Source organism: Equus quagga, chromosome 11, assembly GCF_021613505.1.
Source record: "Equus quagga isolate Etosha38 chromosome 11, UCLA_HA_Equagga_1.0, whole genome shotgun sequence".
Classification (NCBI taxonomy): domain Eukaryota; kingdom Metazoa; phylum Chordata; class Mammalia; order Perissodactyla; family Equidae; genus Equus; species Equus quagga.
Window position 1 is genome coordinate 97,222,600 of NC_060277.1, and position 67,675 is coordinate 97,290,274.

Genomic DNA, 67,675 nt, shown 5'->3' on the forward strand with positions numbered 1-67,675 from the left:
CCTGCAGCGGAGCGTGCGAACTTAACCACTCAGCCACGGGGCCAGCCCCTTCCTGAGTTCTTATGGGCACATGGTACACTTCCCAACAGACTTTATCCTTTTAAGTGAAATAAGAATGGTTCCACTTACTGGAACCCTACTGAGTGAGCTTTTCAGTGCTATTTAAATTTAGTATTTGGAAACAACAATTAGCCCATGATTAGAATTTACCCAGGAAATGAATTCAGTAGTTTATGAGTGACAGGCTGCTACCTGACTCTTGGCCACTGAGCAAAGGGCTCACTGGACACGTGTATTGAAGGAGAGCTGGAATTCCAGTCCTTCTGGGGAGGGACATTGGTCATCAGGGTTTCCTCGGGGTTGATGGATCTGCTCCTGAGTTTCCAGTGGCTGCCATTCTGGCTTCTTAACTATAAGTTACTGTTAGTTTAGTTTCACCATTAATTTAATTTGTCGCATGTGTGGTTTACCCCATGGTGGTTAACAATTTGTATTTGCCTCTACAGTGTTCTGGCCTATTAATTTCTCCAGGGACTATAAGACTGTGAAACACATGCTCCCCAAATCTGGTTTTTGTCCTTTGGTTTGTTTGTTTCCTTTAGGAGACAGTGGCGTAGGCGGGTCCCCAAGCACCTTCCTTTGTGGGACTGGGTATGGCTGGTCTGCAAAAGCAGTCTTCAAGTTAGGAGGCAGGAAGAAAATATTAGGATTTCTGTTTCTTTTTCTTTCTGGCTCACAGTCTTTAATTTTCTTTGTTTCATAGGGTACATAGTAGTGGGTTTTCGATTTTTTTGCATGCTATCAAAATGTTAGAAGACCACTAAAAGATGATTCAGAACCAGGCCTTGGGGTCCCAGTGGGACTGGGCAGTCAGGTCAGACTCTGGGAGGTACTGTCTGAGACAGTGAGTATGAATTCTGGTATGGCCACTAACTTGCTGGGTGTCCTTGGCTGCACTGCAACCTTTCTGGGCTGAAGTTTTTCATGTGAAAACTGAAGATGCTCCTCGTGACTTCGATGGGCCTTCCAGCTCTGCTGTCTGTCACGGGGCTTCTATGAGTCTGATGGTGGACACCAGGCTCGCCTTGAGGAGAGGCGGCTGGGAAGAAAGGGGCTGGGGATGGCAGCAGGCTGAGGGCTTCCCAGGCCAGGCCTTGCTCCCTCAGGATTTGCCTTGGGACCTTGTGCCCTGTCCCCAGGTGCGCCAAGCTGCTGCTGGAGGCAGGATCAACGGTGAACCTGGCAGCGCAGGACAGCGAGATGACGCCCCTGCACGTGGCAGCAGGGCGTGGCCTGGAGGAGCACGTGGCTCTCTACCTGGAGCACGGTGCCGACGTGCGCCTGCGCACCAGCCAAGGCGAGACGGCCCTGAACGCCGCGTGCGCTGGGGCCGAGGGCCCGGGCTGCGGCCGGCGGCACCAGGCGGCAGCGCGGCGGCTCCTGGAGGCCGGCGCTGATGCCCGGGTGGCCGGGCGCAAGCGGCACACGCCGCTGCACAACGCCTGTGCCAACGGCTGCGGAGGCCTGGCTGAGCTGCTCCTGCGCCACGGGGCCTGCGCTGGAGTACCCAACGGGGCGGGCCACACACCCATGGACTGCGCGCTGCAGGCCATCCAGGACGCCACCAACTGGGAGCCCGACGTCCTCTTCGCGGCGCTGCTGGACTACGGGGCCCAGCCTGTGCAGCCTGAGGTGCGCAGGGAGGGCCTGTGAAAGTGGCTCCAGCTGGGTGGGGGGAGCCTGCGGCTGAAATTGCCCTGCCGCCGGGGAAGAAAGGGGCCAAGAGACTGAGCCCAACCTCTGTGGCCAGAGGTCTGTCCCCATCTTGGGAAGGACAGTGAGGGCTATGGGGGAGGGAGTCCAAGGGAGAAAAGAACTCCCAGGGAAACGGTGGGGCCAGGAGGTTGGAGCACACTTGAGGATGGGGTAAACTGAGGCATGGAAAAGGATGAGGAGAGACTCAGATTTAGCCTTCCAGATTTGAGTGTCAGCCGGGCTTTGGCTTAGGCTGTCCTTGGATCTGCCTTGGTTGGGAGAGGCATGTGGCCCTGAGACCCTCTTTTGCTTCCCAGATGCTGAAACACTGTGCCAACTTCCCTCGGGCCCTGGAAGTCCTGCTCAATGCCTACCCTTGTGTCCCATCCTGTGATACCTGGGTCGAGGCAGTGTTCCCAGAGCTGTGGCAGGTATGTCCACCGCAGGGGCCCAGCTCCTTCCTGGGCCCTAGGGGGAGATGGAGAGGAGGGATGAGCCCAGGACTATCCCTGCAGGATGGGCTTCCTGGAGGGAGGAGCAGGAAGGCCCCCAGGCCAGAGGAGGATGGGCAGAGTGAAACCTCTGGGTTCCAGGGGCCCCCAGTCCCCCAGCAGCTTAGAACAACATCTAGTTCCACACACCTCTCCAGCCTCTCTCTCACCTCATCAGCACAGACATTTGTCAGGCATCTCTGACTCAGTGGGCACTGTGCCAGCATCTTTGGAGTTGGGGTGGGTGCAGACATGGCTGAGACCCTGCTCTGCAGTGTGGTCCCAGCTCCTATGACCTCTGCAGGGCTTCTCTGGCACTGAATCTGAGTCCCTCAAGATGCACCAAACACCCAGGTGGATGCATGTTGCAAAATCCCAGGGCCCCCACTACTAGGTGGCTCCTAGGTGGAAGGGTAGAGGTGAGAGCACTGGGCCATCTGACCCTGTTCTACTCCTGGCCTAGGAGCACGAAGCCTTCTACAGATCAGCCCTGTGCATGGTGAACCAGCCAAGGCGCCTGCAGCACCTGGCCCGGCTGGCTGTGCGTGCTCAGTTGGGTAGCCGCTGCCGACAGGCTGCTGCCCGCCTCCCACTGCCCCCGCTCCTCAGGGATTACCTGCTGCTGCGTGTGGAGGGGCGCATCCAGTGAGCCCCACACCTGGCTGCTCCCACAACTTGTGTCCTGCCCCTTCCACCTGTTGTCACTCCCCCTCCAACCCTAGAGGACCAGTCCCTGGCCCTCTTGTCCATACTCTGCATGCCTTCCTGGGAGAGCTCATCCCTCTACTGGCTTCTTGAGCCACCTGCTGACCTCCAGCTCGATTTGAGCTTCAGCTCCTCTCACCAATGGGAAGGTCTGAGGACTCAGCCTTCAGCCACCTCCTCCTCCTGTGCCTAAATGGATGATGGTCCCTCTATCCACCCAGGCCTTGAGCCAGGAGGCGGTGATTCTTCTTGCTCACTCCCCCATCCCCACCACTACCCATGTACCTGTTCAGCCTCCTAAAGAGTGACAGACTCGAGAACCAGCTCTGATGGCCTAGTGGTTAAAGTTCTGCATGCTCTGCTTCAGTGGCCCAGGTTTGGTTCCTGGACATGGAACCACACCACTCATCTGTCAGTAGCCATGCTGTGCCGGCAGCTTACACAGAAGAACCAGAAGAATTTACAACTATACACAACTGTGTGCTGGGGGGGGGGGGGGGGAAGATTGGCAACAGATGTTAGCTTAGGGAGGAATCTTCCCCTGAAAAAAAAAAAAAGAGTGGCAGACTCTGCCTCAAGCTGCCCTGCTCTGTCACTTGAAGGGAGGACCTCACTGACTGGTCTTGAAGCCCATGCTCTGCAAAGGATGCCAGAACGATCTTTGGGAATCACAACTCTGATTGTGCCCTTCAGTGGCTCCTCACTACCTTCAGACTAAAATCAAAACTCAACAAGTCAGACACAGCTTCTCTTCCCTGCCTCCACCAAGCCCTCTGGCCTCCTGACTCCCCTCCTCCCTTCTGTGATTCCTGTAATCCAGCCTTAATAAACTAGTTACCGGTTGTGAGATATGACCTGCTCCCCTTTGCTCCCGGGTATTTGCGTGTGCTGTTGTCTCTGCTTGGTATACTCTTCCCCCATTTTTTGCCCTAGTCAAGGCTGATTTGATCCTCAAGACTCAACCCAATAGCACTGTCTCTGCAGAGCCTTCCTTGGTATCGCACTTATTTAATTAAGAGCCTGTGTCTGCCTCCACGAGGCTGAGACTGGCTTATATTCCTTGAACAGGCATTTCAGTAAAGGGCTGTTGAGGGAGGAATAAATGCATGATGCCTGGGACCCGTTTGTGGTTGTGTGTCCCCCACCTTCACCCCCCAGTGATGCATGGTGTCTGAAACGGTGGTCACCACACTCGTGGTCTCTTAGGGCCTGTGACAGGAGGGCCAACCACCAGCTGTCCCCTCCCTCTCTCACTCCCTCCTCTGGTCCCAGAGTCAAATGTACCACCATTCGTCTTTAAGAGGAAGGTTTTCAAGCCAAGCCAGGTTTTATGAACGCAAATAAATGATTTGTGCACAGAACCAAAGCGTGGATGTCATTAGGTTGAAATATGGTGGAGACACCTGTCACTCCATGTTTATTTTTTGCTCCCTTGTACTCTTCTGTGGTTCCCATGTCTACACCCGGGATCCGAACCCACGAACCCCGGGCGGCCGAGAAGTGGAACGTGTGCACTCATCTGCTGTGCCACCGGGCTGGCCCCTGTGGAGATTCTCTTCCATCAACATGAAGACAGTCTTTTACCTCGTTATGCAGAGCAGCAACCTCTTCTTTCTGGATGACGTTTTTGCCTTAATTTCAGAGAGCCTCAGGCCTGAGAGAAGAGAGGGAAATCCTCTATAGTCCTAGGCGCAAGCCGGGAGCCTCCCTGTCAGGAGGATGCTGAGCTGTCCACACCCTTACAGCAGGCAGACCCCAAGCGTGGCCTTTTCTGTTATAGGTACAACTACAAAAAGATAGTTGTTTTAAAAAAAAAAAACCAGGGGCCGGTCCACTGGCGCAGCGGTGAAGTTCGCACGTTTTGCTTCGGCGGCCCGGGGTCCGGCGGTTCAGATTCTGGGGCGGATGTGGCACCGCTTGGCACGCCATGCTGTGGTAGGCGTCCCACATATAAAACAGAGGAAGATGGGCACGGATGTTAGCTCAGGGCCACTCTTCCTCAGCAAAAAGAGGAGGATTGGCAGATGTTAGCTCAGGGCTAATCTTCCTCCAAAAGACAAAAAAGAAACAACAAAGCAAAAGCCAAACCCCCCAAAGGTACACATGATTATGTATGTTATTGTGGGGTAGGAGAAGATATGTCAGGATAAAAGCATAAAAGATTAATAGATCTGGATAGAGAAAAAGTTTAAATTTGGTTTTATGAAAACATCAAATCATAGACATAATTAAAAAGCAAAATATTGGAAAAAATATCTGCAGCTAAAAACTTTCCTTTCCTTGATCTGTGAGGGCAGGAATGACATCAACATTGTTGACTTGAGCCTGTACAGTGCCTTGCAGAGAGGGGACACTCATATCTGTCTAGTAAATGAATGATGTTGCTCAGCCTCACCAGCAATCAGGGAAATGCAAATGAAAACAACAATACGATATTATTCACTAGATTGGGGGAAATTTTTGAATATTGATAATATGCAGTGTGGTGAAGATATGGAGAAATAAGTTCTTGCACATCCAATTGGTGGGAACGGAAATTGCCTCTTTGGTGGGCCATTTAGCAGTACCCTTAAACATTGCTCCCCGCTTACACAAAAGGCTGATGCATATGGGAGTATTCATCCCAGCATTGCTTGCAACAACTCAGCATAGGGGAGGTGGTAAGCAAACCCATACTGTGGAATACAGTTCAGCCCTTACAAAGGGTAGCACCCGCAGCAGGAAAGCATTGGGGAGGGATTCCAAGTGACTGGCGTATGTACTGCCTTGGAAAGATTTCCAAGACTGTCGGTAAGGAGAAAAAACAGGTTGGCATACAATATGTACAGCAAACAAACCAAACCCCATGATTGCAGATGAATAGAACGAGGCCTGGAAGGCAGGTACCCAAGAATTCCCCTGTGGGGAGGGGAGAGGGACTGTGCCCATGGGGCTGTTTATGGTCCATATTTGAATTTTTTACAAATGGGTATCCATGCATTCTTATGAAATTTAAAAAAATTCTTGGGGCCAGCCCTGTGGTGGAACGGTGTTGTTCTTGCACTCTGCTTGGGCAGCCCAGGGTTTTGCCGGTTCAGATCCTGAGTGTGGACTTAGTACTGCTCGTCAGGCCGTGCTGAGGGGCGTCCCACAGAGCACAGCCAGGGGACCTACTGCTAGAATATGTGGCTCTCTACTGGGGGCTTTGGGGAGGAGAACAAGAGAAAAAGAAGATTGGCAACAGATGTTAGCTTAGGTGCCAATTTTTTAAAAAAAAAAATCTGTTAAATAAATAATTAAAAAATTCTTTTGAGGGAAGAAAAGGCAAAAGGCCCAAACAGTTAATTTACAAAGTGGTTGATGAAATATGAAAAATGTGCAAACTAGTAATTCAATGAATGCAAATTAAAGGAACAGACGCCCCTTTGCCTTTCAGATTGGCAAACATGAAACAAATAACATCTAGTGGTTAGGGAAGGAGCGCTTTTTGGTTTTTAATAAAACGGACTTACTATAAGCATATTTAGTTAAGGCAGCATCCCAGGATTTACAGATACATTCACCATTCTATAACCATCTTTATTGCATATAAAAGTATAAAAATACTTAAGTTCAATAGTTTAGGAAAAATAAATATGTCATAAACTACATCATGAAAAATGTCCAAGAAGTTAAGATCCATTAAAATACTCTGTTAATCTTTAATTTTTATTGTATTTAAAAGAGACCAAGGGGCTGGCCCTGTGGCCAAGTGGTTAAGTTCACGCGTTCCGCTTTGGCGGCCCAGGGTTTTGCCGGTTCTGATCCTGGGCGCGGACATGGCACCGCTCATCAAGCCATGCTGAGGTGGTGTCCCACATGCCACAACTAGAAGGAGCCACAACTAAAAATATACAACTATGTACTAGGGGGCTTTGGGGAGAAAAAAGGAAAATAAAATCTTAAATTAATTAATTAATTAAAAAAAAGAGACCAGCTTTGGGCTGTGATATAGTCCCAGCTTCAGGCTGCTTTCTTTCCTCGCTTTTCCTCTCCTACATAATTCCTCCACCGTCAAAACTTAACCCTGCAAGCTCTTTCAAAACAACTTTAACTCAACTGCATCTTTTCCTTTGCTGAACACACTTACAAAACGCATCCCCTGTCAGACTCAGCCTCCACTTTTTGGAACCCTCCATCCCAGCTGCTGAGCATTCCGAGTCTATCTCCATCCCTAGCCAAGCCTTCCTGCTTCCCTTCCATCCATTCTCCTCACTGCCACAGCCGTAAGACTTCACCTCTGACCAGCAGATGAGAGAACTCAGTCAAATTCCCCGTCTCTTCCCTGCACCTTCTCTGAATCCATCTATCATTCATTAAAAAATCTTTATCAAGTATGCAGGTGCTGGGATAGATGTTGGGGATACTGGAATGATAAAAGAAAAAACCACAGTTCCTGTCTTCAAGGAATTTGGTAAGACAGAAAAATAAAAAATGACGATGTACTGTGAAAAATGCCATGGCACAAGTCAGTCCATGCAGCCTGGGGAACACAGAGTGTGTGTACCTAACCCCAAATGGATGGACGAGGCACATGGGGCAGTGGGAAAGCCGAGTTTCCCACCTCCTCTGCAGGGGAGGCCCGACCACTGGCTCGTTGCTTCAGGGCTCCAGAGGGAGCTCAGTCAATTATTCCCTTCTCAGATTGCCTTCATCTTCACTTTTCCTCTGCTCCTTCCTCTTGGTTCATAAACATCTTCAGGATTCTCACATCTCTCAAACCTCCTCCATCTATTCCCTGTTCCTCTCCAGCCTCTACATTGTTTTTGGGGAAGGGAATACTGGTGGGTGTTACTCACGCTGCTGGTGGGAATGGAAAGAGGTACAACCTTCTAGAGGACCATGTGACACCATGTATCAAAAACCCTAAAACTGTGAACACCCTTTGACCCACCAGTCCCAGTTTCAGGATTTTTTATCCTAGGGAAAAAAATCATGGATGTGTACAAAAATCTGTCATCAAAGACATACAGGGGCCAGCCCCATGGCGGAGTGGTTAAGTTCGCACACTCTACTTTGGCGGCCCAGGGTTTCACCAGTTCGGATCCTGGGAGCAGACGTGGCCCCACTCATTAGGCCACGTTGAGGTGGCGTCCCACATGCCACAACTAGAAGGACCCACAACTGAAATATACAACTATGTGCTGGGGGGATTTGGGGAGAAAAAGCCGGAAAAAAAAAAAAAGACAAAGATGTTTATCAAAGCACTGTTTAAAAATGAAGTACTGAAAACAATCTAAATGTCCATCCAAATGAGATGATTAGTTTATAGTTAAAAATTATAGTACAACACGGAAGGTAATACTGTTGAACAGCTATTTAAAACTATATTAATGATGCTATAAAAATATTCAATGACATGAGAAAAGCTTCATGGTATGGTGTTAAGTGAAAAAAGTAGGGGACCAAATATTGCCTATAAGGTATATACGTATATATATGAAGATATATATATAAAAGATATGTATATATTTATATATGAAAAGAGAGAGAGAGAGAGATCTGGAGGACTTTACCTATACCACTAATTGCATAATTTGGACAATTATTCATTCTCTCTGAGCCTCAGTTTCCAAACCTGTAAAATGGGTACAATAAGAGCTACTTGATAGAGCACTATGAAATAATGTATGTGAAGTGCTTAGGCTAGTACCTGGCATATCATAAACTCTGAAAAGCATTAACAATGGTTCAACTCAGTGGTTTTCATTCCCTCAAGTATTTATTGAGAGCCCTTGGACCTGCTGTTCTCTCTGTTTGGAACTTTGTTGGGTAAATCTCTACTCATTCTTCACAATTCTGTATAACTGTACCACGATGCCCTGCCCTCACCTGTGTTCTTCAAAATGAAAACACTAAGCTTTAAATTCAAAAGGTACATGTATGCAGAAATTAAGAGTACCTTTCATCTCACAAACTGTTGATCAAAAGAAGCCAGACAAAAGAATTGAAAGTGGGGACTCAGATACTTGTACGTCAATGTTCACAGCAACATTATTTACAATAGCCAAAAGGTGGAAACAACACAAATGTCCATTAATGATGACTGGATGAAGAAAATGTGGTGTATGCATACAACGGATTTTTTTTTTTTTTTGAGGAAGATTAGCCCTGAGCTAACTGTGGCCAATCCTCCTCTTTTTGCTGAGGAAGACCGGCCCTGAGCTAACATCCATGCCCATCTTCCTCCACTTTATCTGTGGGACACCTACCACAGCATGGTGTGCCAAGCAGTGCCATGTCCGCACCCGGGATCTGAACCAGCGACCCCCGGGCCGTGGAAGTGGAACATGCGCCGTTAACTGCTGCACCACCAGTCTGACCCCCATACAACGGAATATTATTCAGCCTTAAAAGGGAGTGAAATTTTGATATGGTCTATAACATGGATGATCCTTGGAAACAGTCTCAGTGAAATAAGCCAGACACAAAAGGACAAATATTGTTTGATTCCACTTACAGGAGAAACCTAGAATATGCAAATTCATAGAGACAGAAATAGAACAGAGGAGGGGGATGAACGGGTATAGGAAATGGATAGTGGTGATGAGTGCACAACATTATGACAGTGCTTAGTTCCACTGAATTAATCACTTAAAAATGGTTAACATGGGGTCGGCCAGGTGGCACAGGAGTTAAGTTCCCATGTTCTGCTTCGGGGGGCCCAGGGTTGCCCGGCCTGGATCCCAGGGGTGGACCTACATACCGCTTGTCAAGCCATGCTGTGGCAGGCATCCCACATATAAAGTAGAGGAAGATGGGCACGGATGTTAGCTCAGGGCTAGTCTTCCTCAGCAAAAAAAAAAGAGGAGGATTGATGGCAGATGTTAGCTCAGGGCTAATCTTCCTCAAAAAAAAAATAATAAAACATACTTAAAAAAATAAGAGTTTCTTCATCAACTAGAGATCATAAAAAAAGGTTAAAATGGTAAATTTTATGTATATTTTACCACAATAAAAAAAAAGACTTAAAAAGGAAAAGAAAAAGCCAGACAGGAGAGTACATACTGTTTGATTCCATTTATACAAAGTACAAAACCAGAGAAAATTAATCTGTGGTGACAAGTCAGAATAGTGACTACTCTTTGGAAGTTAGTGGCCGGAAGAAGACAAGAAAGGGGGTTCTTTGGTCATTTTCTATTAATTTGAGAGCCGGTTCCACCGGTGTGTTCAGTTGGTGAAAACCACCGAGCTCCTGCTTGAGTTTGCCCCATCTTCATTATTTATACTTCAATCAACACCACCAAAAAACAACAAAAACCCCAGCACGTCTTTAGGAAAAATTTTAATTGCAAAAATCTAGATAAGTTCTTGGAAGCTGAACCTCTTTTTCCTTTTTTGGGCTCCTGCTTTTCTTGTGTCCTAAGCCCGGGCTGAATCCGTGTCTTAGTTGAACTGGTTTCTCGTCTTATTTACCAAGGTCCCACACTACCTGGGGCCGCATTCTCGGAGCACCGGATGGTGATTAAATAGTTACCTTGTCTGTCACTCGACTAACCCTGAGTCGAACTCTTGGAGGACAGGGATACCGGTCCTCACCGATTCCGCTAACGGGAGCGCAGTGTGCGTTGCAGAGCAGTAATAGATCCAATCAGCTCGGGAGGCTGGGAGCAAGGCCGGGACAGGAAGGATAGGAGGAGGGAAGCGCCGCTAGCGTTCTGCCCGGCGGTGTCAGCCAGCTTGGTCTTCCAGCGCGGAGCCACGCCCCTCTCCCAAGCACCTCCCCCGACCCCTCCTGGCCCCGCACCGCCTCTCTCGGCTCCTTAGGCCACGCCCACCAGGCGTGGCCCTGCCCCCGAAGGGCCGCGATCCCGCCAACAATGACTCCGCCCCTCCTTTCGCTGAGAAACCCGTCCCTTTTATTTAAAGAATACGTTTACGTCAGCCCGCCTTACGTAGCTTTGCGTCATCAGTGCAAGGCGCGGAGGCGGGACTTCCTGTCTCCGGTTCTAACAGCTTCCGGGAGAAGCCGGAAGAGAGTGGAACCTGGACAGAATCAGGGATAGCCAGCCCCTCCCCCGGCCCCTACGGAAAGGTGAGTCCACGGGCGTCCTGGCGAAGTCAAAACACTTAGTCTGGCCGTTTCAGGTGAGGACCTCCTTCCCTATCCAGGCACAGTACCAGTCCAAGCCCCCTTTAATTTCCCATGACTCCCCGCGTACTCAAGCCCCGCCCCCAGCCCCCCGGCTCCGCCCCGAAGTTTGAGGGGTGTGGATGGTTTGTGACCCCCTCATCCGATTCTACCCCTCACCGGCTGGGCGAACTGGGCCTGGGAACGGCGGCCGGGACCAGGCAGCCTTTCGACTCGGGTGAGCCCACGGACCCCTCTCCAGCGCCGCGGGAATAGGACCGCCCAGACGCGGAGCCTTCGCCTCAGAAAAGGCAGGGTCGGGGACCCTCCGCACCGGGCGGGCAGGGTCGCTCGGAGGCAGAGGAGGGAGCAAAGGCCTCTGAGGCGGGAGCCCTGGCGTCCTGCCCGGCCCCTGCCCACGAAAGTTCCCTGTGTCTGTGCCAGTCGTCTTCGCCTCTGTTCGCCGCAGTTTTCTTTTCTGTAAACCAGGGAGAATGACAGTAAGCTTCTTACCATCAGGGGTTAGTCGTGCGGGTGATAAATAATTACTCCCCTTTATTTATTGAACAATTGCAATGTGCCAGGCACTGTGCTAAGTATCTTGCTTCGATGATTTTCCATCATCTTCAGAACAACCTTATGAGGTAGGTACTATTTTTAACCCCATTTTACTGATGAGAATGCTGAGGCTCTGAGAAAGTTATTCGAGGCTTCAGAGCTAGTAAAAGGCAAGACCGGGATTATACTTGTTTTTTTGTGACTCCAGGGCCCATCTACTAAATAAGGATGTGGGAACTATTCAGATGTTGGTATGTTCCACAAATATTCTTTGAGCAACTACTATGGCATTGTACTGGCTACTGTGGTACAGAGAGTAATCCATGTCATCCCTGCCTCCCCGGAGTCTGGTAGAGAGATGGACAGGTAGATAAGTATAATGAAGTTTTATAGGTGCTGTGAGAATAGTCTGCTAATGATAATCATCAGCCTGGATTTGCCCAGGGACAGCTGTGAAAGCAGCAGATTCTCCAAGGGAGAGAGTAGGTACTCCAAGGAGCAAGCCAAGATCCTTCCAGGCTTTCTAAGAAACTGCCAAGGGAGAACCTGCACAGCACGAGGAGAGAGATTGAGATATGGATTGTGAGCTGTTTTGGAATCTTTTCTAAATCAGTTCCACTCAGGTAGTGGTTTTGAAGTTGTGAGCCTGCGATGACCCAGGAGGGTGGTGTTCTGCTGTCTGTTGCTACTTTGCTCTCCAGGGCTTGCCGGAAGACTTTCAGAGGAGGCAGACACAATGTCTGCTGCGAAGTGTCTGCTGATGGCCCCTACAGAGTTGTCCGGTCAGGGTGGTCTCACTCTGCTTTTGAGGCTAAATTGATTTTCTTTGGTTCTTGACATCTGGACCTAGATCTGTGACCATGAATGAGACAGGGTTCAAATGAGACAATCTGGCAAGAGTGGCTGCACTGTGCCTCCCAAGGGGGCTCACATACAATATTCCAGGCTTTTTTGTCTCTCTGAGGCCACAGTAGAGGCTTCTCCAAGTGATAGGAATCCTAGAGAAACTCAGGCTCAAAGAAGCAAATGTTTTTCCCCACCTACCAAAAAGGCAACAAACAGTAGCAGCAGCAGCAACAAAGCTTTAAGGTTTTCCTGATGATCCGTGCTCATTGAGGGGTTGGAGTATGAGAGAGGAAGGGCGTGGAATCGGAAAGCCAGCATTTCACACTAGAGGCGAAGGGTAAATCCTTAGCTTTAGGTTGGGGGTCCAGAGTTAGGAAGGTTTTTTGCCCCCTTTACAGGACACTGAACTCCATTTTCTTTCATGGCTGGGTCAGTTAGAACCTAAACAAACTAGAAACCAGGTTGCAACCCCACATTCCCTGCTGATGCTATCCCCCTTTGTTCTTGCAGCGTGGACCCAGTCAGCGGCCAGGCCATGGAGCTCTCTGATGTCCCCTTCATTGAGAGTGTGGGTAACGAGGTGACTGTGGTGGCAGGTGTGGTGGTGCTGATTCTAGCCTTGGTCCTAGCTTGGCTCTCTACCTACGTAGCAGACAGCGGTAGCAACCAGCTCCTGGGCACTATTGTGTCAGCTGGCGACACATCCGTCCTCCACCTGGGGCATGTGGACCATCTGGTGGCGGGCCAAGGCACCCCAGAACCAGCGGAACTTGCCCATCCATCAGAGGGTAATGATGAGAAGGCTGAAGAGGCTGGCGAAGGTGGGGGAGATTCCACAGGGGAGCCTGGAGCTGGGGGTGGTGTTGAGCCCAGCCTTGAGCATCTGCTTGACATCCAAGGCCTGCCCAAAAGACAAGCGGGCCCAGAGAGCAGCAGTCCAGAGGCCCCCCTGAGATCTGAGGATAACACCTGCCTCCCGCCCAGCCCTGGCCTCATCAATGTGCGGCTCAAATTCCTCAATGACACCGAGGAGCTGGCTGTGGCTAGGCCAGAGGATACTGTGGGTGCCCTGAAGAGGTGAGTGCACAGGAAAATGGGAGGCTGCTCATACCCCATGCCCCTAGCTGTTGGTTGCCTCGGAGGAAGCTTGTATAGACATGGGAACAGTGGGGAAGTGTCAGATCCAGCCCCTACTAGGAGTGGGTGGGATACTTCCTTAGAAACCCACCCTTCAGTTTTCCCCCTTGCCCTGCTTTGTTGGTCCAGGCCTGTTTGGCTTCTCCCTTCTCATCCTCTGTCTCTTTCCTTCATCCAGTAAGTACTTCCCTGGACAGGAGAGCCAGATGAAACTGATCTACCAGGGCCGCCTGCTGCAGGACCCAGCGCGCACACTGCGTTCCCTGAACATCACTGACCACTGTGTGATTCACTGCCACCACTCACCCCCAGGGTCAGCTGTTCCAGGCCCCTCAGCCTCCCTGGCTCCCTCCTCGGCCACTGAGCCACCCAGCCTTGGCGTCAGTGTGGGCAGCCTCATGGTGCCTGTGTTTGTGGTGCTGTTGGGTGTGGTCTGGTACTTCCGTATCAACTACCGCCAGTTCTTCACAGCACCTGCCACTGTCTCCCTGGTGGGAGTCACCGTCTTCTTCAGCTTCCTAGTATTTGGGATGTATGGACGATAAGGACATAGGGAGAAAATGAAAGGCATGGTCTTCCTCCTTTATGGCCTCCCCCTTTCCTGGCCAGAGCTGGGCCCAAGGGCCTGGGAGGGAGGGGTGGAAAGGATAAGGTAGGTCCTCCTCCATAGGCTACTGGAGGCAGAACAGGGCCTTCCCTTCACGTTCACGAGGGTACAGACATCCCCTCTGTGCAAGCACAACTCAGGTAGAAATGAGGATGTCCTCTTCCTTCACTTTTAGGGTCCTGAAGTTCAGAGCCAAGCTGGTGGCCCAGCTCACTGGGGAGTCTGGGCTCTGAGGATTCCCTCCCAGCTGTGGCCTAGCTCTTCTCATTGTCCTGCATGTCTGTTCCTCAGTACCCAGGGCTGCCTGCCAGGGCAGCTCAGCATGGCCCCAGCATCCTTCTGTAGGGAGCCTGGAGGATCTTTAAATTCCCTAGAGAAATATCCACCTTATGAAACTAAAATCACACAGGCAGGCAGGAAGATCGCGTCAGCTTTCCCTACGGCACCCAGCTGCCTCTGCCTTCTCCCTCCACCCCTGTAGCAGGAATAGGGTGTTCTCCATGTTCTGGACAGTTTCCAGTGTTCTCCCTTTTTTCAAAGCACTTTGCTTGTATTTTTTTTTTTTTTTTTAAATGGTCCTTTATAGAGCTCAGTCAGGAAGGGGATTGGGGCACAAAGCCAAGACCCCAGCATTGGGAGAGGCCAGGCCACAGCTGCTGCTACCCTAGGCCTGAGGCTGTAAGCAAGAGACAGCTCTGGCCCTCAGCCAGTGTCCTACCCTACCCACTCCAAGGACAAGCTCTGGATATGGAGCACTGGGCCCCAGGCCCTTGCCTCTGGGGCTCTTGGATGGTCAGTGTCTGTGACTGAATAAAGTTCCATTTTGTGGCTGTGGAGCCTCTTGCTGTGACATTATAAGAATGGCTTTGCTCTGCCTCTAGTAACATGATAATGAGGGTGGGTAGGCTGGGCTACCAACGGGAGATGCAGTTTATTTACACCAGCAGCCATGGGGGCAGGGGAAATACACAGCGTTTACAAAGTTAGCTACCTGTACAGGATGGATTACATATGCAAAAATAAAAATCTCAAGACCACAGGACAGCGTGAGCCCCACCCCCCTCCCCCAATGACCCCAGCATGCGGTAATGCCAGGCAGGTGGCCCCTGGGCATGCGGGGGGGAGTGATGCATGGAAGGAAAAGCCACCGGCCATGGAAATTAGTACAGAACCCCCCCACACACTCAGACACATGATAGAATACAGGGTGGACGACACCTAGCCGGGGTGGGGAGGATGGGAATTGAAACCCACACAGCCTGCTGTTAGAGGGAAGGGAGTGGGTGGGGAGCTCCTAGCCCCTGTTCAACTACATGGTAGGGGGGCACACTCCCCAGAGGAAAGGGGTTTGCTCCCTCAGGGTCCCTGCTGGACCAAGCCCATCTCTTACCCAGCCTGGGCAGGGGGCTCTGCCCTGAGGGCGGGCCAAGGAACAATGGGGAAGTGGATGTGGACAAACCAGTTCCCAAACTACTTCCCACTTCTCCCTCCTGCGACCAGAAGGGGGAAAGGGAGAGGCCAGAGGGGAAAGGGTGTATTAGGGCCTGAGCTGCAGCTGCCTCTCAGAAGGGAGAGTGGCCCACGGCCTTCCTCCCTTCACCTTCAACCTACTCTCAAGACTTCATTTGGGAGCAGGCTGGAGGCTGGCTGAGATCCTCCTTTCCCTCTGGCTTCCCCTTAGAGGGAGAAGGCTGTGGAGGGTCAAGAACAGAGGAGCCCAGGCCCCAGGATTTATTCTAACTCCTGCCAAAATTTGTTTGGCTTTTTAAAAAATAATCACAATTCTTGGGTTAAAAACCAATTTGTAACCAGGCGTCAGCCACAATCAGAACCACCCCAGGGGGAGACTGGGGTCCCAGACAGGGTACTGAAGCCCTATCTCTGTTGTTCCCTTAACCCTCTAGGGTCCCTAACCCAAATCAGTCTGTCCAGTCCTGGGTACTAGCTACCCAAATGTGGGATGGCTCCTCCTGAGAGGAGGGCAGGGGACACGTCCAGCAAGTGCCAGAGAACATGGCTCAGGGTCAACTCCATCCCTGTGTCAGTCAGCTCTGCTCCCAGCCCAGACTGCAGTCCTCCAGCTCGGTTCCTGGGAGTGATGGTGCCCACGTGGGGGTGGGACCGTACATCTCTTCAGGATGTAGACCAGACAGGTGGGCACACTGGCATGACAGTCCCACAGAGAGGCAATGCCTAGGCATGACACCCTTTCCCCCTCCACTGACAACCCAGAGCACAGAGACTACCCTCTCTTCCCACCCCACTTCTAGCAAAAGGGGAGAGGTAAAAGATCAGGATTTTCCTCAGAGCCCCAAACCACAAGTACAGAATAAATAACTTAAAAGCGGCTAAGGAAGGGGAAACGGGAGGCTTCGGAGGCAGGAGCATTGAGAGAGGAACTGAAGCTGGTCAAGGTGAAAGAAGGGATGGCAAGCAGCAGCTGGGAACTTGGGCTGCCCCGGTAGGGCAGTGGGGCAGGGTAGGCAGGAGGAACATGGGGCCACCCCAGGAGGGTGAGGCTGGGCCCCTTCCTGGGGCAGGGAATGAGGTAAGAAAACATTTCAAATAAAGCAGCACCGTTCCCTCCCACCTTGGGCCCCACTCCTCACCAGCCCTGGGTCAGGGAGGAAAGGTAGGGGGGAGTCATTTTGATACACAGCTCCCTCTTCCTACCCTCCCCCTGCCCATTCCTTGAAGCTGTAGAGGCTGGAGGCCCTTTCCTGGCACCCAACAACAAAAGGACAGCTCCTGCTGCCAAGGAGGCCCATGGGGACTGAGGGAAAAGGGCTGCCCCTGTGAGGGGCAGGGAAGGCGGCGGCAGTTCTGGACGCCTACCTCAGCAGACAGCTCGCTGTGCCTGCCTACCCCTGGGATCGGGGGCATCTGATAGGATTCTGCACACAGACAGGACACGCCCAGCCCTGTCCCTCAGCTCCAAGCACCGGACCCGTTCACATTGCTGAGGGCAGCTGGGGGAGGCGCCCCCTCCAGGCTCAGCTTCCAACCCACAGCCTCCCGGGTAGCCACAATGCTCCTCGGCAGGGCTTAGTCCAGTTCCTGGGGTGGGGGGCAGGCAGTGCCCTGGCACAGTGCCCAGGTCAGGCCCCTGGCCTAGCTGGACATCCAGTAACTCACAGAATAAATAGGAAAACCGCCTCCCCACCAAATTTATGTCCAAGGCATAATATGTCCAGGTCTGAGTCCTGCATGCCGAGAGGTCGTGCTCCATCGCAGAGGACCCTGACACCCCCCAGGGGTGCATAATTGGATCCTCTGCCTGCTTGGCCCACCAAGCTTCCCAAGCCCAAACCCCCAGCAGCCGTCCATTTGCCAGGCTATGCCGCCTGGGTGGGGGTCGGGAGAGACGGCTCTGCTCAGCCAAAGGCTATCCCTTGCACCCAAGTCAATTGATGTCATCGTAGATGCTGGGCGTCGGGGGTGCCGGTGGCTTTGGCTTCTTCTTCTTGTTGGAGCCCAGGCCGGAGGCAGTCCCTACCAGGCTCAGATGGGATTTCTTTTTCTTGGTTTTCCGTGACTCAGAGCTGTTGGTACCTGAAGAGAAAGAGGCACAAGGGATGAGAGTAGGGTTGTGGCAGGAGAGCACAAAGTGCTTCCACTTCTTCACTTCAGGCGCAGAGCCCCTGGGGCCCAGCTGGATCACTTACCTAGACCCCATCCCTGATTCTCACTCGTCTTGGAGGAGCCTGAATCAGAGGGTGAGAGATCAGAGGAGCCGTCCCACTGAAGCCGGCTGATCAGGGCCTGGCTGTCAGTCATGTCAAAGCTGTCATTATCCAGGGAACTCTCGACCTCTGGAAGGACACTGCAAAGGGGAGGGGCCAAAGAAGGGCTGTAGGGATACCAATCATCATCCTAACCTTCCACGACCCACCACCTTCCTTGGAGGGTCACTTACGCGGAGGGTCCAAGGAAGTAAATCCGCACGGTTCGCCGCTGCTCATCTGTGTGCTGGGGGCAGCGCAGGGACCTGGTGGGGAAATAATTATCAGGCCCTGACAAGGCAGGAAGGGTCTGAGGAACTCAGGTGAACCTCTCCCCTCAGCAGAGGTAGGAGGGATGGACAAAGGGAAGGGATGAATGGAGAGCCCCCAGATTGTGGCCGAAGGCCTGACCATCAGAGGAGGGGAGGGGAAGGGTGGGAGTCCCACTGCTCAAGACTAGGGGTACTCCCGACCTATGCCCAGGGTGAGTGTGCAGGAGGGCCCCCTGGCCCCCTTTCTAGGTTCTGAGCTCACCTTGTGCACATCTTCTTGGTGTGTTCAGAAATCACCCCACATTGCTGGAAGAGGAATATAAGCTGAAAGGAGGGATGGAGGGGAACCTACTCTAGACGCTAGATAGTCTCTTCTGTACAAATGCTAGATTGCACCAACAGAAATGGTCCCAAGGCATCCAGAGCATAAGGTCCCGGACCACCACTGGCCAGGAAACCTAATTCCAAACAGAGAACTATATGGCCCTGACTGCTACGTCACCAGCCTCCTCCAGGGCCTTGACCACTGCCTGGGGCTCCAGCCCACTCCCAAGGGCCTCCCCTACCCTGTCCCTCACCGTGGTGAGCAGGCTACGCAGCTCCTCTGGCCCCAGGGTCTCATAGCTGATCCCAGTTGAATTGTTATACTGGGGGAGAAGCAGAGGAACAGGTTAGAGAAGGGGCAGCCAAAGAAGGGGTGGAGAGGTGGAGGTCGGGAGTGGAGAATCAGCCCCTCTCATCCCTTTCTAAGTGAGAAGACCTTAGGTCTGCCCAGCACTGTTCCAACGATTCCTTCCATCCCACCTTCTATCATGTGGGTGAGGGGTCGGAACCCAGAAAGAACATAAATATGCAAGCCCTAAATACCCCATCTAGTGCTTCTGCCTGTCAGCATTGTGTTCCCCAGTTGTCCAAATCCCACTCAACTCTCACAAGGAAAATGAGAGGCAACCTAAGAGGGGCAGCCCCTACTCACCTTAAAAGGATCCGAATTGCTAAGTTCCCCTGAAGAAGAAAAAAGAAGGGGAAGGGTGTTTGATGCAGAGGTACAGACAGAGAACCCTGAAAATAACCAGAGAGGAAGTGGGGGTGACAGAAGGATCACAGGCCCTCCCTCGATACCCCTGTCCCCAAGCCCCCACCTCCACCCTCCAGCAACATGTCCCAGAAGACACAGCTAGAATCACTCCCATTGTTCCAGCCCCACTTACCATTTTTGTGTTTTAAAGACTTGGATCTTCGAGGGGAATTGGGGTTCTGGAATGGGAGATACCATAGCTTTGGGGAAAGGGTAACGATAAGGGGGAGCCGAGAACCCAGGGAAGGAAAAAAGATTTGACAAAGAAACATCCTCAAATTCCTACCCTTCCTCCCCAGTAAGAGGCTCGTTTACCCATATTCCCACCTCCCCCATCCCCCAAGGCCTCTGCTGCCCTCCTGCCCACCACAGACACCCTCATCCCAGAACCCAGAGAGGCACCCAATGACCTCAGACTTGAGTCAAGACACCCGAGGACTCCCTGCCCAAAGGGGAGGGTATCTGTCCTTCGCCCAATTTCCCTCATGCTTGCCCCGGCTCTCACCTTATCTGATTTTCTCTTCTTGGCTGTGTAAGACAAAAGGATAAAGGGCAGGGTCACTTTAAGTTCCCAACCTAAGGGCACCTAAAGAAAAGTACAAAGCTCCATTCTCGCCCCACAGCCCATTCAAGATAACTTGTGACCATAACATACCAATTCCTGCTTGCCCACCTCACCCCAATGCCCCCCAAGTTTCCCCAGACCCGCAAACACCTTTCTTCTCTGAGCCATAGGACCAGTCATTGTCATTGATGTCATCGTTATCCTCTTGGTCACTCTCAGACTTGTTCATGTTGTTGCTATTGGCAATCCTGCCAAGAGTAGGGAAGAGAAAGGATCAAGGCTGCCACCTCTCTCTGCCCCCAACTTCAGAGGTATAATGGAGCATCTGGGGCCAGGCACAACCCACCCTCTGGTCCCTACAAATGTCCCTGGGGGCCTACACAGGTACAGCCTGCAAAAGCCGAGCAGCTGTGGTTGTAGCAGGGGGAGAAGCCCTCACCGGCGGTTGGCGATCCGGCTGCTGTTCCGACCCATTCCCAAGCACTTCTCCAGATGGGGAGCAAAGCGGGAGGCGGCAATGCTGCGGCTGCAATTGGGGCAAACACACTCCTTGCTCTTCCACTGGTTGAAAACCTGTCCAAAGATGTCCAACCCCGGCTGGTCCACGATCTCTGGGGACAGGAGAGGCGTGGCGATCAGGGCGGGCAGGGGACCCTCACCTCTTGTTCCCACCCATGGTCCCATGGCCTCTTCCCACCCCTTGCCTAAGCTCACAGGAGCTCCAGGCTCTACATCTGGGGCGGTTGCTAGAGAAGGAACCTCCCAGCACTCCCGGGACAGGGCTAGACGGCTCTCCTTCAACTCTGAAGCTCACCAAAATCCTTCATGCTATCAGGGTCCGTGTCGTCCAGGAAGAAGTAGCCACACTTGACAGCCCGGTGTACCTCAAAGCAGAATCCCAAACAAGAATCCTCGACCAGGTCCGCGTATATCTCCTGAGCGATGGCCTGGGCCCAGGGGAGAACATCCACCGTCATGACAGTCACAGACCCCTGAACTGAGAACAACTCTCACCAACCAGATCTCCTGCCAATTCACCCTGGCCAAAAATAATGCTTTCTTTGCCATTTTCCCCATGTTGACTTCGAGTTCTTTCTTCTTCCAGATCCTTGGGCCTTTTCAGCTGGCTATTCCCTTTAAGGAACAAGGCTGACTATCCCAATTCCTCTTTGGTGTGGATGCCAGATATAGCGACCGTAGAGACATCGAGAGAAAGAGCTAGAGGCACACGTGGGGGAGCCCTCACCTCTAGTTTGCTGGTATCCAGGCCAGACAAAGACATTTCCTCCATTTTCATTTGTAAACTCTTGTGGAGACGGCGCTCTGACTGCTCATAGCACAGCGGGCGGCAACACGGCTGCACACACGGGAGTGGGGGTGTTGGTGTGAGTCCAAGACACCTCTGAAGACTGCCACCTCCCCTCCGCACCTTGCTGCCCAGAGCTTAATCGTGGCATCAGCATGTACCCCTCCCTAAGGCCTAGGCTCACTAAGTCTACATGGTCCTTCAGGGCCTGAAACCCAAAGGCAGCCTTGTCCTTCCCAGGCCTGAACTCAGGCCCTGGACTCTCCTGCCAATCAGAGTCTGGGTCTATAGGAGGCAGCAGCTCACCCCAGGTCCCCAAAACTCAAACCCCTATTCGATACCCATGGTGCAATGCAGCAGGGGGAGGAGAAGGAACTCTAAGGCCTCAGAGCAAACCCACAGGGTGTGGCAAAGAACTGCACAGACTCCCAAATACAGGCCCCCCTTCCCCAGGCTCTCCTCGGAGTCACCTCTGCTTTCTGCCAGGATGTCCACTTGGGGGGGTACTGCTACCAGAAGTAGAAATGGCCCTAGGACCCGACAACCTTCACCCCACTCTGTCTTCCCTTGAAATAAGCCTGCCACTCCAGGAGGGGAGGAGAGCCCACAGAAACCTAGAGCTCAAGGAGCATTTCTAGCCACCACGAGCAAGACGGGGTAGAGCTCGGTGGGATGGCATGCCATGCCAGGAGCGGGCACTCCCCTTACCTGTTCTTCTCTTAGATAACCACCCTCCCTCCCTCAGGATCAGCCCGGAAGTCTCTCCAAGAGCCCCAAAGTCCAGGAATCCTCACCAAAGGATTCAGAAACTGCCCACAGTCCGGGGCCCCTCTGAACGGGGGGTACGAGTTTAAGGAGGTGCCGGCCTCGAGTGGGGTGGGGACTGACAAATGAGCCAGGGGCACTAGGGAGGGTAGGAGGCCGGGCCTCGGCTCTTCCCCCGTCCCTGCGGCACTGCTGCTGCATCATACCGACTGGGGGGAGGAGAGCCGAGCCGCCGGAGGCCGGCGCCGGCCCGGGACAGACCGACCCCTAGAGAGTGGGCAGAGTGGGACGCGTCCCGGCCCCTCTCCTTCCACGCCCGCCGACAGCCCCGGCCGGCCGGGGAGAGGAGTCCGGGAGGGTGTCTCTATTGTCCCGGGGGCTGGGGCCTGGCTCCCTAACAAAGGCCCCGCGCCCCCTCCCCGGCCGGCCCTGCCCCGCCCAGGGGGGACCCAGACAGGGGGAGAGCAGGGGGCCCCGGCCGGGCCGGGAAGCCGGGGGAAGCCGGGCGTTTCCGCGTCGGCCCTGGGGGAGGGGAAGGGGCGCTGACCCAGACCTGGGGGGAGGGGGCCCAAGCCCCGCCTCGGGCCCCGCCCCCCGCCCCCCGCAGGCCCCTCCCCCGTCCCCGTCTCCGTCCCGTACTCACCCCGCCCGGGGGGCCGCGCCGGGGCCCGGCGGCCTCTCAGGGCCGCGTCCTCCGGCGGCGGCGGCGGCGGCGGCTGCTCCGGAGCCCCATGTCCGTCGGTCCGTCCTCGCCTCTCCCCGGGGCCCAGGACCCGGGGCCGGGGGGTCGGGCCGCCCCCCCGCCTCGCCGCCTCACCGGGCGGCCATGGCCCCTTCCCCTCCCTTCTCGTCCCGTCGCCGCCTCCTCCTCCTCACCTCACCCCGCCCGCGCGCAGTCCGCGCGCCGTCCGCGCGCCCCTCCCCCCGCCCCCCACTCCAGCCCGCCTCTCCCGGGCGGGGGGTGCGGCGCGAGCCCGGAGCGCGCGCGCGTGCCGCGACCGGAGGATGGATGGATGGAGCGAGCGAGAACGCGAGCGTGCGCGCGCGCGCCCCTCTCCCCCTCCCTCCGCGCGGGCGCGAGGCCAAGCGCGAGCGCGCTCCAACCTCCTCCTCTTCCTCCTCCCGCCCCTCCTCAACACCCCGCCCCCGCCCTCCCTTCCTCTTCCTTCTTTCGCTTTCGCGCGCCCAGCGACTGCTCGCGCCTGCTAGAAGGGCCCGAGCGCGTGCATCTGCCCCGCGGCCGCAGCTCGGCAGCATTTGCTCCAGGGGGCGGGGACCGGGTGGGGAGGAGGGGCGCCACGCCGCCGTCCAAAGTACCGGCGGACGGGGACGGGGGCGGGGAGATGGGCGGGGCCTTCGGGAGGCACCTCGGCCAATCGCCGGCCCTCCTCCGTCCGTCCGGCCCAATAGGGTGGCGGTGGGTGGAGCGGCGTTCAAGGTGAGGTGCGCGGTGCGCTGGGGGCGGAGACGTTGTGCCGTCCCGGCCGGCTCCGGGGCGGGGGCTGCGGGTGGCGTCGAAAGAGAGCGCCGGCTCCCAGCGGAGCCTGGGACGCCTTCCGGCTCGGGCTCCCCCGCCCTTCCCTCGGGGCTCCCGGCTCTTTCCCCACCAGCGCCCCTACCCCGGCGTTCACCCCGAAGCGTGCAGGCACTTCTGTGAAGAGGCCAGAGTTGAAGTGCGGCGCGGTTAGCACCTAAGGGCAGAACACCCGGGGAGCCGAAGGGGCTTGTCCGAGCCTCCGTTCCCACTGTTTCTGGGCGGGTCTCAGCCCACTCCGGGCCTGCGAACCAACAAACTCCCGAGATGAGGGTCCTCCGCTAAGGGCGGAGGCCGAGCTGTGCCCTTCCGAGCGCAGCGCCCTCCCCGCCCTCATCCTAATTTAGATCCCACACCTGCTCGCCTTTCCTGCTTCCGGAACCCACGCTGGACCCCCCACCTCTCAGACAGCTTGCCTGGCATTGGCCAGACCCTTCCCCCGACCCAGTGCTACTCCCCTGGGTGTGCTCATATCGGTGCACTCTCAGAGTCCCCCTTTACCTCCTCAGGAAAGGGCCTTTCCCAGCTGCGGTGGATACCTAGACTGGCGCTCCCATCTCGGTTACTCTCTGTGTCTGGAGTTCTGGAACGGGTGTATAACAGCCCTTTCCCCTCAGAAGATAAGATTAAACGAGGGAAGTCTTAAATCATATACTTTGGGACCATCATTGGCTCTTTCGTCTTCGGCAAACATTTATTAAGGCGATAGTCCTAAGTGGTAAAGACCAGGAGTCAGATCTGAATTTAAATCTGTGGACTTGACAAATGAACTTGGGCGAATGAGCTCTCTGCTGCCTCAGTTTCCTCTGTTGTCACCGGGTATAATAGTGGCTGTCTCATTAGGTGGTTGTGAGGATTGGCAAGTCAGTGCATGAGAAACTCGCAGCTCAGTGTAAGTGCTGGGTAAATCTTAGCTGTTATTCCTACTGCTTTGTAAGAATTCTTACAGTGCGTCTCTGCTGGGATGCAGAAATGAAATAAGACAGTTGTGCTTTCTTGGGAAATTCACAATTTGCGGGGAGTGCGACCTGTAGGAAAATAACTGCCAAACAATATGATGAAAACTAGAGAGACATACATAGAGGACAGAGGTGGCTAAGAGGAGGGATAAAATGATCTAAGAGAGTTGGTCAGGAAAGGCTTCTTGTAGTGGGAGATGAAGCAGGTCAAGGTAGACCAAGAAGGCACTAGACATCCCAAACAGCAAGCTTCGGAAGTATGGCTCAGTCTGGGGACTGGCTGGAACATGGGAATGGGTGGGGAGGCAGCAGGAGGGGAGCAGGTCAGACCATACAGGACCAAGGATGTGCTGAGGAATGTGTGGGCTTTAACCTTATAGGCCATGAGGAGTCCTCATAGGGAATCCTCTGACCAGACTTACATTTTAAGTAGATCACTCTGGAGCATGGAGTCTGGATAATACCTTAGAAGCAGTGGATTGTTATTATCGATGCGGGTGTATGGGGTAAAGGAGAGAGAGGCTCTGAAAATACTTTTAACCAAGACAGGGAACTCTGAGGAGGAGATGTGAGGATACAGGAGAATGATGAGTTCGGTTCCGACCATGTTGGAGTTACCGTGGGATCAGCTGGTAGAGACTCTCAGAAGGCGACTGAACCTGCACAAGAGCAAGGCCAGGCCTTCAGGAACCGCCACAGTGTGAATCAGGAATTCTCCACTTTAATGATGCTGATTCATTTTTTAGTCTCTAAATATGCCCGGTACATTCTGCCCTAAGGAATTTACACACGCCCAGGAAGCCTTGCTGTCTCCTCCCTGTTTACCTAAACCCTTCCTCATTTTCCCCACCGTGGCCCTCCTCACACCAAACTCCTTTACAACTGGATCAAACTATTCATTCAGCACTTGGCCTGGGCTGCTCTGTGGTGGTGACCTCTTTGGGCACATGCCCATTCTCCACAGTTAGCACTAGTCAATAAACTCTAAGGACTGCATTGGTCCAGGCTCAGGGTGAGGCCCTGGGGTTGCAGCAACGAGCTAGAGACACACAGAGCTTGCCCTAGTGGAGCTCACAGCCCAGCAAAGCCTGATGTGGAAGAAATAAGCCTTGAGTCTGAAGGCATCCAGGCTGCCTAACAAATGGCATGGAGACCTTTTTGGCAAGGGTCAAGAAGTCTCCCCGCCCCCCACCCCGAGGATGTGGCCATTTAAGTGGAGCCCTGAATTAACTAGGCAGAGAGGTGAAGAGGAACGTTCTAGGCAGAGAAAATGGTTATGTACAGTGTACAGGCCTGGGAAGAGGGTGTAGTGTGCTTGAGACATGGATGGCTGGTGTAGCTAGAGTTGGGGCAGAGAGGCCAGCAGGGGCAACAGATCCCCCAGGGCCTTGTGGACCCTACTTATTCACTCATTCAACAAATGTTTGAGTGTCAAATATATACCAGGCAATTTTAGATGCTGGGATGACTAATGAACAAGCCGGTAAAGTGTCTTCTACTTGGGGAGATAGACAATATACAAATACATAAACAAGGAGATGTAGGAGGAGGCCTCTCTAGAGAGGGTGGTCCGGGAAAGCCTGTCTATGAGGTGACATTTGAGCTGAGGCCCAAAGGATGAGAACACCAGTTATGTGTAGAGTTGGGAAGAATAGCATTTTGGGCAGAGAGGACATGTGCAAAGGTTCTGTGGTAGGCATGTTTGAGGAACAAAAGAGCAATCACTTGGCTGGATTGCTGTGAGTGATTAGGAAGAGTGGGAGAAGGGAAGCACAGACCGGGCCTTGTAGGGTCATGGTAAGACATGGTACATCGCAAGTACAGAAGTAATCAGATTTGTTTTTAAGACAACTTTGGTTGCTGTGTGCAGAATGGACTGTAGGGGGCAAGAGAGCAAGCAGGAAGACCAGTTTTAGGAAGTCTTTGCAGGTAAGCAATGGTGGTGGCCTTGAAGAGGCCAGCAGCGGAGGACAGACAGATTTGAGATACAGGAAGTGGAATGGACAGGTGTAGGCAATCAAATAAATGTGGAGGTGAAGGAGGGAGAGAGGAGTCAAGGCTGACACCCTGGTGTCTAGATTAAATGAGCAGATAGTTGGTGATCGTTTTGGGTCTTGAGGTCTGAGGCACCTGCGGGATATCCCAGAGGATACACAGGCAGCTACACAAGCCTGCAGCTTTTGGAATGTTGCTTAGGGGTGATAATTGGAGGTTCACGGAGCAACAGGAACACCGAGGATAGAATGAGGAGGAGCAGCTGATGCCAGCAGAGTAGACCAAGAAGGCAGGAGAGAAGCAAGTGTCTGCTGGACATAATGAACATGTTGGTGGTCTTAGATCACCTCAGGGGAGTGGTGAGTGGGAGGTGAGGAAATGGGACACCGTGACCAGCCATGAGCTTTTCAGAAGTTTGGCCAAGAACAGGAGAGGGCGTGGGGTTGAGGGAGAGCTCTTGAACTGGGCCTGGGTCTTCAACCCTTTGTGGTTCTGGGAACCCAGCCAAGGCCTGTGCGGAGAGCGAGTCATCTCAGTCCAGCCCACCTCCCATCAGAAGTCTGGGTGGAGTCAGGAAGGTCATTCCTACCCCCAGGTGAGGCTGAGGGCTTAAGGTGGGAGGGTTACCCTAACTCCCAATGGTTAGCCCTCCGTGACCAGACTGAAACCCTGACCCCAGGAGTTCATTATCCCTAATTTCCCAAGGCAACGCATTCTGCAAGAAAACATATTTGTTCTCCACATCCTCAGAGTGCTTAGTCGTCTGACAACACCAGGTGAACAAACAGAATTGAGAAAGTTCAAGAACAGTAGCACAGAACAATGTGAAGGTAGGTTGCCTATGGAATCCTCAGGGAAGAGGAAGATGGTTCGAGAAAGAAGGGGCAAACAAGCTGCTTTCAAGGGTCTTTCCCCATTGAACCGGTTGGGTCACTCCCCCAACCCCCTTCATGGATTCCAGTGATAAGACAGCAGCCAAACTTTTGTTTTTCACTTTATTGTACAAAAAAAGAGAAAACAAAACTTCCACAATTGGCCTTAAGCTTAGGCAGACACCTCTAAGCCACTCCCTCCCACCTCCCATGATACAAATTCAAGTTGTGGTTGTTGTTGAAACCTACAAAAACACTCCTTAAATATTAGAAAAAAAAAGGGGGAGCGGGGGTCCTCCCACCCCAGCCATCCCATCCCAGTGCCAAAATGCACTCAGAGTGACCTCTTACAGCACCAACACCCCCACCCCCACAGCCCTGTTTGTACTGTAAGAATTTTTCAATTTTTAAAACAGGAAAAAAAAGCGCCCCAAAGTTGTTTTTAAATGAAAACACATTCCACTAAAACACAACAGCGCAGGGGCATTCAAACAGGGAAATGGGGTTCTTTGCAGGGGCTCTTGGGAAGAAATAGAACCTATGAACCCCTGGACCTAATTCCAGGATCAGGACAAAGGAGGGGGCGTGGAGTGGGGAGTGTCCCTCCCTAGTTCCCCGACCCCCAGCACCACGTCCAAGGCAAGGCAGATCGTCTGCCTGCCTTTGGGAGCAGGACCCATCTTTCCCACCCCACCTCCCAGGTGGAGTTTCCTCTCTTCCCCCATCCCTTGGCTTTCATTTAGAGGGGGAAGATGGAAAAGCACAAAGCCCCAGTTAAATAGGTCACTGACATGATTGTAAAAAAAAAAAAAAAAAAAAAGCCAAAATTTCGTCAAAAACAAAAAAATCAAATCCACAGAGACAAGGTGGCTTGGCTTATTGAATGTCTAGGAACCAGGGTACCAAAAAGGTTGGGATGGCTAGGAAGGGTTAGAGGGACAGCTGCAAAAGCAGCTTTTTACAGACCTCTTCCCCAGCTGTGGGTTTGGGGGGTGCGGGGGAGGGAGCAGACCTGAGAAATCAAAGGAAATGGGGGCAAGGGAGCTAGAGGGTATGGGAGGAAGGCAGGAGAGATGTGTAAGTTAAGAGCTTGGGACACATTTCTTGAAGCCCAGATTCTGAGCTAGAGTGGCCAGGTGACCCCTCAGATGAGCTGGGAAGGCCTCTCCCACCAAATAAAAGCTGTAAGGTTCACCTGGTCTGTCCCCTTCCCCACCGTCCTGCTGGATATTGGAGACCAGCAGCAGCTCAGTCACAAGGCCCCGGCAGAGGGAAGCTGGCATAGGAAGCATCAGAGTGGCTTCAGTACACCTCCCAAAATGGAATCAGAGATTAGGCAAAGCAGATACGGAGAAAGGGGCCGCCCCAGCCCACTCCCACCAGGACCAATGTCTCCCTGGCCCTCACCAACCCTTTCACCAGATTTACAGACTGAGGTGGGCTCCCCCTTCTCTTTTGCACACATACATCCACATGTGCCTTTGCACACATCCACAGGTGCACCCATGCTATGTACAGGCCACACACACACACACACACACACACACACACGCACACACACTTTTCCATACGCATCAAGACCATTTTAAAAAAGTCCCAAACCTACCCCCTAAACCCTCCCTCTCCCAGAAATGACAACAGAGACGGCAGCCGAGATCGGTAGGAAACGTCTCGTTGACAGCTCAGAGCTTAAAAAAAAAAATATATACACATATATAAAAAACACTTCTGCCCCCTCCCCCCATGAGCGGGTCCAGGCAGCTCCTTCCTGCAGGGGGCGGGGGAGAGGGCTGCGGGCAGTGCCTGTTTTCTCACTGTTTTCTCACAGGCACCCACCCTCCTCTCTCCATCCTTTCCCTGCCTCCAGTTCCAATGTAGGGGTCCAGGCAGCAAGCCCCTCTGGGAAGGGAGGGATCCTCCCCAAGCTTCCACCCTCCCATGGGTCGGGCTGCAGGTGTAGAGGGCCTCACTGAACTCTTTGGGACCCCCCACCCCACTCCCAGGTCCATTGTCCATGCCGGAACCGCAAGTGCAGAAGAGGGGTGGGCCGGGCCGGTCCAGTGGTGGCTCAGTCTGATGGTTGCGCTCCCTGGACGGCCCCCCAGGGCTGGTATCTCTGAGGCTGCAGAGTCCTGGCCTTGGCTCCTCCAGCCCCTCCCCCCACCGTATTTTGTTTAAAAAAAAAGAAGAGAAAGAAAGAAAGTGGGGGAGGCCAGGGGGCAGGGGACAGAACATGGGGGAGAAACAAAGGCGGTCAGTTGGGGAGGGGAGCCCCGGGTGGGGCTGAGCCTCAGTTGGAGTCAGAGTCCGAGGAGTCCCCCGAGGAAGAGGAGCTGGAGCTGCTGCCCTCGGACTCATTGTCCTCATCCTCATCGTCATCCTCGTCGTCGTCTTCATCCTCGTCATCCTCCTCGTTCTGGGGGGGGCAAGGAGCGTGCAGTCACCAGATGGCCATGCTGGCAAGGCCCCGCTCTCCCCTCCCACCATGACGCGTCCGCCCCACCTCATCCCCATCCTCGCTCTCATCCTCGCTGCTGGACTCGGAGGAGTCCCCACCATCCTCGGAGGAGTCCCCGTTCTCATCATCTTCCTCCTCTTCGTCTTCATCCTCATCATCCTCATCCTCTTCGTCATCTTCCTCAGACTCCTGAGATGGACAGTGGCACATCAGTGGTCCCTGCCACACCGCTCCAGGTACTGCAGACCCCCACCCGCCCCCGTCTGGGAGGGGCCTCCTTACCGACTTGGACTGCAGGGTAGTCCGGCTGGACTTGGGGTTCGGGCCTCGCAGCTTGGTCATGCTCTTACGTTTCTGCAGGAGAGAATGGGAACACAAAGGGAGCAGCCATGAGGTCCAGACACCCACCCCCAATCCCCAACCCTTAGCCCAAGGCTGCCCTGCTCCCAGACTCACATTGGAGATGTACTCTTTATATGCTGCGCGGTCCTGGGGAGACAGACTCTGGGGGAAACAGAGGAGGAGGTGAGGGTTGAAACACCACCCAAACTACTGCTGACCGAGTGCCAGGCAGGGGGCCGAGCATTAATATACCACCACCTATCTCGACCCCTCCCAGTCTCCCCATACCTTGGGACTCTGCAGACAGCCCGAGATCTGAGAACACAGCTCCAGTATTTTCGCTTAGGATGCCCTGAATCCTTTTCTAAGCCACCAATCCTAAGACTGTTGGCTTTCATGTCCCTCCTGTTGCTCTACCCCAGTGGAGGCTCCAGAGTCAGGGCGTTCCTCAACTCAGAGAATCCCCTGCACGACGACGCCCATAGCCTGGCTTCATCACTCCCACTCCAATATCAAGCCCAGAGCCACTGACGAGGCAGTTTGGGGCTCACCAAACTTCTGGAACACCTAAACCTTGCTAGTGCTCTAGGTCCTTGGCCAGCCTTCCGGGGTGGCTGAGGAGGGCGCAGGTGACACTCCCCACTTTACAGCTCTGACTGCTCAACCAAGGCACAGAGGGGAATCTCAGAGGCCCAGAAGCCAAGCCAGAGTCTAGGAGAGATCCCGTGGTCCCAGCTGGAGAGAGGAAAAGGCAATCTGATTTGGATTTTTCTACTTATTAGCTGTGTGACTTCATGTAAGTTACTTAACCTCTCTGAGTCTTGGTTTCCTTAACTTTGATAGTAATCATTACCCTGTCACACTGCTAAGACACTGAATGAAATCATGAATGCAGACCAGCCAGCATGATGCCTCCCTCTTCCTTCCTTCCAAGGCTCTCCTGCCTTCTCACCTTGACCCAGAGGTCCAGGTGTACTTTGTACTGCTTCTGCTGCTCCTCGGCCAGCTTTTTGTAGTGCTCCTTCTGGCTCTGGGAGATGCGCTGCCAGCGGCTGCCAATCTCCACCATGCGTTCCTTTAGCGGCAAGTGATTCAGCTCCCCATTGGACAGCAGCTCCTGGGAGAACTTCTGGTAACCGTTCCTAGGAGGAGGGAGTGGGGCCGGGAGGGTCAGGATACCCACCGGGTGGCGCTCCAGCCCTGACCCTCCCACCCCCAGGGTGGGCTCCAACCCTAGACTCACATGGGAGGCTTCTTGGGTTCTCCCTGGAACTTCATCTTCTTGGACGAGTTTGCAGCAGCCGGGGGTGCCCGCATCTCACTCAGCTCTCTCTGCGGGAAAACCCAGAAGCTCACACTCATCTCACCCCCGAAACAGTCCTACCTCCTGCCCCGTGCCATCAGTGCCTTAGCTGGCTCTCCTTTTATGTGCCAGAAAGGAGGAGAAACTGCGGCACAGCCAGGGAACAACTTCCTAACAAATCGCATCTTCCCGGGCACTGCCGTTTCAAAGTGCTTTCACAACTGCACTCACGTCACTGGTATCGTCACCCTCCTTTTACTGATGCGTGACTGAGCCTCAGAGAAGGAAGTTAAGAGACTCGCTCAGGGTCACACCACCAAGGCTCGGACTCCTGGCTCCAAGCCCCATGCAGTAAGGGAAGCTGCCCACCCAAAAGGGTGCTGCTCCTGGCTCCATCCTGTTCCACCACCCTAACCGCCAGCCGGCTCCCCACCTCATATCGCTTTTGGTCTTCAGCGGCCTTCTTAATCCACATCAGTTTCTCCTTCTTCTCCATGTTGTTCCAGGTCATCTCCATGGCTTTCAAGGCCTTCACCCGGTCGTTCTGGGGACAGACAGGGGTGTCAGCTGTGGGAGGTGTCACCTGGGGCTGGAGGAGACCCGTGTGGGCAAGCTGCCCAAAAACTCCTCTCCCACTCCCTGCCACCTTGAAGCGGGCCAGGTAGTCGCCGATGACGCTCTGTTGCCAGATCTCCTCGGCTCTCTTGGGCGACTCGGGCAGCTTGCCCCGCTCCTCGCGCTCCCCACCCGGCTTCCTCTCCGACTGGGCCTTCAGCGCAGCCTCCCGGGCCTTGTACTTGGCCTGCGGAGGAACGGTATGGGGCGTCAGTCTTCCAGCCACCACCAGGGGGCGCGCGCTCCTCAGCCAGCTGTTGAAGGCTCTCCGCCCCCGCCTCCGCCCCCCAAGGGTGGGGCGAGAAGAGGCATCGCTGGTGCAGATGTCTTCAGCCTGGGGCTCACCCGCCAACCCGCTCTGCTCCCCAGGGAGCCAAGAGCCCTCAGCTGACAGCTTCCCGCCTTCCGGCCTGCTGGGCTCCCAGCCCCACCATCTGAGCCCAGGCACACGTGTGAGCCACACAGGGCAGGGGTGAGGAAGTGCAGCCAGCCCCTAGGGGAGACGTGGCCCAGACTCAGCCCTGGCAGCCCCTCTGGTCTGGCGAGCCTAACCTTCTTCTTCTCCGACAAGTCGTTCCACATGCGGGCCAGCAGGCGAGTCAGCTCACTCTCCGAGAGCTCCGGCCGTTCCTCCTGCAACTGCCGCCGCTTCTCTTCTGAGAAGATGAACATGGCCGACACCGGTCGCTTGGGCTTCTCGGAGCCGCCCTGCAGATGTGCAAAGAGGGCTGGAGTCTGCTGGGTGTTGACAGGGAGCCCCGCCTTCTCTACCCCCACCTTCTGGGCTGTGCCCCCTGCCTACCTTGCCCCCTTCCTGGGAGGGCTTCTTGGAGGCTGGGCTGGTAGCTTGCTTCTTGTTGATGTTCAACATCTTCTCCTCCCCCAGGACCCGTTGCTGCTCCTCCTCAGGCAGGCTCTGGTCCGGGAAGAAGAAGTAGCATGGGGCTGTGCGTCTGGTGCCCAGTCTGCTCCCAGGTTGTTGTAGGGGGATTACCCCCCAATCCCCAAGCCTTTCTCTCCCCACTGCCCCAGCCAGAGGCACACTCACCTCCAGAAAACGGAGCAGTTCCACCTCGTAATCTTTCTTTTTCTGGGAAAAAAAGGGGAATCAGGGTCAATCTGGGGGTAGAGCCTCCAGTGCTCAGGGGACAATAGCCCTCAGCAAGCTGTCCAGAGCCTGGACAGGGCCTAGTCTCCCTCCCTAGATGGGAAGCATGAAGCCTGAGACTGTATGCTTTGATCAGCCCCGATGCTAACGCTAGCACACCACCAAGTTTGAAGCAGGTGCCCAGGGCACGGTTTGCCCAATGACTGACTGACCCTAGTTGGGATCAGACATCATGCTTCAAACCCCCAAGACACCCGAGGGTCTCCAGGAGTCCTCCTTGCCACAGCTCACCTGGTCGCACTTCTTGTGGTAGGCATCCTTCTCCTTCTGGGAGAGCAGCTTCCACTGCTGGCTGCATAGCACCATGCGTTCCGTGCTGGGCACGTCCTTCATATTGGCCATCAGCTCTGCGCAGTACAGCGAGTAGCTGTTCCTATCAGAACCGGCAGGGAGGAGTGTCCCTGTGAGCAGCCAGGGTGGCCCAGGGCAGCAGGCTTCCTCACTGCCAGAGCCAGGCTGAGGTCCTTCACCGGTCCAGCTCCCTAGCTGCCCACCTGCCCTCTCACCCACCCGCCCCAGGGCAGCGCTCACGGAGGTGGCTTGGTGGGTCGCCCATCAAACTTGTCCTTGAGCTGGCGTTCGGCCTTGGTGAGGGTGGACTTGGTGATGCCCTCCTCACTGATGTTCAACTCGGGGTGCTTCTGGATATAGTCTCGCATAATCTCCTGCAGAGTGAGGTGGGGGGATGGAGGGCAACGGGGTGCGGGGTTAGCCGGGGCTGGGGAGGGGGGAGAGCCGCTGGGGAGGGGAGGCAGGGAGCAAAGCTGGGGGGTGGCCGTGTGTCTGCTGTGTCACACGAGATGTGGTGCCCTGCCCTGCCCTAGCCTGAGATCTCATGGGGGTGAGGGGGAAGGTAGGGGCAGAGGTGAGGGGCCCAGAAGGCCCCTCCCTCAATGGAGGGATGGGGAGCGGCTGCCTCCCGCAGAGTGCGGAGGCCAGAGTCAGAGGGCAGAGGCTCGTGAAGAGCCGGACGGGGAGGAGCGCAGCGGAAGCCTAACCTCGTACTCCTTCCGCTGCTCCAGGGCCTTATGAATCCATTTCAGCCTCTTTTTGTCCGAGAGCTGAGACCACTGCTTCCCCAGGGAGTCCTTCACCTCCTTCGTAGTGGCCTGCAAACCAAAAGCCGTCAGACACACACAGGCAGCCAGGGGCAGGGGGAGGGGAGGGGGGAGGGGGGCACAGAGGCCCCCGCCCCCTCAGGCCAGAGGAGGTCACATAAGTGTCCCCCACAGGCCAGGAGGGGAAGGCGGAGAGGCGGGGGTCCCGCCTGGGTGCAAGGGACAGGCTCACACACGCACGCACGCACACGCTCGCACGCCAGCTGGCCCAGGCCCTGTCCATGCAGCCCACCCCTGGGGAGGGGCCTCCTCTCCTGCTCCCCTGCACCATGCCCGGCCGACCTGGCGCGGCTCCCCCCTTGCCACCGCAGTGTGCCCTTCACCCCCACCCCTTGGCCGGACACTCACATCTGGCCGTACTTTGAGATACACCTTCTTCTCATGGGTGTACCACAGCTGCTGGGGGGTTTTGGGCTTCTCAGGGATGTCCGACTTCTTGGCATTCTGGATTAGGTCAGGGTGATCCTCCCTAGCCGGGGCGTGGGGAGCGACATCAGTGGGTGGCGGGGGATCCTGCCAGGGCAGACCCAAGCTAGCTGCCCCACCCACCAAGGCGCCTAGGCCTGTCAATTGGGGCCTCATGGGACAGTGGCTGCCTGCCTGTCCCTGCCCTGGAACATGACCCGCTAGGGTCTACACGTGACCCATCCATCTTCCATGCCTCACAGATGGCAAGCTCGCAGCTCTGGTCACTGTTACCCTGTCCTGCCACACCCAGTGTCCTGTGGCCCTCCTCTGGGCTCCACTGCCTTACCTGAATCGGGCCAGGTTTCGCTCGAACTCCTGTTTCTCCCTCTGGAAGTCCTGAATATATTTCATCTGGGGGGAGGAGGGGACGGGGTCATCCATGACCCAAGACCTGACCTACAAAAGCCACCAAGCCACCTCCTTGCTAGCTATTTCGCCTCCCAGTTGGTGATATGGACAAATGGAGGATGGCATGAGCAGGCAGGGGATGGTGGCTTGTCTTCAGTGGGGTGAGGGGGGACTCAACCGTAGCCCAGACTGTTGGCTTGGAACCAGAGACAGTGTGAGCTACAGGGGTCTCCTGGAACACATCCTACACCTATTCCCTCCGTTTAAGAGAGAGCGTCCCAGAAAGGGGACATGGCATCACTAAGTTATACGGTAAGTGGTGACAGGGCTGGGACTCCCCTCAACCCTACCCCTTTGCCTTTCCCCAGTGCCACAAACTCCCACGAGGAGGAGTCAGGAGAAGGAGTAGGCCTTGCCCGTCACTCCCTCCTCACGTCTGTGGCAGCCAGTATCGGTCTGCCCCCTCAGAAGTGGCCCAGAGGGCCAGGGGCAAGCTGAGTCTTGCTTCCAAGGCACGAGGGGACACGGTGTTGAAGGGAACCCAGAGAGAATTCTTGCAATGCAGATCACATCCTAACAGATCTGTCTCCTAAAGTTGGATTTTTTCCTCCATCCACTACCTGAGTCCCTGGCTGTCCTTCGTGATTCTGACAGCACCCCCTGCCCCCTCCTTCCTTAGCCATCACCTTCTTCCCCGCCTGATGCCTTCTTCCAGGCTCCTGGCTGGCTGGCTCCTCAAGCCCTCCCTCCCCCACCCCACTCCTCCTGCTCTGCCACTTGGTTTCCCTTCCTTCTCCTCCACCCTCTTCTGTCAGCCTGGCCTCCCTTCCCACCATCACCTGACTCCTCTCCCTGTATCTTTCCTACACCTTCACTCCTCCTCATGCTTTTACTTCCTTTCCATTCTGGCTCTTTCCCTTACTCATCTACCTCCTGTCCTGCATCCCACGCAGTGTCCATATCTCCGTTCTCCCTCTTTTCCCCAGATTCACAAGAGCCAGCAGTGGAAGGGGCCAGGGGCTCATGGCAATTGAGCCCAACCCCTGCCTCTCACAGAAGAGGCACCAGGCGCGGGAAGAGAGGCAGCTCCACGTTCCCGCGGTTCCCACAGAAAACCGGGAGCAGAGCCCAGCCTCCTCTGCCCCAACCTGAGTCCTCTCGTGCAAAACAGCAGCTTTAAGAGCAGGCTCTCCCGCCACACATCAGATAAAGACCAGGCCTGAGAAATGAAGTGACTTACCGAAGGTCACACACGCAGCAACTCAGTGGCAGTCAGGAGAACAGGCCCAAGTCTTGTGTCCCCCACCCTGTCCACTCTACCACGTAGTTTCTTCTGTCCCTCCCTGGTCCTCAGACCCTCTGCCTCTCAGCCTCTCCCTCCCTTCCTGTGAGTGTCTGTGTCATGTGTACAGTCAGCCCCGTGACATCCCCGTCAGCGCCATCAAAGGGATCAAGAACAGCTCCAGCAAGTCATACTCCTACTCAGCTCGGGCAGCCGTTGCAGACAGCTAGTTTTACCCAGTCGAGCCAGCTCCTTTCTTGGGTACAGAACCAAGAGCATGTGAGCCCACAGCCAGAGTGCGCAAACCAGGAGAAGAGCGACTCACAGTCTGGCAGCCAGTGCCACCTCCTGAGAGCTGGCAGCGTACAACTTTGTTTCCTCTCCAAGCAAATGTGTCCTCTTGTCCCTCCCAAAGCCTCTCCCCAACATCTCTCCCGGGCTCCATCTCTTCATCTAGCATCTCCTCTTTGTGTCCATCTCTCTCCCCACCCCATCTTACTTGTGTCCCCGCTGCAGGCTCCTCTGATGCTTTGCTGCCTATCTCTGTGAGGGACCACTTGAATTCACCATGTTCGATGGTGTCCACCCCTGCCTGGGAGGCTGGGCAACCTCTGCTCAAGGTTAACGGCCTCTGATGGTCTAGGACAACATGGGGCCATGAGACACATTTGTCCTTGAGTGAACACGTGTGCGTGAGAAGGAAGGCCATCTAACTGTGGACATGACAGTGAGAAAAGCACTACACAGGGAGTCCAAAGCAATAAGCCCAAGTCCTACTCTAGCATCGTTACTTGCGTGACCTGGAACCCAATACCTTCTTGCATCTTAGTTCTTTGCCCACAAAAATTTGGATAACCCCTTCTCCTGGAGTTACCTTTATGAGGATATCAGAAGCATCAAATGAGACTGTTGGGAAATGTCAGAGGGTGAACTGCTGTGCAGGCCTAACAGTGAGGACAGGTGCATTGGAGCAGAGCTGTGTGAAAGAACGCTGTGGGCTGACTGTGGTTGGTCAGAGCACCTACCTCGGTCTGCGTTACACCTGTGGTGTAACCTGTGGCAGTGCCCGAGCCTGACGGTGTGTGGGCCTGGGAGGGGGTGATGAGGTGTGGCCGCCCAAGAGCTAGACCGCTTTGCTGACCTGCCCATGTCCCTGATGCTAAGTCCCTCTAAGACCCATCCCCATCAGCTGCCCCCAGCCTCTGCCTTCCCTCCACTTAGTGTCATCCCCCCGCCCCCACCTTCTTCTTCTCCGGCAGCTCCTTGTATTTCTTGGACAGAATCTTGGTCAGGTCCAGGTTGCTCATCTCAGGGTGGAGTTTTGCGTACTTTGCCCGCTTCTCCATGAAGAAGCGGAAATAAGGGGTCAGGGGCTTCTTTGGGAAGTCCGGATGTTTCTGGAAGGAGGAACAAGGACGTGGTGAAGGTCAGATGCTGTCCATTCGTTGGATGATTCCTCTCCTACTCCTCAGACTCCTCCTCCTAGAAACTCACCTTGAGCTTTTTGCCTTTGTAAGGGTTTTTCACATGTTCCTGAGCATCGAGGATCAATTCTGTCAATGTACGGAACTTCCTCACCTGCAGGAAGAAGAGAGGTGAGTAGGGCGGGAAGTTCTGAAGAGGGAAACACCACCCCACAGCGTGCCCCTATTTTCCAACGGGTCTCCTCTACTTTCCACTAGATTGAATTTATCAAAGGAGGAAGAGCAGAGGCCAACAGCCACACAACTCAGGCAGCCCCTGACACCCAGGCAGACACCAGGCACTGGCCCATGCCTACTGCAGAGGCCCAGGCAGTCAGTACACACCAAAGGACAGCAACAAGGTGACCACCTGACCTCGATGTAGTTGTCCATGCCAGCACCTCATTCAATCCCCAGAACAGCTCAGGCGACAGAAGCTCCAAGACGGTAAGTATTCAAGGCCACACAGCTAGAAAGTGGCAGAACTGAGAACTCTAGGCCAGTGCTGTCAACCATGCCACCTCCCAAAATGCAAAAGGGCGACCACATGAGCACCTCGCCTGGTCTCTTTCCTTCCTGTTTATAGATTTCTGTTTCATCTCCCCAACCAGGAAGGTTCAGGTGGGGGTATGTGTAGACGTGTTTGTATGTTTCAGGAAGGGGGGGATCAGTTACCTCATTAGAAATCTCCACCCATTTGAGCTTGCACATGTCTCCAGAAAAGTCTTTAAATGCTACTTTTTCCCAGTCCATATGTGACTCGGTGGTTTTGAACTTGGAGCTGTCATTGGATGGAAGGTTGTTCTTCATGCATTCCAGCAAAGTCAGCATGTCTTCCTGGGACCAGCGGTCTGGGGAGGGATAAGAGAGACGATCATGCTTGGTTCATGCCCCCCATCTGCTCCCCAGTCCTCAACCCTCCTCCCCAGAGCATTGCAGTCCCTGGTTACTTCCCCTGTGCAGGCACAGACAAGACATGGCCTAGCCCTAAGGACAAACAGTGGCTGTATGGATTAAAGCAGGGACTCCAGTCCAGACAGCGTCATACCTAGAAAGCCAGACTTGAACTCAAATCTGGCTTACTCCAAAGCTGTTATTTCTAACACGCCAGGCTGCCATGGGCCACTGTTTATTGTAGGGAAGGAGAGGAAATGAAGCTACAGTGATTCGGGGCCCAATGGGAAAACAATTAGCTCCTTGGAGAGGGGAGGGAAGCAGGGAGGCAACACATCTAAATGTGTTGCCAAGTTCAAGTCCAAGTTCTAGGTGGATACCCTATATGTGCAAGGACTGAGAATGGGATGTAGGCAGTAAGGAGAACCCATGCAGATGTTTCTCTTCTGCACAGCTGGAAACTAGTATTAGAGACATGGGTATTCCATCATCCTCCCTACCTCTCGGCCCCTCAGGGAAGACCAAAGGAGAATTTGGGGCAAGTAAGAAAAATGAAATGGAACGGGAAGAACCATATAGGGTAGCTGTGAGGCAAGGCAGGCAGGTGGGCAAAGGCTCTCAGGGCCCTGCTTCAGAGAGAACCCCCAGAATTCTGAGTTGTCTTCTCAGCCCGACTCCCTGTGGCAGCAAAAAAAGGAGTCTGGACCAGCAACTTTCAGCCACTGAATTGCAGCTCCAGGGAGGCCTCTCAGGAGGGAGGCTACTCTGGAAAGTGAGCTGGGAAAACAGCTATGCAAGGCTAGGAGTCAAAAGGCTCTTCATTTGCATCTGGTAACCTGGGCCAGGGTTTCCGCAGGGCGGGTCACATGGACCCATAATCCTCTCTCCTCTCAATGTCCCACAGGCATTGCCAGATGCTCAACTTCATCCTATCCCCTGCCCCCATACCCATTGGATCCCTACTGAATGGGACAAGGTCTAGTTAGTCACGTTATGTATCTCCCATGGCTTGGGGCCTCAAACCACCAAGACATCCTTTCTCTCCACCTGCCTCACCAAAAACCTTGTTCTCTTAGTAAGAATAAAAAGCTAAAAAGCTTTCCCAATCTGTCGTCTCCCCCTTCCACCACATTCCTCATCCTTCCTCCCATTCCAGGACCCTGGATGAGGACACACTCAGAGTGGACTGGGAACCCCAGAAGAAAGGCTTGCACAGGCGTTCTTCTCCCTCTCTAAAGTGGGGGAAATGGAATGTGAAAAATACAATTTATAGGCCCAAGGCCAAATAATTTGGGTTTAGCCAAACCCCTAGTGTGAGGGATGCTTGACTCTTATAAACACTCAAGACCCCCCCCCCCCCATCTCAATTCAGAGAATGCAGACTGGAGAAACCTTTTGGAAGGGGAGGGGACCCTGCACACACACCTGCGGGGGAAAAAAAGATTTAAATTAAAGAGAGCTGAGGGTGGAGGGTCCTACCTTGGCCTTTGGGGGCGGCCATTTCCAGGTCTGTGGGGCAGTCGGCTTCTCCGTTCATTCTCCAGCCGTCCAGCCACCTCCTCGGTCGTGCTGGCCGGGCAACCCGGGGTGAAAGCCACCTCACCCTTTAGAAGAGATACCAGTCCCCACTCAGACGAGCTGAGAGATGAAGGACTTTCTATCCCTCCCTCCCCCAAAGGGGAGGGGGGCACAAGTCCACATTCTCAGAGACCCTGCCAAGACCCTAGCGGACTTAGTCGGTGGGTGTTGGAGAGTGCTCCTCCTCTTCCTCCTAGCCCCGTCCCCCCGCCCCAGCCCCTGCAGCCCGGCTCTGAAGCGTGCGCCCTCCCCTGCCCACGCGAGAGACTTCTTCCAGCTCCCGCGTGCAGCTAGCGCCCGCCCTCCACCCTCCTTCCCCCACCCTAGCCAAAAAAAAAAATCTCCTCCTCCTCTATGCGCCCGCCCCGGGGAGGCCCCAGGCTGGAGGGCGGGGGAGGAGGAAGGGCGGGTAAAGGGCGCGCGCGGCCGCGGAAGCGGGCACGCGCCGCAGTCTCCTCCTCCCGCCTCCCCCCGGCCGATTCCCCCCGCCTCCGCAACCCGGCGGGGACCCGGACGCAGCGCAGCCGCCGCCGGCCCCGGAGCGCAGCGGCCGCACCGCCCCCGGGGACCGGATCCGGATTCCCGCCGCCCCCCTTCTTGGGCTCCCGACGCCGTCCCCGCCCGCCTGGGCGGGCAAGCAGCCGGAGAGAAGCGGCCTAGCCTGCCCCCCGCCCCCGAGCCACCCACCCCGGCCAGAAGCGCCGCCACCGCCCAGCCACCCCGACGCGCACGGAGGAGCCCGGCGCAGAGGCGCGACCACGGCGGGAACCGCCGCCTCCTCCCCCGAGCTTGCGGCCCAGCCCTGCCGGCGCCCCCGCCCCGGCCTCCGGGGAGCCGAGCCAAGGAGAGGGCGGGAGGACGACGGCCGGGAGGCGGGGGCGCAGCGCTCACCGGCCCCGCCGCCCCCTCCGGCGGCCGGCGAGAACTGCGCCTGCCGGCTCCGAGAAGCGCGGGCTCCTCCGCCCGCGGCCGGGGCTCGGCTCGGGCCTCGCTTCCTGTCCTCCCCTCCCCCGGCTCTCGGCGTCCTCTCCAGTGCCCCGGTCCTCTCGCCCAGTCCTCCGCCCGGAGGTCGCCTCGGGTCCTCTCCTGGCGTCTACCGCACCAGCGGTTCGCTCCCCGCCACCCGGCCCCGACCCCGGCGCGCGTCCTCAGCCACCCCGGTTACCCGGCGCAGCGCGGCCTCCGGGCTTCCCGCTCCTGCGGCTCCCTCCCCGGCTCTGAGCGGCGGCGCCCTCCCCCGCTCGGCCGGGCACAGCCGCAGCTCCCTCCCGCGGCGGCAGCGGCTCCTCCTCCGGGCGCGGCGGCGGCGCTGGGGCGGCGGCTGCTGCTGCTGTGGCGGCGGCGGCGGCTGTGGCTGCTGCCTGCTGCTCCTCGCGGCGAAAAGCACAAAGCACAGCGCCCTCCGCCTGCAGGCAGCCCGCCCGCCGCCCGCCCGCCGGCCCCGGCCTCAGCTCGCACACCCCCCGCCGCCGCCGCAGCCTCCGCCGCCGGAGCGGGGAGGAGGAGGGAGAAGGGAGGAGGAGGAGCGGGAGGGGGGGCGGGAGAAGCGGGGCAGCGAGCGCGTCCTTCCCCGTAGAGCGCACACCGACCCCCGGGGAGCGAGCGCCAGCCCGCCCGCCTCGCCGGCTCCGCTCCCTCCCACAGCCTGCCCGGGCGGGCTCCGCGGGGGGCAGCTGGGAGGAGGGGCGGGAGCTGGGGGGACCCGGGCGGCCGAGGCGGAGGGAAGGAAGGAGGGGAGGGGGGTAGTGGTGGTGCTGGTGGTGGCGGCGGCGGCGGCGGCTGCTGCTGCTGCCGGGGAGGGGGGGCCGGGGCAGGGAGACACGCAGCCGCCCGGATGGCGGCGGGGCTCGGAGCCGAGGCGGGCGGGCGGGCGGGCGCCGAGAGCGACCTCGCCAGACCCGCGGGGGAACTAGCAGGCTCGGCCGGCGCGGGAGGGAGAGCGCGAGGCGCGGCCGCAGAGAGGGTGCCTGAAGGGGCCCCCCGGTGGCCAGGGAGGGTCGTGGGTGCTTGGAGCCCTGCTCCGGAGCTCTCCCCCAAGTCCTCGCAGCTCAGAATCGGGCTTCCACGCCAGCCCTCTCCCGCCTCCCGGAGCGGGCGGTCCGCGCCCACCCTCTTCCCCGGAGCGTGGCCACCGGCTAGGGGCTCAGGCACGCCGATCGCGGCGCCAGGCTTCGGCGCCTGCCTCGCGGTGTCCTCGCTGCCGAACAGCAGATACACGAAACTTTAAAAATAATTACCCTTACCACATGCCTTTCCTGCAAATTAAAAAAGGAAAAATCCCCTTCGCTCCTTACACTCCGGAAACGGCGAGAGGGCGACGGGCTCCGGTAGAGGAGCCTCTCTGGGAGCCGGTTCAATCCAGCCCGGCATGGCTCCGCAGGCCTGCCAGGGCGCATGGAGATCGGCGCCGCCGCCACTCGCAGCAACCCCTCTCCCCCGAAATCCGCGGCGCCGGGGCTCACTTACCGAGCGTGTGAATGGGAGCGCGGGCCAGGGGCACCTAGGGGTGCGGCGGGCCGAAGAGCCGAGCCGCAGCTCCGCCGCAGCCGACGCCGGGGCAGCGAGACGCCAGACAAAGCCCGAGATGGCGAAGCGGAGCGACGGCTAATGGCGAGCCCCACGCGCCGCGCTCCGCCCGCCCCGCTCCGCCCGCCCGCCCGCCCGCCTCGGCGCAGCGCAGCGCCGCTCCGAGCGCTCGCCCGTCAGAGCCGCCTCGGCGCCGCCGCCTCCCGGGCCACCCCGGCCTCGCCTGGCCCCTCCGCCTCCTCCGGGCGGCTCAGCCTCACCCCTTCCCTCCCACCGCGCTGGGGGCTGCACGAAAATAAGAAAAGAAAAATGCTTTTCTTTTCTTTTTTTTTTTTTTGGCAGGGCGGGCGTGTTGAGACTTTTGGGTCTTTTTGCCCCCAGCTCGCACTCACCTGCGGAGCCGCCGGGAGGGCTGGGGGTGGGGGTGCGCGGGGCTGCAGCCGGCGAGCGCGGGTTGAAAGCTAGCCAAGCTCTGCAGCGCCCGACCCGGGCGTATACGCCGCCGCCAGTCCCCGCAGAGAAATCGTCCTCCTACCCCCGCCTCCATCGCTCTGCGTTTCTCTTCCAATCAGCCGGTCGCTTGGCGGCTCCTCCATTCTCCGGCCAAGCCCGCTGCCTAGAGCGAGCTCCACTCCATCTGTTCGCCCGGCTCCTCGCTCCCCTGCCGGGGCTGGCGAGGCGACGTGGGGCCGGAGGGGGATTTGCGAGGGAACCTGCCTGCTTCCCGCTCCCATTGCTCCCTCCTGCCTCCTGCTTCTCTCCTGCGTCTTTCCAACTCTCCCCTGTCGCCACTGGTGTGTGTCTGAGTGTGTGTGTGCGCGGTTTTTTTTTTTTTTTTTTTTATTGCTCTTTGCTTTTGCAACCCTGAAGCAAAAGCGGGGGGGAGTATGGGGGGGATGTTACAAAAAAAAGCAAGAAAGAAGCTCTTGGATTTGCAACACATTGAAAAACCGGGGGAGCACCCCGCCTCGTCCGATCTCAGAGCCCCGCGAGGGCCTTCCGGGTTTCAGAGCGAGCCTCGCGTTCTCAATGCCCCTCACCTCCGCTGGGTTTAGAATCCGAGGGGTCCGAGCAAAAAGTTCTCCCCCTGGGCCGTAGCAGGGGGTGTCAGGGTGGGAGTTGGGGAGATTTCTCAAGCAGCAGCAGCCATCCCTCCCACCCTGGCTTCGGTAGCTGGGCCGGGGTGGGGGTGGAGAGCCAAATCCTGGTGGGTTTGCGGGAAGGGCCTTCCCGGGCGACGTCGGAGCCGGGGACTGCGCTTCGCTCATCTCCCGCTCGGTCTCTGCCTCTTGTCCCCTGCCAGTTCCCCCTTTAATTTCTTTTCCCCCCTCTCCTTTAATCTAATTTCTTCCAACTCCACCTTTGTTGTTACCGGCGTCACGCCCGGACCAGCCAATCCCCGCCACGCAATCAGCTTGTCAAAAAGCCTCGACCAGCCCTGGGAAAGCAGGCCGCGGGCGCTGCCCCCTCCCCCGGCGGCGGCGGCGGCGGGGAGCCGCGCGGGGAGCCTGGCACCCGGGCTTCGCCGCCGGAGCCGCAGCGGGGCAGCTTCAGCGTAGGCCTCCCGCGCTCCACGATTCTGCGGGGCGGGGAACGAAAGGCCTGGGCGCGGACCTCCATCCACCCTCCCTGCCGCCGGCTGTGGTCGTCTGTCTCTGCCTCCCCTCCTTCGAGGAAGGGTTATCAGGACGCAGGGAGCCAGCAGACAGGCTGAGAACGCCCGCTTCCAAAAGGCGAGCCTACAGTTTGGGCCGTTGCTCCCCGGGCAGCGCCATTGCTCCTGGCTCCCAGGCTGCCAGTCTCCCACACCAACAGTGCTGCTGCCCACATCTCGGCCAGCTGGGTCACCAGCCCCTTTGGACTCTCTCCTGGCACACAACCTTCTCCATCCTCACACAACGGCTTCGCTCCTGCCATAATTCCTCTTGTCTCCCGGGAGAAATGAGATTCCTTTCCCAGGACTTCCACAGCCCATATCTGCCACGTTTCACAAACAGGGAGGAAAACCCTGTCAGGATCTGGTGTGTCCGGAATTTTTAGTGGGCAGGGCTTGTAGGAGAGGCTCATTTACCTTGACGCTAATGAAGCGCAAGCTGCAGGGCCCCTCATTTGCAGGACCTGGCCAAGGCCCTGGACTTCGTTGTGATCCATCCTTTGGTATTGTTTTTGTTAAAAGAGCTTCCCCACTACCCCAGTTGTACAAGCTTCAGCCCCACAAACCCAGCTCTGCTCTTGGAACATACACAGGGCGTTTTGTGTAGGTCAAGCCTCCTTGCTCTGCACTTGGAGCAGAGCAGGGACTGACTTTCTTGTTTCGAGTGGGAAACAGCAAAGGGTTTGGAGTCAGAAGTCCCAGCCTCCCAGCCTCTCAGCTTTCCCACCTGCTTAATAGCGTGTGAGTTTGATCACGTTTCTTAAACTCCCCTGGTTCCAGTTTCCTTGTCTATACAATTAGAATAGCGATCCCCTGTTCTCTGCTTTGCTCAGGAGTTGGAAGGTCAAGTGAGATGATGTATGTAAAACTGCAAAATACTCCACATTGTCACTTTCCACAATTACAATGGGAGAGACTTAGGCCCCCAAGAAAGTTCCAAATCTTCCACACACAGATCTGGAGTCCAGGTGTCCTGGCTCCTAGCTCTGAACTTTTTGGCTGGGCTAAGAGGCCTTTTGGTAAAATGCTTTGGAATAAAACAGAATGAACATGAATCATAAGAATGATTATTATTGATTTTTCATTCCTTGGGCAGCAAAAATCATGGCTGGCGCTCTTCCCACTTGGAAACAGATTGGCTTGTTTTACAAGTATTGCGTCTCTGGTGAGGTCAGGAGTATAGGACTCCGGCTACAGGCCAGAGCATGAGGGAATCTGCCCTTGGTCCTTTTTTCTTTGCCCCCTCTCCCAATTCAGCACCTCTTCCCTTCCCGTTTTCTGCCCCGTGCATTGAAGCAGAGCCTCAGCATTCCACAACCTCAGCCCAGGCTGGTGACAAGGCATAATCCTAGCTGCACACTATCCATTTGGCCCTTGCCCTTCCCTGGGCTCCCAGTACTCCACTCCAACACCAGCTCTTGTAAAACCCCTAGTGTGCCTGGACTGGGTTAACCAAAGTGTGGTACTTAAATTCCCAGTGCACGAGGAGTAATTTTAGATGGTATACAGATCAACATATTATTTTCAAAGTTATATATTTTAATGTGTATTGGAAACGTTCGTTTTAATTTTTTATTTAAGATAGTGACATAAAATATATAATAATGTACACCTGAAATTTACACGATGTTATAAGCCAAAATGACCTCAATAAAATAATTTTCTAAAAAGTGGGAGCCTGGGGCTGGCCCCATGGCCGAGTGGTTAAGTTGGCGCACTCCACTTCAGCAGCCTAGGGTTTCACCTGTTCCGATCCTGGGCGCAGACATGGCACCACTCCTCAAGCCATGCTGAGGCGGCGTCCCACACAGCACAACCAGAAGGACCTACAACTAGAATATTTATCTATACTGGAGGGCTTTGGGGGGAAGAAGAAGAAAAAAGAAGATTGGCAACAGATGTTAGTTCAGGTGCCAATCTTTAAAAAAGAAAAAAAGGTAGGAGCCTAGGGGCTGGCCCCATGGCCAAGTGGTTGAGTTTATGCGCTCCACTTCGGCTGCCCAGGGTTTCACCGGTTCAGATCCTGGCGCGGACATGGCACCGCTCATCAGGCCATGCTGAGGTGGCGTCCCACATGCCACAACTGGAAGGATCCACAACTAAAAATATACAACTATGTACCTGGGGGCTTTGCGGAGAAAAAGGAAAAATAAAATCTTTAAAAAAAAAGAAAGTAGGAGCCTAATAAAAATGATGGCACAGTTTTATGCATGTTAGATGGTTAACTACATGAATCCTACAATAAATATGGCACTTTACCTTGAAAAAAATGATAGTGACATAAAGACTTCTTCCTCTTTCTTTTTGGATCTACTGTCCTTAATTTTTTTCTTTTTTATTGAGGTATAACTTACAGATAATAAAGTACACACCTCTTAAGAGTACAGCTTGGTGAATTTTTACAAATGTATACATATTATACGTTACATATATATACCATGTAACCACCACCCAGATGGAGATATTGACTATTACTAGCATCTAGCAAGCTCACTCAGAGTCAATATTCCCCTCTAAATGTCACCAGGATTGTGAGCTCTATTGCCATAGGTAAGTTTAGCTTGTTTTTGGAGTTGATATACAAGGAATCATACAGTATGTACTCTTTCAGATCCGCCCTCTTTCACTCAACGTTATGTCTGAGATTATACTGTTGCATGGAGTTGTGGGTCACTTCTTTTCATTGCTATGTAGTACTCCATTGTATAAATATACCACAATTTATCCTTTCTACTTCCAGTGGGCACTTGGGTTGCTTCTAGTTTTTAACTATTAGGAATAAAGCTGCTTCAAACATTCTTGTGCATATCTTTTGGTGAATATAAGCATTCATTCCTCCTGGGTATATTTCCAGGAGTGGAATTTCTGTATCACAGAATATAAATATATTGGACATTAGTGGATTTTGCCAAATGGTGTTGTCGGTGTTTCTGGATTTTGGCCATTCTAATAGGTGTGTAGTGATATCTGGGGGTTGTTGTTTTGTTTTTTTCCTTTAATTTTATTGAGGTCATATTGGTTTATAACATTGTGTAATTTCAGGTGTACATTATTATATATCAGTTTCTGTACAGACTGCATTGTGCTCACCACCAACAGTCTAGTTTTTATCCATCACCATACATATGTGCCCCTTTGCCCCTTTCGCCCACCCTCCGACCTCCTTCCCCTCTGGTAACCACTAATCTGTTCTCTTTATCCATGTGTTTATCTTCCACGTGTGAGTGAAATCGTATAGTGTTTGTCTTTCTCTGTCTGCCTTATTTCACTTAACATAATACCCTCAAGTTGCAAGTGTTGTTGCAAATGAGATGATTTTGTCTTTTTTGTGTAACTGAATAGTAGTCCATTGTATAGATATACCACATCTTCTTTATCTGTATAATGTTTCAATTTTCAATTTCTTTTTTTTCCCTCCTCAAAGCCCCAGTACATAGTTGTGTATTCTAGTTGTAAGTCCTTCTAGTTCTTCTATGTGAGCCCCCGCCACAGCATGGCTACTGACAGATGAGTGGTGTGGTTCCACGCTGGGAACTGAACCGAGCTGCCACAGTGGAGCATGCGGAACTTTAATCAAGGCTGACTCAATTTTCAATTTCTTAATGGCATATGGTGATGAGAATATTTTCACATGCTTAGTTGCTATCTATATAATCTTTCTTCTTTTTAAGATTGGCACCTGAGCTAACATCTGTTGCCAATCTTCTTTTTTTTCCCCTTCTTCTTCTTCCCGAAGTCCCCCAGTACATAGTTGTATATCCTAGTTGTGAGTGCCTCTGGTTGTGCTATGTGGGGTGCCGCTCCAGCATGGCCTAATGAGCAGTGTCCTGTGCACCCCCAGGATCTGAACCAGCAACACCCCGGGCTGACAAAGCAGAGTGCACGAACTAAACCACTGGGCCATGGGCCTGGGCTCTGTATAATCGTTTTTGGTGAGATGTCTGTTCAGATCTTTTGCCGATTTTTCAATCAGGTTGTTGTTTTTCTTATTGTTGAATTTTAAGAGTTCTTTGTATATTTTATTTTATTATTTATTGATTGATTGATTTTTTTTTTTTTGAGGAAGATCAGCCCTGTGCTAACATCCACGGCCAATCCTCCTCTTTTTGCTGAGGAAGACTGGCTCTGAGCTAACGTCCATTCCTATTTTCCTGTACTTTATACATGGGACGCCTACCACAGCATGGCTTGCCAAGCGGTGCCACATCTGCACCCAGGATCCCAACCAGTGAACCCCAGGCTGCTGAAGCAGAACGTGCGCACTTAACCGCTGTGCCACTGGCCGGCCCCATAGTTCTTTGTGTATTTTAGATAGCAGTCCTTTATCAGATGGGTCTTTTGTAAATATTTTCTCCCAGTCTGTAGATTGTCTTCTCATTCTCTTGACCTTGTCTTTCATAGAGCAGAAGTTTTTTATTTTAATAAAGTCCGGGTTATCAATTATGTCTTTCATGCCTTTGGTGTTGTATCTAAAAAGTCATTTGCCACACCCAAGGTCATCTAGGTTTTCGCCTATGTTATCTTCTAGGAGTTGTATAGTTTTGTGATTTACATTTAAGCCTATGATCCATTTTGAGTTAGTTTTTTGTGAAGGATATAAGATCTATGTTTAGATCAATTTTTTTTGCATGTACATGTCCAGTTACCCCAGCGCCATTAGTTGCAGAGATTATGCCTCATTGTATCGATTTTGCTCCTTTGTCAAAGAACACTTGACTATATTTATGTGAGTCTATTTCCCGGCTCTTTATTATGTTCCATTGATCTATCTGTCTATTCTTTTGCCAATACCACACTGTCTTGATCACTGTAGCTTTACAACATGTCCTAAAGTCAAATAGTATCAGTCCTCCAACTTTGTTCTTCTCTTTCAATACTGTGTTCTGAGTCTTTTGCCTCTCCATATAAACTCTATAATCAGTTTGTCAGTACCCACAAAATAACCTATAGGATTTTGATTGGGATTGCTTTGAATCTATAAATCCAGATGGCAAGAACTGACGTCTTGACAACATTGTTTTCCTATCCACGAACACGGAAATCTCTCCATATATTTAATTCTTCTTTGATATCTTTCAATAGAGTTTTGTAGTCTTCCTCATATTTTGTTAGATTTATAACTAAGTATTTCATTTTTTTGAATGCTAATATAAATGACAATGTATTTTTAATTTCAAATTCTTCTTGTTCCTTGCTGGTATATAGGAAAGCCATTGATTTTTGTATATTAATCTTGTATCTTGCAACCTTGCTATAATCATTTATTAGTTCCAGGAGGGTTTTTTTGTTGGTTCTTTCAGATTTTCTACATAGACGATCATGTCATCTACAAAGACAGTTTTATTTATTCCTTTCCAATCTGTGTAACTTTTCTTTTCTTTTTTCTCCTTTTGTTGTATTAGCCAGGATTTCCAGTACAATGTGGAAAAGCAGTGGTGAGAGGGGACGTCCTCGCCTTGTTCCTGATCTTAGTGGGAAAGCTTTGAGTTTCTCACCATTAAATATGTGTTGGCTGTACTTTTTTGTAGATGCTCTTTATCAAATTGAGAAAATTCCCCGCTATTCCTAGTATGCTGAGAGTTTTCATCATTGAATTTTGTCAGATGCTTTTTCTGCATCTTTTGATACAATCATGTGATTTTTCTTCTTTAGCCTGTTGATGTGATGGATGACATTGGTTGATTTTCCAGTGTTGAAGCAGACTTGCATACCTGGGATTAAATCCTACTTGGTTGTGTTGTATAATTCTTTTTATACATTGTTGAATTCATTTAGCTAATATTTTGTTGAGGATTTTGCATCTTTATTCAGGAGAGATATTGATCTGTAGTTTTCTTTCTTTCTTTCTTTTTTTTTTTTTTTTAAAGATTGGCACCTGGGCTAACAACTGTTGCCAATCTTTTTTTTTTTTTTCTGCTTTATCTTCCCAAGTCCCCCCGTACATAGTTGAATATCTTAGTTGCAGGTCCTTCTAGATGTGGGATGTGGGATGCCGCCTCAATGTTGCCTGACGAGTGGTGCCATGTCCGTGCCCAGGATCCGAACCCTGGGCCGCTGCAGTGGAGCACACGAACTTAACCACTTGGCCACGGAGCCGGCCCCTGTAGTTTTCTTTTCTTGTAATATCTTTGGTTTTGGTATTAGAGTAATGCTGGCCTCATAGAATGAGTTAAGGAGTATTCTCTCGGCTTCAGTCTTCTGGAAGAGATTGTAGAGAATTGGTATAATTTCTTCCTTAAACTTTTGGTAGAAATCACCAGTGAACCCATTTGGGCCCGGTGCATCCTGTTTTGGAAGGTTATTAATTATTAAAGATTTTATTTTTTCCTTTTTCTCCCCAAAGCACCCCAGTACATAGTTGTATATTCTTCGTTGTGGGTCCTTCTAGTTGTGGCATGTGGGACGCTGCCTCAGCGTGGTCTGATGAGCAGCACCATGTCCACGCCCAGGATTCGAACCAACGAAACACTGGGCCGCCTGCAGTGGAGCGTGCGAAGTTAACCACTCGGCCACGGGGCCAGCCCCTGGAAGGTTATTAATTATTGATTCAGTTTCTTTGATAGGTATAGGCCTATTCAAATTGTTTTTCTTCTTGTGTGAGTTTTGGCAGATTGTATTTTTCCATTCATCTAGGTTATCAAATTTGTGGTCATAGAGTTGTTTATAATATTCCCAAATTATCCTTTTAACGTCCATGAGATCTGTAGTGATGTCCCCTCTTTCATTTCTGATATTAGCAATTTGTGTCTTCTCTCTTTTTTTCTTAGTTAGCCTGGCTAGAGGTTTATCAATTTTATTGATCTTGTCAAAGAACCAGCTTTTGATTTTATTGATTTTCTCTATTGATTTCCTATTTCAATTTCATTGATTTCAGCTCTGATTTTTATTTTTCTTTTCTTCTGCTTAATTTGGATCTAATTTGCTTTTTTCCCCCTTGTTTCCTAAGGTGGAAGCTTAGATTATTGACTTTAGATTTTTCTTGTTTTCTAATATATAAATTTGATGCTATAAATTTCCCTCTAATCAATGCTTTTCCTGCATTCTACAAATTTTGATAAGTTGTATTTTTGTTTTCATTTAGTTCAAAATATTTAAAAGTTTCTCTTGAGGGGCCAGCCCAGTGGCACAGCAGTTAAGTGCACACATTCCACTTCAGCAGCCCAGGGTTCGCAGGTTTGGATCTCAGGTGTGGACATGGCATTGCTTGTCAAGCCATGCTGTGGTAGGCATCCCACATATAAAGTAGAGGAAGATGGTCATGAATGTTAGCTCAGGGCCAGTCTTCCTCAGCAAAAAGAGGAGGATTGGCAGCAGATGTTAGCTCAGGGCTAATCTTCCTCCTCAAAAAAAAAGTGTCTCTTGAGATTTCTTCTTTGATAATGTGTTATTTAGAAGTGTGTTGTTTAATCTCCAAGCATTTTGGGATTTTCCAGCTATTTTTCTGTTGTTGATTTCTAGTTTGATTTTGCTGTGATCTGAGAGTAGACATTGCATGATTTCTATTCTTTTAAATTTGTTATGTGCTTTATGGCCCAGAATGTGGTGTATCTTGGTGAATATTCCATGTGAGTTTGAGAAGAATGTGCAATCTGTTGTTGGATGAGTAGTCTATAGATGTCAATTACATACAGTTTATTCATATTGCTGTTGAGTTCAATTATGTCCTTCCTGATTTTCTACCTACTGGATCTGTCCATTTCTGATAGAGGAGTGTTAAAGTCTCCAACTATAATAGTGGAGTCATCTCTCTCTCCTTGCAGGTCTATCAGTTTTTGTATTTTGATACTCTGTTGTTAGACCTATGCACGTTATGGATTTTTTTTTTTTAAGATTTTATTTTTCCTTTTTCTCCCCAAAGCCCCCTGGTACATAGTTGTGTATTTTTAGTTGTGGGTCCTTCCAGTTGTGGCACGTGGGATGCCACCTCAGCATGGCCTGATGAGCGGTGCCATGTCCACACCCAGGATTCGAACCATCAAAACCCTGGGCCACCAAAGCAAAGCATGCGAACTAAACCACTCGGCCACAGAGCTGGCCCCACATTATGGATTTTTATATCTTCTTGGGGTATTAACCCCTTTATCATTAAGTAATACCCTTCTTGATCCCTGTAACTTTCTTTGCTCTGAAGTTGGTTCTATCTGAAATTAATATAGTCATCCCTACTTTCTTTTGTCTAGTGTCACCATGGTATATCTCTTTCTATCCTTTACTGTGAACTGTATGTGTCTTTACATTTAAAGTGGGTTTCTTGTAGATAATATATAGTTGGGTCTTGTTTTTTGATCCACTCTGACAACCTTTGTCTTTTGATTGGTGTATTTAGACCAGTGATGTTTAAGGTGATTATTGACATAGTTGGATTAATATTTACCATATTTGTTATTTTTTTCTATTTGTTGCCCTTGTTCTTTGTTCCTATTTTTGTCTTCCACACTTTTTCTGCCTTTTGTGTTTTTTTTTTCCTTAAAGATTGGCACCTGAGCTAACAACTGTTGCCAATCGTCTTTTTTTTTTATTCTTCTCCCCAAAGCCCCCCAGTATATAGTTGTATATTGTAATTGTGAGTGCCTCTGGTTGTGCTGTGTGGGAGGCTGCCTCAGCATGGCCTAACAAGCGGTGCCATGTCTGTGCCTGGGATCCGAACTGGCGAAACCCCTGGCTGCCGAAGCGGAGTGCATGAACTTAACAGCTCGGCCACAGGGCTGGCCCCCCTTTTGTGGTTTTTAATTGAGTATTTTATATAAATTCATTTTCTCTCATTTATTAGCATATCGTTACACTTTTTTTTTCACTTCTTTTTAGTAGTTTCCCTAGAGTTTGCAATACATATTTACAACTAATCCAAGTCCACTTTCAAATAACACTATACCACTTTGTGGGTAGTACAAGTACTTTATAATGACAAAATATTGCTCATTCCTCCCTCCTGTCCTTTCTGTGCCTTGTATCATTGCTGTCATTCATCTCACTTATACATAGGCATGCATAAGCGTGCGTATATATATATATATATACATATATACACACACACAGTCAAATACATTGTTGCTATTATTTTGTTGAACAAACGGTTTTCTGTGCCAGCAATTGAGAATAAGAAAAATAAAAGTTTTATTTTACCTTCACCAATATTCCTTCTCCAATACTCCTCCATTCGTTACGTAGATCTGAGTTTCTGATCTATTGTTTTCCTTCTTTCTGTAGAACTTCTTTTAACATTTCTTGCAAGGCAGGTCCAATGACAACAAACTCCGTCAATTTTTGCATATCTGAGAAAGTCTTTGTTTCTCCTTTACTTTTTTTTTCTTTTTTGGTGAGGAAGACTGTCCCTGAGTTAACATCTATGCCAGTCTTCCTCCATTTTGTATGTGGGACGCTCCACAGCATGGCTTGACAAGTGGTGGGTAGGTCTGCACCTGGGGTCTGAACCCGCAGACCCGAGCTGCTGAAACGGAGCATGTGAACTTAACCACTATGCCACTGGGCCAGCCCCATCTCCTTTACTTTTAAAGGATAATTTCACAGGATACAGAATTCTAGGTTGGTGATTTTTTTTCCCTCTCAACACTCTAAATATTTCACTTCCTCTCTTCTTGCTTACAGGGGTCCTGAGAGGTTGGATGTAATTCTTACATATGCTTCTCTCTAGATGAGGAATTTTTTCCCTCTGGCTTCTTTCAAGACTTTTTCTTAGGGCTGGCCACATTGTCTAGTGGTTAAGTTTGCGTGCTCTGTTTCAGCAGCCCAGGGTTTCGCCAGTTCGAATTCTGGGCATGGACATAGCACTGCTCATCAGGCCATGCTGAGGTGGCATCCCACGTGCCACAACTGGAAGGACCCACAACTAAAAATACACAACTATGTACCGAGGGGCTTTTGGGAGAAAAAGGAAAAATAAAATCTTTAAAAAAAAAGATTTTTTTCTTTATTTTTCATTTTCTAAAGTTTGAATATGATATACCTAAGGGAGGGTTTTGTTTTGTTTAGTTTTTTTCATTTATCCTGCTTGGTGTTCTCTGAGTTTCCTGGATCTGTGATTTGACATCTGGGGAAATTAAATTAATTTGAGGAAACTCTCAATCATTGTTGCTTCAAATATTGCTTCTATTCCTGTCTCTCTTTCTTCCCCTTCTGGTATTCCCATTATTTGTATGTTACACCTTTTCTAGTTATCACACAGTTCTGGGATATTCTATTCTGTTTTTTTTCTCTCTCTCTCTCTTTCAGTCATTATTCTCTTTGCTTTTCACTTTTGGAAAGTTCTATTGTCATATCCTCAAGCCCAGAGATTTTTCCTCAGCCATGTTCAGTCTACTAACAAGGCCATCAAAGGCACTTTTCATTTCCATTAAGGTGTTTTTGACCTCTAGCATTTCTTTTTGATTCTTTCTTAGAATTTCCATCTCTCTGTTTGCATCATCCATCTGTTCTTGCATGTTACCTACTTTTTCCATTAAATCCCTTAGCATATTAATCATAATTTTAAAAACTTCCTGGGGCCGGCCCAGTGGCACAGTGGTTAAGTCTGCATGTTCTGCTCCGGCAGCCCAGGGTTCGCCAGTTCAGATCCCAGGTGCGGACATGGCACCACTCGGCAAGCCATGTTGTGGTGGGTGTACCACATATAAAATAGAGGAAGATGGGTACGGATATTAGCTCAGGGCTAGTCTTCCTCAGCAAAAAGAGGAGGATTGGCGCAGATCTTAGCTCAGAGATAATCTTCCTAAAAAAAAAAGAGACCCATAAAAAAAATTCTTTGTCTGATAATTCCAACATTCATGCCATATCTGACTCTGGTTCTGATGCTTGTCCCACCTCTTCAGACTGTGTTTTTTGTCTTTTAGTCTGCCTTGTAATTATTTGTTGAAAGGCAGGCAGGAAGTACTGGGTAAAAAAACTGTGGTAGGTAGGTCTTCAGTAACATGGTAGTAAGAAGTGGGGGGCGGGGAAGCATTCTATAGGCCTGCATTATGGCCCTGTCTTTTGATGCACCTGTGCCCCAGACACTGAACTTTCTCCCTGCTTAGGTGGGACAGGATGGCTACGGGTGGCTGAAGCTGACTATTTCCTTCCTGGTTAGATTAGGCTCTGATAAAACCCCAGCAGGTCAGGCTCTGGTAAAATACTTTCTCCTGAGGGCGAGGCTCGTTAAGAAGAACAGAATGCTCTGCTGTGTTTTGTAATGCTTGCTTTTCCTCTCCTCCTGCCAGAAGCACGAGGGGACTTCTCTCCGACATTCACTGCAAGGGCTTGGTAGAGCTCCTAGAGATAAAATTCACAAAGTTTGGGGCCCCCTGTGACTGGGTACTCCTGGCGTTTTTAACTCTCAGACATGTCCACGCTAAGCCTCCAGCACTCCATCAATTCTAGTTCAGGTTTCTTACTCCGGCAACGCGTCTGTGGAGTTTCTACTCAGGTGAGTTGTGATTCTCTGTAGCTGCCTGTCAGTGTCTCCAACATGGGGGCAGTGATTTGCCCTATGACCTCACCTCTCTGATGAATCTAAGAAGAGTTGATTTTTCAGTTTGTTCAGCTTTTTACCTGTTGTAAGGATGGAGTGAAGACTTCTAGGCTTCTTACATGCTGGACTAGAAACCAGAAGTCCTCTACTTTTTTTGTCATTGCTGTCCTTTTTGTTTTTGTTTTTTTCCTCTTTGCTATACTATTTTATTTAATTTATTATTCTCCCAATTTTTTGTTTTACTGTAGTAAAATATACATAACATAAAATTTACCATCTTATTTATTTATTTTTGGTGAGGAAGTCTGGCCCTGAGCTAACATCTGTTGCCAATCTTCCTCTTTTTGCTTGAGGAAGATTAGCCCTGAGCTAACATCTGTGCCAGTCTTCCTCTGTTTTGTATGTGGGATGCTGCCACAGCATGGCTTGATGAGTGGTGTGTAGGTCTGCACCCGAGATCTGATCCCACAAACCCCAGGATGCCAAAGTGGAGCATGTGAACTTAACTACTACACCACTGGGCTGGCCCCTCATCTTAACTACTTTTAAGTGTACAGTCAGTGGTTATTAAGCACATACGTAATATTGTGCTGCCGTCACCACTGTCCACCTCCATAACTCTTCATCTTGTAAAACTGAAACTCTGTACCCATTAAACAATAACTTCTCATTCCTCCTTCCCCCAGCCCTGGGCAATCACCACTCCACTTTCTCTGTGATTTTTGACTGCTCTAAGTACCTTATCTAAGGGATCATATATCGTCTTTTTGTGACTGCATTATTTAACTTAGCATAATGTCTTTAAGTTTCATCCATGTTGTAACATATGTCAGAATTTCTTTCCTTTTTAAGGCTAAATAAAATTTCATTGTATGTATATACCACATTTTGCTTATCCATTCATCCATCAATGGACACTTGGGTTGTTTCCATGTTTTAGCTATTGTGAATAATGCTGCTGTGAATGCAAATGTACAAACATTTCTTTGAGATCTTGCTTTCAATTCTTTTGGGTGTATACCCAGAAGGGAAATTGCTGGATCATATGGTAATTCTATTTTTAATTTTTTGAAGAATCACCACACTGTTTTCCATAGTGTTTGCACCATTTTACATTCCTACCAACAGTGCACAAGCGTTCCAGTTTCTCCACATCTTTGCCAACATTTATCTTTTTTTTTTTATAGTAGCCATTCTAGTGGGTGTGAGGTGGTATCTCATTGTAGTTTTGATTTGCATTTCCTCAATGATTAGTGATGTTGAGCATCTTTGCATGTACTTATCAGCTATTTGTATATCTTCTTTGGAGAAACGTCTATTCAAGCCCTTCGCTCATTTTTGAATTGGGTTGTTTTGTCGTTATTGTTGAGTCTCTATTTCCTTTTGAGTGAGCTTTGAGAGTTTATGTTTTTCAAGGAATTTTTTAATTTCCTCTCAATTGTCAAATTTGTGGATATTTATATTTGTAGTATTCTTTTGTTATCTTTTTAATGTCTTAGGGTCTATAGTGATGTCCTCTCTCATTTCTAGGATTTATAATTTATGTCTCTTTTTTATTCTTAGTCAGTCTGGCTAGAAGTTTATCAATTTTATATACTTTTCCCCAAAGAACTAGCTTTTGGCTTATTGATTTTCTCTATTGTTTCTTTTCAATTTCATTGATTTCTGTTCTATATGATTTCCTTCTTTCTGCCGACTTTGGGTCTGATTTGCTCTTCTCTTCTAGTTTTCTAAGGTGGAAGCTTGAATTACTGATTTGAGATCTTTCTTCTTTTCTTTCTTTTGTTTTTTTAGTGAGGAAGATTGGCCCTGAGGTAACATCTGTTGCCAGTCTTCCTCTTTTTGACTGAGGAGGACAGTCCCTGAGCTAACATCTGTGCCCATCTTCCTCTACTTTGTATATAGGACACCACCACAGCATGGCTTGATGAACAGTTTGTAGGTCCACACCCAGGATCTGAACCTGTGAACTCTGGGCCACCGAAGCAGATGTGCAAATTTAACCACTACACTACCGGGTCTGCCAAGATCTTTCTTATTTCCTAATCTAAGTTTTAATACTATGTTTCTCTCTAAGCACTGCTTAATTGCATCTCACAAGTTTTGACATATTTTCATCTTCATTAAGTTCAAAATATTTTCTAATTTCCCTTATGACTTCATCTTTGATGTGTGGGTTATTTAGAAGTGCCTTGCTTAGTTTCCAAGTATTTAGGAGTTTTCCGGATGTCTTTGGGTCGTTAATTTCTGATTTAACTCTGTTATGGACATATATTACCTTTCTACGGTTTCAGTGCTTTTGCATTTGTTAGGGTTGGTTTTATGGCCCCGAGTAGGGTCTATTTGGAATGCTCCAGGTGCAGTAAAGAGGATGTGTGTTTTGCTGTTGTTGGTTGGAACGTTCTACAGACGTAAGCTTGGTCCCGTAGGCTGATAGTGCTTGCAGGTGTTCTATATCCTGCCTCATGTTCCGTCTACTTGTTCCATGGAATATTGGGGGAGTGGTTGTCGTTTCCTACTATGATTGTGGCTGTAGCTGTTTTTCCTTTCAGTTCCGTCAGTTTTTGCTTCATGTATTTGAACCTCGGTTAAAAAATTACACATGCTCTATTTAAAATACTATGTAAATTAGTGTTCACATAGAAATCAATCTGGAGGAATAGACTCTAAATTATTAACAGTGGTTATGGGGAGGTTATCGGAGACTTTTATTCTCTATATTAAATGGTTGTATAATTTTAAGTGTTTTGTAATGTACAAATTTTTGAAATTTGAAAATATAAAGGTACGTTTTAAAGGAAAGAGAGAGATGGTTGTGTGCCTGTGAATGTGTCCTCTAAGCCCGTGAAGCATTCTCTAGTCCATCTTGGAAAAAAGTCAGCTGGCTGCACTCGGCCTGTCCCCGTCCTGCCAACCTCCCGGCCCACGGCCCCGCCTCCCGCTCCTGCTTCCTTACCAGCCCTTCCTTCCTCACCTCCTGTCATCTGGCTTTGGGCCCGGGTGCCTGGGAAAGAAACAACTTTCTGAGGTCACCCTGCGGCCTGCCAACCCAGCAGACTTTCCACCATGTCACTTGACTTTGCCGAGCAAATTTTACCCCCTTATCTTCAGGATAGTTCTTGGATGTATTCCATTTTCTAGACCCTTATTCCCTCAAGACATTCCTGTCTCTCCTCTCTGGGCCCCCTGTTATTTTGCCCTCAGGAGTCAGAGCTAATGTCTCTGCCTTCAGGAAGCCTTGCCTAACCCTGCAAATCCTCATCACTCGTGTTGAGCGCCTGGCTCCCATGCTGACTGGAGGTCCTCTGAGGGTGGGGGCTCTGTCCACCTGCCTCTGCTGTTGACTCACTTACCTGCAGAGATTCCCAATTTGCCTCCTTGCAGCCAAGCCCTCCTGCATATAGCTCCCAGGTGAGTCGCTTTAATCATGTCGCTCCCCAGTTCAAGAACCTGCGCTGACTCCCTAGTGCCTACCGAATCAAGTCTGAACTCTTCCTCTTGGGTATGTTTAATTACATCAAAATTAAAGATTTCTGGCATCGGCCCTGTGGCTGAGTTGGTTAAGTTCGCGCACCCTGCTTTGGCCGCCCAGGGTTTCGTCGGTTTGAATCCTGGGCGCAGACATAGCACCGCTCATCAAGCCATGCTGAGGTGGCATCCCATATGCCACAACTAGAAGGACCCACAACTAAAAATACACAAGTATGCACCAGGGAGTTTTTGGGGGAAAAAGGAAAAATAAAAATCTTTGAAAAAAACCTTAAAAAAAAAAAGATTTCTGCTCAATGAGATGAACAGAGTTAATAGAGAGATGACAAAATGGAGAACATTTTGCAAGGTCTAAAACCAACAAAGGATAGAATCTTCAGGACCTCTTGCAAATCAACATCCAAAAAGGCATCAACCTCAATAGAAATATGGCTAAATGATATGAAAAGACAATTTGTACAAGAGAAAATCTTAAAAACTAATCAGCAAATGCAGAGGTGCTCAAACTCTTGAGTGATCAGAAATGCAAATAAAACAATGAGATAATGTCTCTGTCAGACTAGCAAAAACCACCCAGCTGGATAATTCAATCATATGGGAATATAGGAACCTCCTGCATTGCCTGCAGGAGTGCGGACTGGGGCAGACGTTGTGGAGGAAAATATGGCTGTATTTGGTCAAGTTGAGACAGATATATTTATACCCTATGACCTAGCAAATCTGCTCCTGGCTCTTAGTATATAACCCAAAGAAATTCTCACCAGATCCATAAGAGGACAAGGCTGAGGACACACACTGCGGCATTGTTTGTGGGATTGTGGGAGGGGAGTTGAGTTCCACTGGGTGTCCCTCCCTGGGAGCGGGGAGAAAGGAGAGGCCAAAGTTGGGAGGAGATGCCCACGGAGCCCCACGCAGCAGTGAAAGCTATGCACTGTTCACAGAGCAACCTGGCTGGGCCTTAAAACCATAGCGCTGGGTGAAGAGAGGCCCAGCAGAGCGAGGCCTGGAACACAATGCCAATAAGGTATAGAAATACACACACACACGCACACACACACACACACACACATGCACGACAAACCAACTGCAAAGAGACATTTTGAGAGATTTGATTGTGGATTGGATGTTGGGTATTACTGCAAATTTTGTTGGGTGTGATGCTGACACTGCAGTTAGGTAAGAAAATGTTCAGTATTGGGGGGGATGCAGAGCTGAAAAATCTGGGGGTGAAACATCATGATGTCTGGGATTTACTTTCAAGTATTTAGTGCTGCAAAGGGAAAAAGGAGAAAGATGAAACAGAAATATTTTAGGCAAAGACTTAAGCAAGATTTCATGGCAGAATCTTGATAATTTTTGAGTCTGGGAGATGAGTCTATGGGGGGTTGTTGTACTATGGTCTCTACTTTTGTGTATGTATTAAAAATTACATAATAAACTTAAAAACAATATCAATGATACATATTTTCAAGAACATGTTCACACAGAAAGATACATATTAAACATGTTAGAGTGGTTGCCTACAGGAGGGGAAGAAAATAGGAGCAGGAGTGAGGACAAAACGGAAGGAAGGGTTGGAGGGAGGGAGGAAAGAAGGAAAAAAGAATCATCAGTGATGATCTGCCCTGAACTGAAGAGGGTGATTAACTTAACCCTCTGCATCTAAACTCCAAAAAAAAGAGGAAAGAAATTGATCTCCCCTATAACTCGGGCAGCGGGGCATTTAAATTTGTTCTAAGCCTCTCAGCTTCTTGCCTGTGCAGGTTGTCCTTTCTGGGCGGCTGTCCCCAGGACAGTTACATCACTTCCAGCCTTGCTGAAGACACAGAAAGGGACTTTTGCTTACTGAACCCAGCCCTGGGCTGGGACCTCTAGGTGCGTGCTCTCAATTTATCCTCTCAGCAGCACTGCGAGGTAAGTGTCATTATCTTCATTTTACACAGGTGGAAAACCCAGCTCAGGGATGAGGCCTTTTGTCCAACTCCCACGAAATCATAAAGCTGGAATTTCAAACACCTCGGCCGCTGACGCCCGGGATCAAGCGAGCCCACCGAGCTGATCCAACAGCTTCTTCATTGTCATTATTTTTAAGGCCGCCTAGTGGCCTGTGATATTGACGTACTTACTAACTGCTCTCCCATTTCTGAATATGTGGGCTCTCTCTAGGTTTTTGCTTTCATAGATAGTCCTGCAAAGACTATCTTCAGGTCTCGAGCTTTCTGATTCTGTTGACTTATTCCCTTACCAGGAGTGGGGTGCTTTGTGTCCACAAGAAAATGTGGACCTCATTATGGCAGTTAATTCACACTGAGGTAGTTTTCAGGAGAGGAAATGCAGGGGTGGGAGTGGCAGAGCGTCTCTGGGGGGGGCAGGAAATGCAGGGGGACTGAGGCGCCAGGCGAGGAAGTCGGATTCCAGTGGATTTCTACGGCCTTCACATTTCCCTAATGCCTTCAGGCTCAGCGTGGGAAATGGGATACTGGCAAGCCTTGGGGACAAGGGACCTGAAGCTGCTGTGTGTGGGAGGTGGGCGGCTGGGACCAGCTGGGACTGCTCTCCCTGGGGCCACAGTGGCTCTCAGGCTCTTTGGTGACTGCCCTGGCCAGCCTGGGAGGGGTCAGCTGGGGATAGGCAGCAAGTAAATATAGACCCAGGGAAGGAAGCCAGGCGGCCCAGCCCTGCGCCGATCTCTTGCTGGAAGGCTGGGGAGGGATGAGGTCCCGGCACCTTCTTCTCCATGGGTGGGTGACACCTGGCCCAGCAGCCCCCTAGAATTGCTGGGAGTGGGAGGCAGAGCCTCCAAGGGGATCAGAGTGGGGCCTAGTGGAAAGCTGGTCAAGAGATGCTGTTCCAGTGTGACCAACGGCAAACGGCATTCCCTCTATGGTAATTCCTCTCAGAGGTGCTGCCCAGCTTGACGAGTCCAGGCTAAGGGGCTGACTGGTCCTCTGACAGTACAAGGGGCAGAGGGCGAGGCCGCCTTACAGCCCTTCTCCCCACCCTCATGGATCTTGCTTATTTTGGAAGGAAGGATGTCCAGGGTGTAAACTTGTCTTCCCTTGCTCTCCCAGCCCCTCACTGGGTGCCGGCCCTCTCCACTCTAGGGCTCACGGCCACCAGCCCGCGCCCTCCCTCAGCTCCAGTGCCACCCCTAGCCTGGCTCTCCTCCCCCCTCCCCCCCCACCCCCCTTCCCCACCCACAGCCCTGCACCAGCTCCTTACCCTACATACCACGTCAATGTCTGTCCATCCCCATCCTCCCCCCGACCTCCCTCCCGTCCAGCCAAGACCCCTTGGAGCCCTGGCTCTGGCTCTGGGAAGGCATTCCAGCAAGACAGTCAATCCACCACAGACACGTTTATTGGCAAAACCTATTCCCAAGCATCTAGGAGAAAGGTGAGGAGAAGGGTGCTGCCAGAGTGGGCTACTTTGTTTCCACTTTCCTTAGCAGTGTTCCAGGAGCAGAGGGAGGGAGGGGACAGGGACATCCCAATCACAACGACAATCTCAGCAGCTAACGTTTATTGAGCTCTTCTTCTGAGGCCTGAGGCCAAGCTCTGTGCTAAGCAAGCGCTTTACAAGCTCTGTCTCATTTAATCCTTATGACAATCCTACAAGGTAGGTACCATTACCCTGCCCATTTTACAGATGAGGAAACTGAGGCACAGAACAGTGAAGTGGTGGGAGGCAGCTGTCAGCCTTCAGGGATGCACCCCAGAGCCTTCCATCAGGAGCCCACAGCCTCCTTTCTTTTCTGTCACCCCCTGATTCTTCGTTTCAGCCATCTCTCACCACTTTCAGTTCTTTCAACTCTTTATATTTTTTTGTTTTTTAAAAACATAGATTTTACCCATATTCTGCAAAGTCCACTGTCTCATACCCCGATTGGTCAAATTCTGGGTTCTCCCCAAGATATGGTTTGGGTTGGGTTGGGGACAGTGGGTCTGTAATGGGGGACGTGGATACGTGTGTGAAGCCAAAGTACAATGAAATCTCTGAGAAGATACACAGTCAATAAATTACAAACCTCCCTCCCCTCCCCACTCCATCTTCTCCCTACCTTCCTACCCTCCCCCCACCTCCCATCCAAATCTAGAACAGACTGTGCACTGGCCCCCACCCCCACCCCAGGGCCAGATCTTGTGTGAGTCACCTCTGTCATCCCCAGGGTCCAGGGCTCTCAGCAAATGTTTGTGCAATGAATGAATGAGTGAATGAATGAAAGCATGAGGGGAGGGAGCAAGCACTTAGGAGCCCTGAGTCCCAGCCCCAGTTGTACCCTCACCTGCATCTTATCCTTACCAGGACACCTCCCTCTGCCCCAGAGAGGAGGGCCCTGGGTCAGGGGTGGGAGCAGAGACGGGGAGGGGAGGAGTCAGCAGGGGCATCTCTGAGCATGGGAAGGTGGGCGACTGAAATAGAGCCCAGAGCTCTAGCCTCAGAGGCGGGAGCCCAGGTTCAAACACCAGCGCTATGGCTCAGGAGCTGTGTGACCTTGGGCAGGCTGGTATAATAGTCCTGTCAGAGTTTACAAAGCCTTTTTCTCACATTTATCTTTGGCCCTCAGTAACCATCCTGTAATGTGGGTATTATTATCAATATACCCATTTTACAGAAGAGGAAGCAGAGGCTGGAGAGGTCGAGGGACTTGCCCAAGGTCACACAGCAGGCAGGAACTTGAACCACCCACCAACTCCTGCTCTCGCGACTGCCCCTGTCTGTGCTGTGAGGAGGTGGGGCTCAGACCTGAGTCTTTCAGCCAGAGTCCCCATATGGCAGTGTGGCAGCAGGAGAGACTGTACATCGCATCCCCAGTATGGGCTCCACTGGCCATTTCCAGGCAGTAAAGCTGATCTACCCTTAGTGGAAAGTTTCCCAGACACCCCTTCCTTCCCTTACACACAGCCCCAGGGCCTCAACTGCTGTCCCAGGAGGAGCCTGCAGAGCATGAGGTGCCCATGAACTTCTGCTTTTCCCGGGAGAGTGGGGAAGAGGAACGGTGGAGGAGGCTCTGAGGCCCAGGCCCTCCCCTTACACGGCCATGGTCGCCTCGTCGTATTCATCCTGACCTTCCTCCTCATCAAAGATCGCCTTGGCATCGTCAGCATCCAGCTGGAGGGTGGGGTAGGAAGGCAGAGGGTGAGAGGCTGAGGGAGCTGAGGAGCCCTCCCCCAGCCTTGAGAGGCACCTTTGGAGTCAGGAGAGGGCCTGGCTCTCCTTGAACTTCGGACGAGCCCTGTCCAGTCCCTGCTGCCCCTGGGGTTGCTCTAGATTTGAGGTTTCCAAAGGGTGGGGAGCCCCTAGGAATCTGGTGTCCCAGTGGGGCAAGGATTCCAGAGGGTGGGCAGGGGACCCCTTCACCGGGGTAGCCCCCCAGTGACCTGTGTCATGTCATCGTGGAAGAATTCTATCGGAGGAGTGACCCTGTCCAAAATTATTTTGAAGACCACAGGACTAGCTGCTCAGTGGTCGGGACAGCTCACGTGGAACACACCCCGTGTGGCTCCTAACCCTCTCACCAGCCCTGTCATCATTCCTCCCTTACAGGTGAGCAAACCCAAGGCACAGAGAAATGAGGCCACTTGCTCCAGGTCATACACTAGGACATGGCAGTGCCAGGATTGGGATGCGGGCCCCAGACCCAGATTGTAACCATGGCTCTCTTCTTCTTCCCTAGTCCCAAGACCCACTGCTCACATTCTCCCAGCCCCTCTGATGACCTCTCCCTGTCCCCAGCTCTGTTGTCCTGCACTCCAGCCTCTGCCCCCTCTGCGCCCTCCTTCCTGCCCCAGGCCTGTCGGGGAGAGTGGGGATCAGCCACTCACACACTGGAGCTCCAGATTCTTGAAGATGATTGGCAGCAGGAAGTGGCGCAGGGGCACTGTGAGGATGAGGACGAAGGGCAGGGCCAGTGAGCTGTCCGGGAAGGTCTTCACCACCCACAGCACCACCACACAGATGATCTGGGTGATCGTGAACAAGTGCATGCGCCAGGTCTTTACCTGCAAGTGGAGGCAGGGGTCATTGCCTGCCCTAACCCGGTACCCAGCACCCCCAACCCTGCCTGGTCTGGGCAGCCAGGAGGGCCCTGTACCCGCGTGACGTAGGGCACATCCGGGTGGTACTGCTGCGGCTTGAACAGAAGCAAGATGCGGTCAAAGAACTGGATGCCGCTGAGGGATGTGACCCCCATGTAGAGGAAGATGCCAAACAGCACAGCCAGGGGGATGCGACGCAGGACGGGTCCCATGAGGATGGACAAGCCTGCAGGGAGAGCCATGCACTCTCAGCCCCAGGTGCCCCGGAGGACCAGCACCAGCAGGGCCTGGGGAATGAAGCCACAGGTACCATATGGAGCCGTTTCTGTGGCTCCTTTTGATAGGTATTACTCCCATTTTACAGATGAGGAAACAGACTCAGAGAGCTGAAGCAACTTGCCTAAAGTCACACAGCTAGTAAGTGGTAGAGCAGGGAGTCAAACTCCTGCCTGCCTGACTTCAGAGCCTTCTCCTTTAACCCAGGGGGACGGTCACAGAGGTCAGAGAGGCCCACTCTTCCCTTCACCGCAGTCCAGAATGCCTCCATCACCCTCCACCTATCCAAATCCTAACCCTCCTCCAGCTATCATCAACTTTGTCCTCTTTAAGAAACTTCCCTGGCCTCTGCATCTGTGACCGAGGCGTTGCCCACACCAAGCCCAGCTGGGTTCTCAGCTGCTCCAGAACTCGGATCAATGCAGTGGCCCTCTGTCTTCTCTCCCCTAGCCCCAGATTATGCCTGGCACACTGGCCTTTGTATCAGTCATAGGGCAGCAGAGCTAGTGGGACCTCAGGGGCATCCAATGAACCCTGTGATCATGCAGACAAGGAAACTGAGGCCCAGAGACAAGGAGGGAGACCGAGTTAGCAGCAGGGCAGGGCTGGGGCCCACAGTTCTCTGAACCTCTGTTGGATCCTGTCTAGAGAAGCCTTGGTAAGGGAGGCCCGCCTTCCTCCCCTTCTCAGATGCCCATCTCAGGGCCTTGGGCATTTCCTCCAGAATTCCCTCCTATGAATAACTGACACCAGGGAGATGTGGGCAGAGGGTGTGTGGGGAGACCTGGCTGTGGGGTGGGCAGGGCTGGAGTGGGCACTGTATCCTAAGGGGCAGGAACAGAGGGTGGCGGAGAGTGTGGCCATCCCTCACTCACCCAAAAGCACAGCGACCAGGAGCCCACTGATCCGCTGCTCCCTGACCTGGATCTGGGCTTCAGCCCCTGGGGTGCTGGCCTTAGCCACATCGGTGAGGGCATTGGCGTGGGTGATAGTACGCACAGTGGTGGCACTGAGCCAGGGCATCCCAAAGAGGGGGGCCAGCCCGCCCATGCCCATAATCAGTAGCAGGTCCAGGTGGAAGCCGGAGCCCTTGACCATCCTGCGCTCTGGTTTGCTGATAATCAACCTGGGGGGGTGGAAGGTCAGGGGTCAGCAGGGCTTGCCCTCTCCCCCTCCCTTTTGCCCCTCCCTCCTTTCCCGTACTTGGGCCCCTCTGTACCTCAGTTTATCCTTCTGTGCCCATCTCCCTTAGTGTTCCTCGCTCCCCCCCTCCCGCCCCATCTTGAGAAACCAGACTCTAGGAGCAGAAGTGTCTTCAGACACCTGGAACACCCACAGGCAGATTTACTCTGAAGCTAGTGAAGCCTAAGCTTCAGGGGGCATCACTGGTCCTGGCCCCTTCTGAGATCCAGCACCTAATTTTGTGGTTCTCATTTTGTATTCCTTTTCTTTAAAAGGGATCCCCAAATTATACCATGTCAGGTCCCACAAAACCTGCCCCTGCTCCTGCCTGTCCATCATTCCTGCTGGTCAGGACGACCACACGTTTGGCTGAGGCTGGTGCCCAGTCCTTGGTGTCCTCCCTGCCTGGAGCCTCTCCCTTTCCCCACCTTGGACCCGCCCAGCCCTGCCCCACCCTGGCTCTTACGTGGTGATCTGGGACTCAAGGAAGATGAGGATGAAGACCAGCATGGCAGGCAGGACCGAGGCAAACATCATCCACGTCGGGAAACGGGTATACAAGCCCAGTGGGTGGATGAGCCAGCCCCGGAACGAGGTGTTGGACACCGAGAAACCTTCAGGCACATTGAGTTTCTGTGGGAGGGGGATTCTGGTGAGAACACCCTGGGCAGGAGGCCAGGGAAAGGTGGGGACAGGGGAGCCAGGGTCCTGGGCACTTGGAACTTACTTATATTGAGCACCTACTTTATACCC

The 67,675-nt window shown here is 52.3% G+C and overlaps 5 protein-coding genes across 16 annotated transcripts in view; 2 read left to right on the forward strand and 3 right to left on the reverse strand.

Moving 5' to 3' along the window:
- ASB16 (ankyrin repeat and SOCS box containing 16) overlaps positions 1–3,802 on the forward strand; it is a 6,940-nt gene extending 3,138 nt beyond the window's left edge. Inside the window, exons 3-5 of the mRNA XM_046674373.1 lie at positions 1,200–1,692; positions 2,073–2,186; positions 2,710–3,802. Of these exons, the coding sequence (XP_046530329.1) occupies positions 1,200–1,692; positions 2,073–2,186; positions 2,710–2,895 (793 nt within the window). The 3' untranslated portion in view covers positions 2,896–3,802. The remainder of the gene's footprint in view (positions 1–1,199; positions 1,693–2,072; positions 2,187–2,709) is intronic.
- Positions 3,803–10,892: 7,090 nt separating this feature from the next.
- Positions 10,893–15,038, forward strand: TMUB2 (transmembrane and ubiquitin like domain containing 2). Of its 4 annotated transcripts, none has more exons than XM_046675552.1 (3): positions 10,893–11,004; positions 12,955–13,521; positions 13,760–15,038. In XM_046675552.1, the coding sequence occupies exons 2-3, from the start codon at positions 12,980–12,982 to the stop codon at positions 14,124–14,126; spliced, it is 909 nt and encodes a 302-aa protein (XP_046531508.1). In that variant the 5' UTR covers positions 10,893–11,004; positions 12,955–12,979; the 3' UTR covers positions 14,127–15,038. The 4 variants fall into 4 exon arrangements, with proteins under 4 accessions (XP_046531508.1, XP_046531510.1, XP_046531506.1 ...); XM_046675554.1 differs by having other exon boundaries at positions 10,978–11,057; XM_046675550.1 differs by lacking the exon at positions 10,893–11,004 and adding an exon at positions 11,134–11,278.
- A 62-nt stretch (positions 15,039–15,100) lies between these two features.
- Positions 15,101–22,981, reverse strand: ATXN7L3 (ataxin 7 like 3). 5 transcript variants are annotated; one of them, XM_046675545.1, is made up of 13 exons: positions 22,540–22,981; positions 21,072–21,182; positions 20,640–20,772; positions 20,265–20,436; positions 19,976–20,073; positions 19,766–19,788; positions 19,394–19,460; positions 19,159–19,244; positions 18,761–18,829; positions 18,445–18,488; positions 18,105–18,176; positions 17,854–18,011; positions 15,101–17,740 (listed from the first exon to the last, which is right to left on the reverse strand). In XM_046675545.1, the coding sequence occupies exons 2-13, from the start codon at positions 21,120–21,122 to the stop codon at positions 17,592–17,594; spliced, it is 1,122 nt and encodes a 373-aa protein (XP_046531501.1). In that variant the 5' UTR covers positions 21,123–21,182; positions 22,540–22,981; the 3' UTR covers positions 15,101–17,591. The 5 variants fall into 5 exon arrangements, with proteins under 5 accessions (XP_046531501.1, XP_046531503.1, XP_046531504.1 ...); XM_046675547.1 differs by having other exon boundaries at positions 19,394–19,439; positions 22,540–22,979; XM_046675548.1 differs by having other exon boundaries at positions 19,159–19,187; positions 22,540–22,977.
- Positions 22,982–27,365: 4,384 nt separating this feature from the next.
- On the reverse strand, positions 27,366–43,623 carry UBTF (upstream binding transcription factor). Of its 5 annotated transcripts, none has more exons than XM_046675820.1 (21): positions 43,212–43,623; positions 40,195–40,319; positions 38,497–38,672; positions 37,853–37,936; positions 37,600–37,755; positions 35,015–35,079; positions 34,609–34,729; positions 34,141–34,251; positions 33,674–33,807; positions 33,374–33,515; positions 33,023–33,064; positions 32,777–32,890; positions 32,527–32,682; positions 32,006–32,161; positions 31,793–31,903; positions 31,300–31,388; positions 31,009–31,198; positions 30,171–30,218; positions 29,997–30,068; positions 29,760–29,903; positions 27,366–29,672 (listed from the first exon to the last, which is right to left on the reverse strand). In XM_046675820.1, the coding sequence occupies exons 1-21, from the start codon at positions 43,364–43,366 to the stop codon at positions 29,547–29,549; spliced, it is 2,517 nt and encodes an 838-aa protein (XP_046531776.1). In that variant the 5' UTR covers positions 43,367–43,623; the 3' UTR covers positions 27,366–29,546. The 5 variants fall into 5 exon arrangements, with proteins under 5 accessions (XP_046531776.1, XP_046531777.1, XP_046531774.1 ...); XM_046675821.1 differs by lacking the exon at positions 43,212–43,623 and adding an exon at positions 42,760–43,012; XM_046675818.1 differs by lacking the exon at positions 43,212–43,623 and adding an exon at positions 41,459–41,991.
- A 19,165-nt stretch (positions 43,624–62,788) lies between these two features.
- SLC4A1 (solute carrier family 4 member 1 (Diego blood group)) overlaps positions 62,789–67,675 on the reverse strand; it is a 16,476-nt gene continuing 11,589 nt past the window's right edge. The window contains exons 16-20 of the mRNA XM_046676482.1: positions 67,389–67,555; positions 66,616–66,866; positions 65,521–65,690; positions 65,252–65,428; positions 62,789–64,538 (exon numbers count right to left, since the gene is read on the reverse strand). Of these exons, the coding sequence (XP_046532438.1) occupies positions 64,458–64,538; positions 65,252–65,428; positions 65,521–65,690; positions 66,616–66,866; positions 67,389–67,555 (846 nt within the window). The 3' untranslated portion in view covers positions 62,789–64,457. The remainder of the gene's footprint in view (positions 64,539–65,251; positions 65,429–65,520; positions 65,691–66,615; positions 66,867–67,388; positions 67,556–67,675) is intronic.

Bases quoted from the DNA above. Each gene is read 5' to 3' on its own strand.
- TMUB2 (XM_046675550.1), top strand. From the start codon at position 11,184: ATGGTTTGTGACCCCCTCATCCGATTCTACCCCTCACCGGCTGGGCGA. The intron at 11,279-12,954 runs GTGAGCCCACGG...TTGTTCTTGCAG, and splicing joins CAGGCAGCCTTTCGACTCGG to CGTGGACCCAGTCAGCGGCC. The intron at 13,522-13,759 runs GTGAGTGCACAG...TCCTTCATCCAG, and splicing joins ACTGTGGGTGCCCTGAAGAG to TAAGTACTTCCCTGGACAGG.
- ATXN7L3 (XM_046675545.1), bottom strand. From the start codon at position 21,122: ATGAAAATGGAGGAAATGTCTTTGTCTGGCCTGGATACCAGCAAACTA. The intron at 19,245-19,393 runs GTAAGTGGGGCT...GGTTATTTTCAG, and splicing joins GTCTTTAAAACACAAAAATG to GGTTCTCTGTCTGTACCTCT. The intron at 17,741-17,853 runs GTAAGTGATCCA...CTTTCTCTTCAG, and splicing joins GAATCAGGGATGGGGTCTAG to GTACCAACAGCTCTGAGTCA.
- UBTF (XM_046675820.1), bottom strand. From the start codon at position 43,366: ATGGAGGCGGGGGTAGGAGGACGATTTCTCTGCGGGGACTGGCGGCGG. The intron at 33,516-33,673 runs GTGAGCGCTGCC...CGGTTCTGATAG, and splicing joins CGACCCACCAAGCCACCTCC to GAACAGCTACTCGCTGTACT. The intron at 30,219-31,008 runs GTGAGAAGGCAG...TGTTTCCCCCAG, and splicing joins ACCTGGACCTCTGGGTCAAG to AGTCTGTCTCCCCAGGACCG.